A 72089-nucleotide genomic window follows, 5' to 3' on the forward strand; every position below is an offset into this window, starting at 1 on the left:
GGGCACATAAACAAAGCAACAGTAAGGGCACATAAACAAAGCAACAGTAAGGGCACATAAACAAAGCAACAGTAAGGGCACATAAACAAAGCAACAGTAAGGGCACATAAACAAAGCAACAGTAAGGGCATATAAACAAAGCAACAGTAAGGGCACATAAACAAAGCAACAGTAAAGGCACATAAACAAAGCAACAGTAAGGGCACATAAACAAAGCAACAGTAAGGGCACATAAACAAAGCAACAGTAAGGGCACATAAACAAAGCAACAGTAAGGGCACATAAACAAAGCAACAGTAAGGGCACATAAACAAAGCAACAGTAAGGGCACATAAACAAAGCAACAGTAAGGGCACATAAACAAAGCAACAGTAAGGGCATATAAACAAAGCAACAGTAAGGGCACATAAACAAAGCAACAGTAAGGGCACATAAACAAAGCAACAGTAAGGGCACATAAACAAAGCAACAGTAAGGGCACATAAACAAAGCAACAGTAAGGGCACATAAACAAAGCAACAGTAAAGGCACATAAACAAAGCAACAGAAAGGGCACATAAACAAAGCTTTTGAAGTGTCTGTGTTTGTGACTCAGCCACAGTTCATAGCGAAATGTCCCTGCTGCCATTCTTCTACTATATCCAATTGCTTGGTCTGTGATTGTCCTCATTCATTGAACTAAATGTTACTAAATTTCAATTTCCTTTGAAGAGAGGATACATTTGATCAACCATGTGTAATTGTCTTCATATTTTTTGTCTGTGGTATTTTTCCACAGGTAACTGAATAGGTCGTTAAACTTTTTATTAAACAAGAAAGAGTCAGTGAGCCTACAATTTCATTTTTTACGTTTTAGTTTGGTAGACCTATTATATTGTCCTGATTTACCTGCCTAAAAAAAGCGATATAATAGGTTTTAATAAAGTTAATGTTGCACTGAGTTTCTATATTTAAGATACCAATTTTTTTTTCATCAGAATAAGTCAATCTAGAGCAAAACATCGGTAATCTATTCATTGTTTGTCCCGTACAGAAACCAATGTGAAGTATAGGTAACTGGACGACTGATACTACATACAATCAATATGGAAAAATGTTGGTTCTTGAATAATTCAAGAAGTTACCCTTCTTTTATGGAGTTTGTGGGTGGTTGATATCATTGATATACTGTAGCAGACACTACCTGACTTACATATTCCATTTTGGTCTCACAATCATGTCAATTTTTTTTTATCGAGAATGGTGTCACTCCTGTAATGTTGGCAAATAGATAAGTGTTTCCGCTGTCCATGTTACATTCACTCAATGCCAGGAACTCAACTTTGCATGTTTTCACATAACAGTCGAGAGACGCTTGGTCTAATCCAGAGTTTCAAAGCTCTTTCAATGCCAGGTATTATGTGGAGATGAAGAAAACTTTTAAATTGTTTCAGAACTCAACAATGAAGAGGTGAACAGGAGCTGAATACCAATGAGATGTTTTTTTTAACCTGTATGTTATTTGTCCCACATTCGGCTTCCATGTAGCTTTTATCCGTTTAGCCACACAGCATTATCTCAAGAGATCAAAGTTCAGACAATATAATTACACAACACAACACAAAGTAAACCTGTATACCTTAGCCTCTATTATCTAATGGGGTTTGTCAGGATCCTCATCATGCATTATCATATTTGTTTATTCAAATGTGATAAAGACAGTTTGCAGTGTTGGGGAGTAGTATTTATTTGTATTTTTTAAAGATCCCCATTATCCCCACATCCTGGGGTCCAACAACATTAAAGCAGTTATATACAATAAAAAAATATTACATGACAATACATTTCATGACACTTTTCATAACACTTTAAGTGTGTGCCCTCAGGCCACTACTCTACTACCACATATCTACAATGCAAAATCCATGTGTACATGTGTGTAGAGTGCATGTGTTAGCATGTGTATGAGTGTGTCTGTGCCTGTGTGTGTGTCTCTTCATAGACCCCGCTGTTCCATAAACTACATGTAGCTCAACTAGCCTAATTGAACTAGATTTTGCGGAAGCTTGGTGGTAGTTGAACTAAATTAAAATCTAGGTAGTGCTTTCAGTAGTTAATTACTTCTTTTGCCATGTACTGGTGTAGCTAAGTACTGGGAGTACACACTACTTTTCTTACAAAAAGAAAAGATGGGTGAAGTACGTAAGAATTTCCATTCTTTTTCGGCATCAGGCCTCCTTAATTCTCACTTGATACATTGTTTTTGTGTTAAATAGGCTAAATTACACATTCTTCTACCATATGACACCAAAGTGAGCTGTTCTTGCAGTTTGTAGTCTGTGATATTTCAGATGTACATATGCACATTTTTCCCAAAGCAGTTTGGATGTAGTGAACTACTTTTTCAAAGTAACTTTAGTTAAATAAACTATATTTTTTATATAGGGTATCTTTAGTGCTTAACTTCTTCCAGTGTGAAGTAATTGGTAACTTGGCCAACTATATTTTCAGAATAGCTTCACCAACACGGACAGTTCGTTTGTAAGGGATATTTTTTTATTTTTTTTATTTTTTAAACTTATGAATGAGGCTGGTACCAAGTCTTCTGGGACCAGAGAAGCACCTCCATAGTTGGTCATATACACTATATGACACTGATAGAAGATGAACTGATATTAACCCCCCATCAAGCTTATATTTTTTGAGTCAGCTGTATAGTGCCAGGGAAAAATGAAAACATGCATCCAGGGTTGGCCCCAGGACCAAGTTTGGGAAATCCTGATCTAATAGGCTCACGGCTTGCTAGGGCATTGTGGATCGGGTTAGCAGGGGTATTTAACTCTTGCTCTACAAGGTCCAGAGCCTGCTGGTTTTCTGTTCTACCTGATAATTAATTGCACCCACCTGGTGTCCCAGCTCTAAATCAGTCCCTGATTCGAGGGGAACAATTAAAAAAACGAGTGGAACTCAGAAGAGGTTGGTGGGAGGAACTATAGGAGGACGGGCTCACTGTAATGCCTGGAATGGAATCCATAGAATCACATCAAACACAAACCATAGATTTTTCCCCCAGCCATTACAATGAGCCCGTCCTATAGCTCCTCCCACCAGTCTCCTCTACTATTAAAGGCCCAGTGCACTAATTTTGTGAAAAAATATATTTTCCCCAAAAATTATATATGAAAAAACCTTTTTTATTTTTTATTATTCCGATTTTTCAGGGGATGCTGCAGCAACCTCAGCACCACTACTTCCCGCGGCTATGACGGGACTACATTTTCTTTGGTGACTAAGTTGGCAATTGTATTTGGACTTAATGTTGTTTCCAAACAACTTCCAGCACACATTTTCAGAAAACTGGATGTATCTACTAGTTTATACATCAATAATAAAGTTATGACTATGTAGAAGTTGCGATGTCATTTTGATGCTTGCCAAAATATGATCTTCTACAGGTGCACTATTATAATGCCCTAACAAGGTGCACCATAATATCACATTAAATGACACACACAAAAATCCAACCATGGGTTTCAGTACATTATAGTTTATTACACATTTATTCATGAATAATTAACAGTCTACAAACTTGATATACAACCTTACAATACCTCTTTAGAAAGTGTATACCTTAATGTAAAGTGTTTGTGGATTTTGATTAACAGAAGTATTGGTTATTCTGGGGGTGGGTAGACAGTGCTTTTAGAGAAATTTGTACATCATCAACTATTGTAATTTTCATCATTAGAAAAACGTAACTCAAGATTCTACATTGAAGAAGTTCATTCAAGATTTTACATTGAAGAAGTTCATTCAAGATTTTACATTGAAGAAGTTCATTCAAGATTTTACATTGCTAACTGTAACTGAGACTCCACCTCACCAAACATGCCCCTGCTGCCATGACACTGGACTGTACAGTGATATTATATCCCTTACTACTTCTGATGCTAAGCTCTCTTTTGTTTGTGGTTTTTGTCTTGTCTTGTGCCAATGGTTCTCCCTTTGCAGGTGATCAGTCCTCCCTCTATACCAGATCCTCCTGAGGACGCTTGATGTAATCTTGTCCTCCTGGTCATTATGCTACTTGTTCCTCTCAACAATACTGCCCTCTCGTCTCTTGCTGCTTCCCCACTCGAAATGCCTGGCCAGCCTTTTCTATCAAACCATCGTGAAATTGTGTGCTAAAACGTTGCAGAAAGTCCTCTCCTTAATACTCCTCCTTCTAGCAGTGTCTTTGGGACACAACAAAGGATTCCTCCAGACAACTTGGTTGATGGACTTTTATCAGCAAAAGATGTTCAAGTGTCTGTGTTCCATTTAATTTTAAAGGGACACTCCACTGAAAATGCAGACTAAAATGATAAGAAATCTGTCTAGAACCTTACCCGTTTGTGCCCTGGCCTGCCTTAAACATCCTTGCTAGACACATAATTGTTAGCTAGCTAAATGGAGCTTGTGGAGGATATGTTCAATGAGTGTATTTAGCACATGAGTGGTTTGCATGCGCAATGACAGCTAACGTTAGCGTTAGGCCTACAAGTGTTACTGACTGGCTGGGGCTGTAATTAGCCTAGTTATACGATTCTGCACTGTGTCTGTCTCTGTCATGTTCTAGAAGGTATTCTTTTTCAAGAGCACAATTCCCGCTTGAATTTTCAGCCACGCCTACCCAAACTCTGATTTGTTGGAAGAGTTGAAAAGCACCCTCTGTGGAATATTTTTGGGAGGCCTAACACTTTATTAATATGGTCCATTTGTAGCTGCTCTACTACTATTTATTATACAGACTATCAGTAACATTTCAACTATTTACTAACCCTAGCTCTAACCTTAACCGTAACCCTTATCCTAACCCTACATTTAAACCTTAACCTAAACTTAGCAAGCAGTTGCTCATCAACAGATAGTTATGAGCATCTACAGATGGAAAAGCCGGACTATGCAAATGAAGTGTGACCGTTCTACCCTTTGAAGTGGTCCATGTTACCCTGTGATGATTGTCCTGTCATCTCCATCACTCATTTAAAGAGATGCCTCATATATATGACCAGACATTTTTTATGGAACAGTTTATGAGTAGCACATTTATTTATTGATAATAGTGTGGGTTGGAGATGTCCTCTTGATTATTGTAGACCACCTGTAATGAAACATGTAAGAGTTTGTTGTGCATCACTGGCAATTGGTTTGTGCACGCAAAACCTTTTGTTGTGCGTCGCTAGGTGTAGTTCTCTTTGTAAACATGTATTGAACAATCAGAGGGTACTACTAAAATGTGATCATGTTCAACTATTAAATGTTAAGCCAAAATATATGCCTTGTTTTCCTCATTATTGTTGAGCGGTATCTGTCCATTTCCTGGTTAGTTTGACTGTCAAACTGGGTGCGTTCGAGTGCATGGTTTATTCAGGGTACGGTAATACGGTAGTAGTTTATTCCCGGGGGATGTACATCACAGGAGGTTGGTGGCACCTTAATTGGCGAGGAAGGGCTCGTGGTAATGGCTGAAGCGGAATGGGTGGAATGATATCAAATAATTCAAACACATGGTTTCCATGTGTTTATGCCATTCCATTAGCTCCATTCCGGCAAATTATTATGAGCCGTCGTCCCCTCAGCAGCCTCCACTGATGTACATGTTAATATCCATAACTTCCATTTATGCTTAAAGCATGGGTGTAGCACCTTTATTGAAGTGTGCGCTATGGAAATACATACAGTGGGGAGAACAAGTATTTGATACACTGCCGATTTCGCAGGTGTTCCTACTTACAAAGCATGTAGAGGTCTGTAATTCTTATCATAGGTACACTTCAACTGTGAGAGAATCCAGAAGGATGAGTACAACCCCAAGAACACCATCCCAACCGTGAAGCATGGAGGTGGAAACATCATTCTTTGGGGATGCTTTTCTGCAAAGGGGACAGGACGACTGCACTGTATTGAGGGGAGGATGGATGGGGCCATGTATCGCGAGATCTTGGCCAACAACCTCCTTCCCTCAGTAAGAGCATTGAAGATGGGTTGCGGCTGGGTCTTCCAGCATGACAACGACCCGAAACACACAGCCAGGGCAACTAAGGAGTGGCTCCGTAAGAAGCATCTCAAGTTCCTGGAGTGGCCTAGCCAGTCTCCAGACCTGAACCCAATAGAAAATCTTTGGAGGGAGCTGAACGTCTGCATTGCCCAGCAACAGCCCCGAAACCTGAAGGATCTGGAGAAGGTTTGTATGGAGGAGTGGGCCAAAATTCCTGCTGCAGTGTGTGCAAACCTGGTCAAGAACTACAGGAAACGTATGATCTCTGTAATTGCAAACAAAGGTTTCTGTACCAAATATTAAGTTCTGCTTTTCTGATGTATCAAATACTTATGTCATGCAATAAAATGCAAATTAATTACTTAAAAATCATACAATGTGATTTTCTGGATTTTTGTTTTAGATTCCGTCTCTCACAGTTGAAGTGTACCTATGATGAAAAATTACAGACCTCTACATGCTTTGTAAGTAGGAAAACCTGAAAAATCGGCAGTGTATCAAATACTTGTTCTCCCCACTGTATCTGTTCATGATCCGCACATGTTGTATTGTATTTCATGTCTTTTGAATGTTAATTGTCATCATGATGTGAAATGGTTTCCTATTGGCTGCTTTTCCACTTCTGCTGCTGCTGCTGGGTTTCAGCAGTTGGTATCCAACGTTGGTGCATTACCACCACCTACTGTGTTGGAGTGTGGGTCAGAGATAGCACTACCAGCCTCAATGTCAGTGGACACAGCATGTAGCATGTTAAAATCCTACTGCTGGGTCAACCTCACATACCAGGTGCTGTTGTTTAAGTATTTCTAAGACTAATTTGCCACCACCAATGTGTAGCACATTAGGGTGATGCACAGCTAACATTTGTGCCAGAACACTCACCACACATCAGCCAGAGAGGAGTGATATGTGCCAATTAGGAGTCAAGGGGATGTGGCACCAGGGTCAACACCCCCAGTCTTACAATAAGTGCATGGGATTTTTTGGGACCAGAGAGAGTCAGGACACCCATACAACATCCCACTCGAATGATAACACACTACACAGGGCAATGTCTTCTTCACTGCCCTGGGGCATTGGCATCTCCTTAGACAAGAGGGAAGAGTGCCCCCTGCTGGCCTTCCAACACCACTTCCAGCAGCATTTGGCCTCCCATCCAGGGACTGACCAGGACCTACACTGCTTAGCTTCAGAGGCAAGCGCACAGTTGATGCAGGGTGGCATGCTGCTGGTGAACTAGTTCAGCACCGTGTCAGATAAGGCAATAAAAAATGTTAAAACTGGACAAAAGACTGAGGAGCTTATTATATAACAATGAAATTAAATCATAACAAATTATTCATATTGTATTGTCATAACATGAGAAAATGTCTACCCAACAGACACTTACCCCCCCCCCCCACAATGTATCATTGCTACAGTTGTAAATGTGTAAATACTATTATTATTATCATTGTCTCATTCACTTCTCTTTTTTTGACCTGTACTGAGCATACCAATTTCACTGTACCCTGCGATTATATCTGCGTCCCTGTGCATGTGACTAATAAACTAATCTAATCTAGTTAAAGGTACGGCATTGATAACACATTCACATGAAAATAATAAACATTACATTTATAAATCAGACCCTTATTGTGAATTGGAAGATCTACATACAAATCCTGGTCTAGGGAGGAATTTTTACCCTATAGTAATTACCATATATGTTTTTCTTTAGGTTCACTTGTCAGATAGGCCTATATGTGTGACAGTGTCATACAGATTACTTAAGTTTGCAAGATACATTTTCAAACATGTTTGAGTTAAAAAAATATATATTTTTGTCCTTTCAAATCATACTAATATGTACTGCTGTGAACGGATAAGGGGTTCACATTTTTGCTAATAGTGTTACACTAGAAATAACAAATGACCATTTCAAAATATTTTTGCAGTTTTTCTGCAAGAATGCATGGATATCTTGTGTAGTCATCATAAATGTTAATTGTTTGTCATCATAGTTGTAATGTTAGAGCTGCTGTCTGTGTGATTGGTTTTCTTCCTTCAGAAAATCACTATCTGCAAACTACTATTAAAAACAGCAATAAACACACAGAAGGTCTAATGCCTAAGCAACAAGTGGAAAGGTAGAGAGACAGACAGATAGAGGTTTAGTCTGATTCCCTACCCATCTCCCATTTGAGTTCACATCATGTTTTGCATATTGCAAAGATGGCCAGATTATTGTCTTCTTCTAACTTTGCTTAATAACAACAAGTGGTAAGGGATGTTTACCACAAATACCACCTGTACTGGGGGAAAACAACACTCTATATACACCTGTTCCAGTAAGTAGACACCATGGCCATTCACAAGGCTGCATGTACATTGTTTTATCTAATACTGTCTGTACTCTCGTCAAAGGTCAACAACTTGACTCCATAGATAGGCCCAGTCGATATTAGATAGAACGTTGTGGCCCCGGCCCCTTGTTGGAAAACAACCTGTTGTTACCTAGGTTACTGCAAAAACTCACAGCATAAACTTGACCTTTTTTTAAAACTAAACTAAACAAGTTAAATATCTTACCTGTGATGACATGTTTTCCACACACACAGCTATGTGTAGTCTACTTGGATACTAGGTCCTCACATTTCCAACTCTCCCACACAAATAGCCTGAAGCCACAGGGCTCTTTTCGCAGGCTCTATTTCCTTATATGGGAGCATTGCTAACTGGTTACATGTACATTGAACAACACAGCAGCTTTTTGGCATGTTTTGTTATTTCTGTATAATAAAAAATAGACAACAAAGTTGTTTCTTTTACAATGGAGTCAATGGCAAAGAATGTTTATTTTCCTCAATTTTGGGCCTGGTTGAGGGGAATTCCTTATTATTATGTGAATATCAATTCGGAGTATGCTGTAAAGGGGTTGATGAAATGCAGACCGTTCCATTGACCAGATTGGCGCACATTCAGGTTCAGAAGAAGTGACTGCTAAATGCTAACTCCCGTTCGTAAAAGACAGTTGCATAGCTAGCTTACAGAAATCGGTGGTGGTAGGCAAAATTGTTTTTAACTGTAATGCAGTTGATTGTTGACGATGACAGGAACATGTATTGGTGGTGACATCCATACAAGCATTATACTCAGATTTTACCTCAAAATAGTATGAAATACACATATAAACAATAGCCTAAATGTAGGCAAATTGTACTGGGGGGCAATGATCTGTTCCTTGCGGCCCTTTCCCCCACGTGTTTCCATGGCAATTCTATTGTTTTGGTCAAGTTCCATTGACCTCTTTGAATCAAATCAAATCACATTGTATTTGGCAAATGCTTCATAAACAACAGGTGTAGACTAATAGTAAAATGCTTACTTACGGGCCCTTCCCAACAGTGCAGAGAAAAAAAGAGATAAATAATAGAAAATAATAACACAATGAATAAATACACAATGAGTAACGATAACTTGGCTGTATACATGGGGTACCAGTACCGAGTCGATGTGCAGTGATACAAAGTAATTGAGGTAGATATGTACATATAGGTAGGGATAAAGTTACCATATCTATGCTCTGTCTCTCTCCCTTTCCATTTGTTGTTTAGGCATTAGACCATTTCTGTGTGTTTATTGCTGTTTTTAATTGTAGTTGGTGGAAACATGCCCAGGATTACCCACAACGATTGAGAGGTAGAGCCTACATGCAAAGTCATCACATGGCCACAGTATTGGATTGATAGCGTTTATCGAATCAATAACTACGCACACTCTCAATTTTTCAAATAAAGTCAGTCAGCACTGTCACTTGGTTTGCAATAAAGCTGAGGGATGGAGCTGAAAGAGTGTTCCTTATTTCTGTCTTCACTAGGGTGTTGTTGTTTCTGTAATCCAGTTAGAGAGGCCCGGTAGTACTGATAACAGCAGAAAAATGTATCATTGCTTGTTAGAAGCTGTTTGTAGATTATTTCTAACTCTTCCACTTGTCACTCCCTCTTCGACAGCTTTTCCGCCAGCATGGTGACATTGGGTGGAACCACATAGAACCAATAGATAACTTCTGCGACTGGGCTCAGTTCCAACGGGATAAGCTCCAACATGCTGGTCATCATTGAGTCCTGTGTCTTTGTTTATAAATTACAGCCTGCGCAGAGAGTGCACATAGTTATTATTCTGATAATTGGAAGCCTCAACCATTGAGTGGAGACTCCACTGGTAGGTTATTCTGGAGGCCTACGGGCTGTCAGAGCAGTGGGACGACATCAACCCACTGCTGCAGAGCGACTTGAGCTTCAGGTATGCCAAGTTAGAGCAGCTAAGGGCTGATAAGGATGCAGAGAAAAAACATGGCGGTGGAGTCCGAATGACAGAGGCCCCTCCTTTACCTCAGCATGAATTTGGGCTTCGGCACAATGTGGGCGCTTTAGCTGGTCATGTGCATCACCTGTGAGCTCTTGGGCCTGGCGGTCCCCACCTACTTCGCCATGAACATCCTATGGTTGGAGTGCGCTAACATCTTATTGGTGGGGCTGATGTTCTGGCTCAAGAGTGATTGGCCAACAGCAATCTCCCTGACGACATCTGCCAGGTTTACTGGCTCTTAAGTAGATGACCTGTTAGAGACGCTAACAAACATCCCAAGGCTTTGTTCAGCCTGTCATGCAAGGACAGAAACCCGCTCCTGCATGTCGGAATCAGGCCAAAGGAAAAGAAGGCGTGATTCATGACACATAGGCTTACTGATGACCAGCAGGGTCAAATAATAATCACAGTGGTTCTAGAGGGTGCAACAGGTCAGCACCTGAGGAGTAAATGTCAGTTGGCTTTTCATAGCCGAGCATTCGGTTGAGCCAGCAGGTGCGGTAGAGAGAGAGAGAGGGAAAGCGAGAGAGGAAGATTCGAATACAGCAGGTCCGGGACAAGGTAGCATGTCTGGTGAACAAGTCAGGGTTCCATACCCACAGGCAGAACAGTTGAAACTGGAGCAGCAGCATGACCAGGTGGACTGGAGACAGCCAGGAGTTATCAGGCCAGGTAGTCCTGAGGCATGGTCCTATGGCTCAGGTCCTCTGGGAGGGGAGGGACAGACGGAGAGAGAGAGAGTATTAGAGGGAGCATACTTAAATTCACACAGGACACTAAATAAGACAGGAGAATTACACCAGATATAACAGAATAACCCTATCTCCCGGCACATAGACTATTGCAGCTTAGATACTGGAGATTGAGATGGGGAGGGGGGGGGGGGGGGGGTGTACACTGTGGTCCCATCCGGCGATACCCCCGGACAGGGCCAACCAGGCAGGATATAACCCCACCCACTTTGCCAAAGCACAGCCTCCACACCACTTAAGGGATATCAATAGACCAACAACTTACTACCCTGAGACAAGGCTGAGTATAGCCAACAAAGATCTCCTCCACCTCACGAGCCCGAGGGCGATCAAGACCGGACAGGAAGATCACGTCAGTGACTCAACCCACTCAAGTCGAGTATATCGCAAAAAAGCCTGGCATGACGTGACGCATCCTTCCTAGGGACAGCATGGAAGCCAGAGGCAGAGAATCTCAGTGGAGAGAGGGGAGCTGGCCAGGCAGAGACAGCAAGGGTGGTTCATCCTTCCAGTGCCTTGCCGTTAACCTTCACACCCCTGGGCCAGACCACACTCAATAATAGGACCTACTGAATAGATGAGTCTTCAGTAATGGCTTAAAAACCTCTACCGACCCACCCTCCCGGATCCGGGATCCTCCTCATCAGAAACGCTGACTAGCATAGCCTAGCCTAGCGCCACAGGGAATATCATATAATATCATTTCATGAAATCACAAGTCCAATACAGCAAATGAAAGATAAACATCTTGTGAATCCAGCCAACCTGTCCGATTTTTTGAATGTTTTACAGCGAAAACACAACATATATTTATGTTAGCTCACCACAATAGCGCAACACACAACGCCATTTTTTCACCGCAAAGATAGCTTTCACAAAACCCACAAATAGAGATAAAATTAATCACTAACCTTTGAACAACTTCATCAGATGACAGTCTTATAACATCATGTTATACAATACATTTATGTTTTGTTCAGAAATTTGCATATTTATAGCTACAAATCCTGGTTTTACATTGGTGCCATGATCATAAATTGCACCAAAACAGCCAGAATAATTACAGAGAGCAACGTGAAATACATAAATACTCATCATAAAACATTTATGAAAAATACATGTTGTACAGCAAATGAAAGATAAACATCTTGTGAATCCAGCCAACATGTCCGATTTTTAAAATGTTTTACAGTGAAAACACAACATATATTTATGTTAGCTCACCACAATAGCCCAAAACACAACGCCATTTTTTCACAGCAAAGATAGCTTTCACAAAACCCACAAATAGAGATAAAAATAATCACTAACCTTTGAACAACTTCATCAGATGACAGTCTTATAACATCATGTTATACAATACATGTATGTTTTGTTCGAAAATGTGCATATTTATAGCTACAAATCCTGGTTTTACATTGTGAACATGGCGCAAAAATGCTCAAAAAATTTTGGAGAGTCACGTAATCTAACAGAAAAACTCATCATAAACTTTGCTGAAGAATACATGTTGGACATATAATTAAAGATACACTGGTTCTTAATGCAACCGCTGTGTTAGATTTTTAAAAATACCTTTAGTAAAAAGCACAGCATACAATAATCTTAGACAGCGCTCAGCCATTCTCCGCCATGTTGGAGTCAACATATTCAACAAAAATACGAAATAACATCATAAATATTCTCTTACCTTTGATGAACTTTCATCAGAATGCAGTGCCAGGAGTCCTAGTTCCACAATAAATCGTTGTTTTGTTTTAGAATGTCCATTTCTTCTGTCGAATTAGCAACTTTGGCTAGCATAATGGTGCTCACGTGTCCATGAAAGTTTGGCGCATGGAACGAAAAATTCCAAAAGTCATAATAAAAGTCGAATAAACTGGTCAAACTCAGTTGAAAATCCATCTTTATGATGTTTTTCTCATATGTATCCAATAATGTCCCAGACGGAGCATTTCTTCGTGTCTACCTAACGCATTGCAGAAAATTATATGGTGCTCCCAGGTGCGCAGCAAAATACTGCCAATATGGCTGACCTGTCACTCCAAAAGCTCTCATTCGGTCCCACATCAGGCTAGACACCTCATTCAACGTTGTACTGCCTGTTGACATCTAGTGGAATGAAGTGCACACATATCCATAAATACAAGGCAATTGAATAGGAGCAGCCCTTCACAGAGACCCATTTCAGAATTTTCACTTCCTGTTTGGAAGTTTGCCTGCCAAATGAGTTCTGTTTTACTCACAGATATAATTCAAACAGTTTTAGAAACTTCAGAGTGTTTTCTATCCAATAGTAATAATAATATGCATATCATATGATCTAGAACAGAGTACGAGGCCGTTTAATTTGGGCACTATTTTTTCCCAAAGTGGAAATGGCGCCCCCTATTAAGAAGAAGTTAAAGGTTGAGACAGAGTCTGCAACGCTCAAATGGAAATGGCAGACCATTCCATAAAAATTGAGGTGAAAGCCCTGCCTCTAGCTGTTTGCTTAGAAATTCTAGGGACAATAAAGTGGCTTGCGTCTTATGACCATAGTGTACGTGTATGTATGTACGGCAGGACAAAATCGGAGAGATAGGTAGGAACATTTCCGTCTAATGCTTTGTAGGTTAGCAGTAAAACCTTGAAATCAACCCTAGCCTGAAGAGGAAGCAAGTGTAGAGAGGGTAGCACTGGAGTAATATGACACATTATTTTGGTTCCGGTCAAGATTATAGCAGCCGTATTTAGCACTGACTTAAGTTTATTTAGTGCTTTATCCGGGTAGCTGGAGAGTAGAGCATTAAACTAGTCTAATTTAGAAATGACAAAAGCATGGATTCGCTTTTCTGCATCATGTTTGGACAACAAGTTTCTGACTTTTGCAATATTACAAAGATGGAAAAAAGCTGCCCTTGAAATAGTCTTGATATGTTCATCAAAAGAGAGATCAGGGACCAGATAACGCCGAGGTCCTTCACAGTTTTATTTGAGGCGACTGTACAAACATCAAGATACATTTTCAGATCAAACAGCATATCTCTTTGTTACTTGGGACCTAGAACTAGCATCTCTGTTTTGTCTGAGTTTAAAAAATAAACATTTGCCGCCACCCACTTCCTTATGTCTGAAACACAGGCTTCCAGGGTAGGCAATTTTGGGACTTCACCATGTTTTGTCGAAATGTACAGTAGTGCATTTCTTTTATATTTCACCTTTATTTAAACAGGTAGGCCAGTTGAGAACAAGTTCTCATTTACAACTGCGACCTGGCCAAGATAAAGCAAAGCAGTGCGACACAAACAACACAGAGTTACACATGGGATAAACAAACGTACAGTCAATAACACAATAGAAAAATATATATACAGTGTGCAAATGTAGTAAGATTAGGGAGGTAAGGCAATAAATAGGCCATAGTGGCAAAATAATTACAATTTAGCAATTAAACACTAGAGTGATAGATATGCAGAAGATGAATGTGCAAGTAGAGATACTGGGGTGCAAAGGAGCAACAAAAAAAAATAACAATATGGGGATGAGGTAGTTGGGTGGGCTATTTACAGATGAGCTGTGTACAGGTGCCATGATCGGTAAGCTGCTCTGACAGCTGATGCTTAAAGTTAGTGAAGGAGATATAAGATTCCAGCATCAGTGATTTTTGCAATTCGTTCCAGTCATTGGCAGCACAGAACTGGAAGGAAAGGCGGCCAAAGCAGGAGATGGCTTTGGGGATGACCAGTGAAATATACCTGCTGGAGCGCGTGCTACGGATGGGTGCTGCTATGGGGATTAGTGAGCTGAGATAAGGTGGGGCTTTACCTAGCAAAGACTTATAGATGACCAGGAACCAGTGGGTTTGGCGACGAATATGAAGCGAGGGCCAACCAACAAGAGCATACAGGTCGTGGGTAGTATATAGGGCTTTGGTGACAAATTGGATGGCACTGTGATAGACTACATCCAATTTGCTGAGTAGAGTGTTGGAGGCTATTTTGTAAATGACATTGCCAAAGTCAAGGATCGGTAGGATAGTCAGTTTTACGAGGGTATGTTTGGCAGCATGAGTGAAGGATGCTTTGCTGCAAAATAGGAAGCCGATCCTAGATGTCATTTTGGATTGGAGATGCTTAATGTGAGTCTGGAAGGAGAGTTTACCGTCTAACCAGACAGCAAGGTACTTGTAGTTGTCCACATATTCTAAGTCAGAACCATCCAGAGTAGTGATGCTAGACGGGCGGGCGGGTGCGGGTAGCGATCGGTTGAAGAGCATGCATTTAGTTTTACTTGCATTTAAGAGCAGTTGGAGGACAAGGAAGGAGCGTTCTATGGCATTGAAGCTCGTCTGGAGGTTTGTTAACACAGTGTCCAAAGAAGGGCCAGAAGTATACAGAATGGTGTTGTCTGCATAGAGGTGGATCAGAGAATCACCAGCAGCAAGAGCGACATCATTGATGTATACAGAGAAAAGAGTCGGCCCGAGAATTGAACCCTGTGGCACCCCCAAAGAGACTGCCAGAGGTCCGGACAACAGGCCCTCCGATTTGACACACTGAACTCTATCTGAAAAGTAGTTGGTGAACCAGGCGAGGCAGTCATTTGAGAAACCAAGGCTGTTGAGTCTGCCGATAAGAATGCGGTGATTTACAGAGTCGAAAGCCTTGGCCAGTTTGATGAAGACGGCTGCACAGTATTGTCTTTTATCGATGGCGGTTATGATATCGTTTAGGACCTTGAGCGTGGCTGAGGTGCACCCATGACCAGCTCGGAAACCAGATTGCATAGCGGAGAAGGTACGGTGGGATTCGAAATGGTCGGTGATTTGTTTGTTAACTTGGCTTTCAAAGACTTTAGAAATGCAGGGTAGGATAGATATAAGTCTGTAACAGTTTGGAGTCTAGAGTGTCTCCCCTTTTGAAGAGGGGGGTGACCGCAGCAGCTTTACAATATTTAGGGATCTCAGACGATACAGAAGAGAGGTTGAACAGGCTAGTAATAGGGGTTGCAACAATTGCAGCGGATCATTTTAAAAAGAAAGGGTCCAGATTGTCTAGCCCAGCTGATTTGTAGGGGTCCAGATTTTGCATCTCTTTCAGAACATCAGCTATCTGGATTTGGGTGAAGGAGAAATGGGGAGGCTTGGGCAAGTTGCTGTTGGGGGTGCAGAGCTGTTGACCAGGGTAGGGGTAGCCAGGTGGAAAGCATGGCCAGCTGTAGAAAAATGCTTATTGAAATTCTCGATTGTACTAGATTTATTGGTGGTGACAGTGTTTCCTAGTCTCAGTGCAGTGTGCAGCTGGGAGGAGGTGCTCTTACTCTCCATGGACTTTTCAGTGTCCCAAAACTTTTTGGAGTTTGTGCTACAGGATGCAAATTTCTGTTTGAAAAAGCTAGCCTTTGCTTTCCTAACTGCCTGTGTATATTGGTTCATATCTTCCCTGAAAAGTTGCATATCGCGGGGGCTATTCGATGCTAATGCAGTACCCCACAAGATGTTTTTGTGCTGGTCAAGGCCAGTCAAGTCTGGAGTGAACCAAGGGCTATTTTCTGTTCTTCGATCCTGGGTTGACATGGTTACACGTGGTCTGTGGTTGTGAGGCCGGTTGGACTTAATGCCAAATTCTCTAAAACGACGTTGGAGGCGGCTTTTTGTAGAGAAAGGAACATTCAATCCTCTGGCAACAGCTCTGGTGGACCAGTATCTGAGAAGTAGTTGGTGAACCAGGCGAGGCAGTCATTTGAGAAACCAAGGCTGTTGAGTCTGCCGATAAGAATGCAGTGATTGACAGAACCGAAAGCCTTGGCCAGGTTGATGAAGACAGCTGCACAGTATTGTCTTTTATCGATGACGGTTATGATATCATTTAGGACTTTGAGCGTGGCTGAGGTGCACCCATGACCCTCTCGGAACCAGATTGCATAGCGGAGAAGGTACGGTGGGATTCGAAATGGTCGGTGATCTGTTTGTTAACTTGGCTTTCGAAGCATATCAGTGAAAGTTGACATTGTGTTTCCGAATTACATCCCCACAAGGTAGAATATATAGTGAAAACAATAGTGGTCCTAAAACAGAACCTTGAAGAACACCGAAACTTACAATTGATTTGTCTGAGGACAAATCATCCACAGAGACAAACATATCTTTCCAACAGATAAGATCTAAACCAAGCAAGAACTTGTCCGTGTAGACCAATTAGGGTTTCCAATCTCTCCAAAAGAATGTGGTGATCGATGGTGTCAAAGCGGTACTAAGGTCTATGAGCACAAGGACAGATGCAGAGCCTTGGTCTGACACCATTAAAATGACATTTACCACCTTCACGAGTACAGTCTCAGTAATATGGATTTCAATGTAAAAGATGCACTTTAATTTACCTTCAAATTCTTCCACAAGATTCCTCCTTCTTTGGGTCTTGGTTCTGTTGTAGCACTGTTGGCAGAACTGGAGAGTCTTGCCATGGAGAAACAATTGTGGTTTCCACTGGAACAGAGAAGGTTCCTCCTGGACCAATTTACAGTGCCTTCGGAAAGTATTAAAGACCCATTGACTTTTTCCACATTTTGATTCGTTACAGCCTCATTCTAGAATGGATTAAATAGTTTTTTTTCTCAGCAATCTACACACAATACCCCATAATGCCAAAGTGAAAACAGGTTTTTATACATTTTTGGAAATATATTAAAAATAAAAAACAGAAATACCTCATTTACACAAGTATTCAGACACTATGCTATGCGACTCAAAATTGAGCTCAGGTGCATCCTGTTTCCATTGATCATCCTTGAGATGTTTCAACAACTTGATTGGAGTCCACCTGTGCTGAATTCAATTGATTGGACATGATTTGGAAAGGCACACACCTGTCTATATAAGGTCCCACAGTTGACAGTTTATGTCAGAGCAAAAACAAAGCCATGAGGTCAAAGAAATTGTCCGTCGAGCTCCAAGACAGGATTGTGTCGAGGCACAGATCGGGGGAAGGGAACCAAAACATTTCTGCAGTATTGAAGGTCCCCAAGAACACAGTGGCCTCCATCATTCTTCAATGGAAGAAGTTTGGAACCACCAAGACTCTTCCTAAAGCTGGTCGCCCGGCCAAGCTGAGTAATCGGGGAAGAATGGCCTTGGTCAGGGAGGTGGCCAAGAACCCGATGGTCACTCTGACAGAGCTCTAGAGTTCCTGTGTGGAAATGGGAGAACCTTCCAGAAGGACAACCATCTCTGCAGCACTCCACCAATCAGGCCTTTATGGTAGAGTGGCCAGATGGAAGACACTCATCAGTAAAAGACACATGACAGCCCGCTTGGAGTTTGCCAAAAGGCACCTAAAGACTCTGAGGCCATGAGAAACAAGATTCTCTTGTCTCATGAAACCAAGATTGAACTCTTTGGCCAGAATGCCAAGGGTCACATCTGGAGGCAGCATCCCTACAGTGAAGTATGGTGGTGGCAGCATGATGCTGTGGGATGTTTTTCAGTGGCAGGGACTGGGAGACTAGTCAGGATCGAGGGAAAGATTAACAGAGCAAAGTACAGAGCGATCCTTGATGAAAACCTGCTCCAGAGCGCTCAGGATCTCAGAATGGGGTTAAGGTTCAACAGGACAACAACCCTAAGCACACAGCCAAGACAAAGCACGAGTGGCTTCAGGACAAGTCTCTGAATGTCCTTGAGTGCCAGAGCCCGGACTCGAACCCGATCGAACATCTCTGGAGAGACCTGAAAATAGCTGTGCAGCAACGCTCCCCATCCAACCTGACAGAGCTTGAGAAGATCTGCAGATAAGAATGGGAGAAACTCCCCAAATACAGGTGTGCCAAGCTTGTAGCGTCATACACCAGAAGACTCAATGCTGTAATTCAACAAAGTACTGAGTAAAGGGTCTGATTACTTATATAAATGTGTTATTTCAGTTTTTTATTTTTATAAATGAGCAAAAATTTTAAAAACAGTTTTTGCTTTGTCATTATGGGGCATTGTGTGTAGATTGATGAGAAAAAAACAATTTAGCCAATTTTAGAACAAGGCTGTAACGTAACAAAACGTGGAAAAAGTCAACGTGTCTGAGTACTTTCCGAAGGCACTTTGCTCACTTCTTTTTTGCCATGGTGTTTAACTTTGAAAAATCTACTTCCTAATTTGAAGCAGATAGTTCCCATGTGGAGTTGGTGTGTGTACAACATGAAGTTTCATTCTTAGGTTATAACAGTGTAATTAATGTGTAATATGACATTTAATTGTATGGCAAACCCAGGTGATTTACAGGATGTAGGCCTACCATAAAATAAAGTCCCCAATCTCTGATTCTAAAACATTGCCTGACCATTTTCCAGCTAGGCACACTCATCTACACTTGTAGTTATGCTCTTCTACAGGAAAGTGTGACCTTTTCCAGAGGGGCTTGTTGGCATCAAAACACGTCAAACACATTCATTTCCCCTTCTTATTAGTTGTATTTTATACTGTGTGTACAGTACGGGTTCAGGGGTTACTCAAATGTATGAAGAGTGTATGTGTAAGCAGCTAACACACACACACACTCAACATTTTGAAGGAAGGCATGGTCCTGATGTGGTTTTTGTGTTGTGGTTCAGTGCTTTCTGTCTCTTCTGTTGATGAAAATGTACCTCAGTGGACTCCAACATAAAACTGTTCTTCTTTTTGGGAAGAAAACACACACTTTTTGATACATGTATACAGACTGAACTTTATTTCACCACTGTCAAATACAGATAAATAAATGTTTATTTCACCACTGTCAAACAGATAAAAAAATGTGTAATTCAAATAATACAATCAATATAAACTAGACTTTCACAGGGACCCCCATAAAAAGGTTGAGGAATTTTAAACACTTTCCAGACAAAATACAAAACTTAGATCTATGACTTAAAGTGGAACTGACAGCACTTTAGCAAGATGAAATCTTATTCAAATCTGTTCCTATACACCCCCAGGGCCGGAGTCTACGTAGACCGGTGCGCCATAGCCAATCAGAGATACAGTAGGCCTATATGCAAACAAGTAATTTGCCACACGGGCCTGCCATCATCCACTTTGAACTGGACTGTGTGTTTACAGGCATTTGCAACAGCACGACTTTAGATCATTAGAACACATTTGCCAAAAGCCACAAAATACACTTGGATGGTTTTCTGCAAATATGTAGCTAAATACCACGGGAGTCTTTTTACATTTGGGAACTTTACAGTCCTATTGATCAAACAACCATAAAAAGGTAGGCTTTCCCTATATGTACATCAACAGCAACACGATCTACAACTAATTCTAGCCAGAGCAAGATGAGCTAAAATCTAACAAAGGAACATTAGATAAACCCTCTCAAACGTTTTCAGCTAGTTGGCCATCAAAATTGCACTGATAAACAATGTTGAATAGCCTGCTCATCCTTCTGCAGCTTGCCTGCCTATACATGCATTGTCCCAACCAAGCACCCAAGCTTACTGACTAAAGATGGCTTGCTTGCTAGCTACTTCCAGACACAAATGAGAGAACACCTCACTGACCATGTTACTCGTCCTAGCAGAGCTGGTTACAATGTTTGAATGTTATATTGAGCGTTCTTGACTAACTATTACTTTTTTTAGCCTACATTTACTGACACTGGTCATATTCAATGGGTGTTGCGCGTTCGGAAATTCATCAGTTATTCTGCGCTCTGGCACACTCAGACAAGAGTGCTCTGAAATTGGAGTAGATAGCTTGCCAGAATGAATTTGCGAGCACAAGAGATATGCTAACTGGATAAAAGTTGTTCACATTTCAAAGTGATTCACATTTCTTGCTAGCTAACAAAATTACACGTGCGACTCTAGCTGTGTAGCCACCGAAAAACAGTAAGAGTTAAAAAAGTCAGTCACTCACTCCTCCAATGACATGATGTCCTCCTAGCAGCTAACTGCCTATCTAGCTAAAGTTAGGCTCTGTGTTTTTAGCTTGCTACATAAATAGATATGCTAGCATATTAGCCACGTTATGACTGACTTGTGATCATTGCACTTGCTAGTTTGATTGTATTGACATTCCCAGCCTTAGTAACATTCATCTGTTTTTGTCCAAAATACTGAGTCATTGAAACTGACACAGTACATCCCAAATGGAGGCAGCAAACAATGTACCAGGCCAGCTGGGATTTACAACCTGATAGCAATATTTTTGGAACTACCAAGAAATGTATTGGTGAATTATATGAATCTGCCAACAATGCCTTAGTGTACATAATGCAATGTTGAGTCAAATAAAACCTGTTTGTTTCATATATGCAAAGTACTTAAAACGCTGTCAGTTCCTCTTTAACATTTAAAGAGGTTTGAGTTGTTATATTATACACAGAGCCTCCATCCAGTTGTGTCTTGTTATCATGGTGCAGGTTAAACTGTTCTCTGATTGAAGAGTGTCTGTCTGTCTGTGACAGATGATGGGCAGTCATTATCAAACTGAAAATCCAAGCATCGATTCACACTGTTGGCATCTGAAGCATCTCAGGTTCATCTTGTGAAGAATGTGAGACAATCCATTTAGGGAAAGGCATAAACACTCAAATCTTGGAACATGATTGTTGGCGTAGTCTCCAATGGCCATCTTACTTGAGAAGATTGTGCTTGTTATACAAGACATTTCAAGTCCTGAGGTGGAACATTGGGAAAGAGAAGACAAAGAAAATAAGACCATACAGAAATGAGAATCCCGTAACCTCACAGCAACAACACTTTTGAATGGATAGAAATCTAGTGCAGGAGTTTATATTGTGCATTAATATACTTGCTATGTGTGTTGTAGTGTAAATATGATACTTGTAACGTAGTTGACATACACTCTTCTTGAATGCATCCTTAATTGCGATAAGACAGGATACTACAGCCTGAATACAGTGAGAATTAAAAAAATCTGGAATATAAGCATCAATTCAAAACAATTGATCAAACTTCAACATTGGGAATGCTACAAAAAAACAGAGCATACACATAAATCCTCTGCCATTTTCCCCTCGGTTCTCACAGGTAACTTGATAGGCCTCCAGTGTGCTTTGCTTTTGGAGAACACCACTTTGCCAATGTATTCTCAACCTATTCTATTCGAAACTTGGGATTTATTGTAAGCAACTTCAGGTTCTCTCTTCGATGGCACTAAACAAACTGATGGATGTCTAAGCAAAGGATATTAAAACACAGACAGTTTTCTTAAAAACAGCCAACTCAGCGTCTCTGACAGGAAAATGAAGTTGCTGGTTTTGCCTGGTAAGCAGAATCTACTAAACCTATATGTGAAATGACCAGGCAATCTCTGATGCTTTTTTTAAGCATTTCTCTCTGTCGTGTCGCATTTCATTGACTCCGCTGTTTGCACATTTCAGCACTGTAGGATACTAGCTACTACTACCCTGTCAAAGTGGAAGTCTAGTTCATACCATAGTATTAACATACCAATTATATATATTGAATTTTGTTTGGCCAATGTGTTAGGAGAACGAACATAGGTTGTACTTACTTAATAATATTAGTAATAACTTTGTTTTTCTGTGCACAACAGGTATGAATGGGAATGTAATGGCAATGTAACAGTAACCCATGACAAAACAAAACAGTGAAAAGTGATTGGATGTAGGCAACAACTAGACCCAAGACGTTAACTCAATAACTTCCTTTACTCAATGCGTTGCACAGTAGCCCTTTCCTGCAGTCAAATGACCTAGTAGCCTCAGGGGTGGAATTTTATTCATATTTTTCACAATTTCATAATTAATAAACATTATTTTTTTAAAGCCGCAAAAATCTGGTGTTTCTACATCAAACGGTTTTGTTATATTTCAGACTTCTGTGTAATATTGGGATGCAAACTCAGAATGGAATACGTTTTAACTCTATATCTAACATGGTACAGGTGTCTTCTTTTTTTAAACTCATAACCGTGTGTGTGAGGTGTATACTTTTGTTTCAATGTGGATTTGTTTAAGACTAACATGCTGACCAGACCGGACACGTCGCGTGCGCGAGCGTTGCAAAATAAGATTTTGAAATCCATGTTATTCAATTATTGCACCCACACTGCTCGCACGCGCCAACGAGCGTCTGCGTTGCCAAGGGCTAAAATAGAAGTCATTCCTATTTCTGACGCAGATCGCGCTGCAAGTCCTGCCTCTCCCATCTCCTCATTGGTTTATAGAAGCAGGTACCCACGTGCCATCTCCTCATTGAGAGATGAGGAGAGATGACTAGAAACGATTCGGTTGACCGTTTTATGTGTGGATTAATTGTCGGAGTAGAGGACCTTGTGCATTTCAGGTAAAATAACAACTCACTGTTTATATCCCAGGACAAATTAGCTAGCAACAGCAAGCTAGCTAAATAGGACAAATTAGCTAGCATGTGCAAGCTAGCTAGCTAAATTGCCATACATGTTTAATGCTTTTCGACCTGTCCCCAAATTGATGTAATTGGTTCAGAGTTTGTTTTGATATTTTAACCTGCGTGTCGTGATCGCGTTTGTTGTGGGGGGACAAAATCATTTATGCACGATGGCGCATGTGGCGCACGATGGCGCAGCCGGTTTGGGTTCCGTGTTAGAAACACGCTGTGTGACCCTGATTTAGCCCACTGCAGTAAAAGGTTAAAAGTGACCGAAATAAATTCATTCCAAAGCCATTTAACTAGGTCACGATTAGTTGTCATCAAACCAGATGGATCATTCTCTAATAGAATAAATGATACCTGAAGTCGTCACTGCAGTTTGGAGTCTACAGAATGCAACCCTGACCTCATACACAGTATAGATGTGCTATCCTGCAGAACTCTTGAGAAAGCAAGCAAGGGCAGGCAGCTGAGACCTTGAGACAGTTATCATTATGGAGACAGGCAGCATTGACATCTCTGAGTGCAGGACTACTGAAGGTCACCGGGTGCCTATTGTACACAACACCTACTGAAAGAACCATGAATATAGCTGTTTTTCATCTTAACATCAACCTTCATGTACTGAAAAGACACCTTTGGCCAGGTGCAATGTAGGATTTACATTCACAACCATATTTGTTATTAATTCTTATAATTTAGATTACTGTATGGATTTTAAAATTATATCTATTCCATGACTCAGGGCCATACATGTCACATGGCAAAGCAATCGCGGATTCTTTGAATTGGTGTTGGCCAGATAGTTCAAAGAAGAAGTAACACAGAAGAGCTGAATGTTATCATATTTAATCATTATTCACCTCACTTTACACGAACAAAGACAAACACTAAAGAAATGGTGTTTAGAAATATAACATAGAATGTATATTGATTCTCCATCATATAGAATGCAGAACTATGTTTAGCTATATACATGCCGTTTCTATAAACAATGTTCTAAACATTATGCCTTACTGGCTTCTTTCTGGTGGTTACATATCTCTTGCTCATATCTCTGTTGCTGCAAGTGTTTCATCCAGCTATATTCTCTGGGAAGCTGAGCCTTCACCCGAAGCATTTTAGCTCCACTCGTATACAGCAGTTTTTATACTGTGAAGGCCAGCATAGACCTGGTAGGGATAGAACACACACACACACACACACACACACACACACACACACACACACACACACACACACACACACACACACACACACACACACACACACACACACACACACACACACACACACACACACACACACACACACACACACACACACACACACACACACACACACACACACACACACACACACAGCTTTAAAAAGACAGCTCTTAAATCCACAATCTGTAGGATATGCATATCACCAACAAAAACATTGAGCATTTTCACATGCAAATAGCCCTACATTTTGTAATTCCCCTTGAGAGCTACTTAAAAATAACATGATGTATTGCTAATACATTGTTGTTGTTGTTTTTAATTGACAATGAAAATATAAACAATGAAGTATGTCAACATGGTATCAATGCACAGTTTACAACAAAGCCATTTTAATAACACAACCAGATTCAGTTATCTTTGTCTTTACTCACCTGTTTCCCTGGTTTCACTGCAGTTGCTAGTCCAGTAGATATTTGGATGATTCAAATACTGACAGTTGTGGTAGTAACTACAGTCCATCCATGAAGCACCCAAGGACCACACTATTTCATACAGGAGAAATGCTCCTGGTCTAAATCATGTCTGGCTAAATTGACTGCCCCCCAAGAGGTGGGCATCATGCAGGCCCAAAGTAGAGAAATCTCTGGCCAATGGATTTTCAATGGATTTAAAAAATATATATTATAAAACACTGATAATGTATAATCATATATTTACGCACATGTGCTCAGTTATTTCCTACCAGCTGGTAGTGAAGAAGTAGACCTTTCCAGGGCTTCTCCATCATTTGTTAGAGTTTAGAAAAGGTCTGCTGGTTAAATACAAACGTTTTTATTATTCTAATGTTCGAAAAGTGATTTTCTTCCAAAACCACTATGATAGGCTTAAATAAGCTATTGAAAAATACTTTCATGTATATTTTTCCAAAGGCCAGGTCCTTGACTCAAATGAGACAATAAGGCCCGCTAGGGTTTCCCGGCCATGTTGAGAATCGCTGCCTGTCCTATTCTGCCTGATTCATAGATGTTTAACTGTGTTGCTATGGAGAGTCTTTACAAAGTTTGAAACGGATAGAATCTCATATAAACACATACAGTGCATTCGGAAAGTTTTCAGACCCCTTCCCTTTTTCCACATTTTGTTACATTACAGCCTTATTCTAAAATAGATTTTTTTAAATTCCCTCATCAATATACACACAATACCCCATAATGACAATGCGAAAACAGGTTTTAAGAAATGTTATCAATTTTATTAAAAATAAAAAACAGAAATACCTTATTACACAAGTATTCAGACCCTTTGCTATGAGACTTGAAATTGAGCTCAGGCGCATCCTGTTTCCATCGATCATCCTTGCGATGTTTGTACAACTTGATTGGAGTCCACCTGTGGTAAATTCAATTGATTGGAGATGATTTGGAAAGGCCTGTCTACATAAGGTCCCACAGTTGACAGTGCATGTCAGAGCAAAAACCAAGCCATGAGGTCGAAGGAATTGTCCGGAGAGCTCCGAGACAGGATTGTGTCGAGGCATAGATCTGAGAAAGGGTACCAAAATTTTCTGCAGCATTGAAGGTCCCAAAGAACACAGTGATTTCCATCATTCTTAAAAGGAAGAAGTTTGGAACCACCAAGACTCTTCCTAGAGCTGGCTGCACCGCCACACTGAGCAATCGGGGGAGAAGGGCTTTGGTCAGGGAGGTGGCCAAGAGACCTGAAAATAGCTGTGCAGCAACGCTCCCCATCCAACCTGAGAGAGCTTGAGAGGATCTGCAGATAAGAATGGGAGAAACTCCCCAAATACAGGTGTGCTAAGCTTGTAGCGTCATACCCAAGAAAACTCGAGGCTGTAATCGCTGCCAAAGGTGCTTCAACAAAGTACTGAGTAAAGGGTCTGAATACTTATATAAATGGGATATTTTTTTTTTTTTATATATACATTTGTAAAAATATCTTAAAACCTGTTTTTGCAGGTTTTAGCAATATCTTAAAACCTGTTTCGAAATTGGGTAGTGCATCATCAGTTCCTTTTTTCATGTTAGTCATTACATACTTTAACCACACGCCCACTGCCACAAACATTCCAGGAGACTGCTTTAAATTAACTGTTTATGTTACAGAATATTATAGAATAACTTAACCCAAATGAAGGAGTGTATCACAATAACAAAACAATTAATAAGACGTTTGTGTAACTCTAAACTAAATCAAAACAGAAAAATTCTAATTTGCAAAACCACACTGCCGAGTCCCTTAATGAAATGACAGACCCCAAAAACACGAGCTACTCTATCTTCTGTCACGTTACTAACAGGAAGCCCACCAAGGATTGTTTAAGATTTTTTTTTCACTGTGTCCTGTATTGAATAAAGGGGAATTAACATAGATCTCTGGACATGTGGATGAAAAATGAATAATAACCTAATCTTTTAAATCTTCCTAAGCATTAGTGCTTGTACACTCATATGCACGTACCCGCACACACACCATACAGTCACATGTAGCCTAGCCCAGGGGTTCCCAAACGTTTTCACTCGGTGCCCCCCTTCCAGCATTGGGGAACAACCCGCACCAGCGCTGTGTGCACGCACACACTACGTCTACTTCTATGAGCACTGGTCATGACACAAACTATTCAAACCCCTATTTTTGGTGGAGAGAATTTTGCAACTTTCAAGCTTATTTCCTGCAATTCTACATAATTTGTCAAGGGGTGCAAAGAACGTTTTGTAGTTTTAAAGCAAGTTTTCTTGCAATTCTATACATTTTGCCATGTCTAATGTGTATTCATCTGATATTTGAGTGACAAAAGAATTAAAACAATATCTATTGGCTAAAAAACCTGAATAAAAAAAACATTAGCTAACATGAGCTAGTTGTTGTGGATATTTCTGACAAGTTAAAAATAAATAACATCAAATTATATTTGTCACATACAACAGGTAGACCTTACGGTGAAATGCTTACTTACAATCTCTTAACCAACGATGTAGTTATAGGAAAATACCAAAAAAATAAATTTAAATAATTAAAGAGCAGCAGTAAATAGCAATAGCGGGGCTACATACAGGGGGTACCGGTACAGAGTCCATGTGTCAATGTGCGGGGGCACCGGTGTCGAGGTATTTGAGATAATTATGTACTTGCAGGTAGGATTGTCAAAGTGGCAATGCATAGATAATGACAGAGAGTAGCAGCAGCGTAGTGGGGGGGGGGGGGGGGGGTGCAAATAGTCTGGGTAGCCATTGATTAGCTGTTCAGGAGTCTTATGGCTTGGGGGTGGAAGCTGCTTAGAAGCCTATTGGACCTAGACTTGGAGCTCCGGTACCGCTGCCATGCGGTAGCAGAGAGAACGGTCTATGACTAGGGTGGCTGGAGTCTTTGTCAATTGTTAGGGCTTTCCTCTGACACCACCTGGTATAAAGATCCTGGATGGCAGGAAGCTTGGCCCCGGTGATGTACTGGGCCGTACGCACTACGCTCTGCAGTGCCTTGCGGTTGGAGGCCGAGCAGTTGCCATTCCAGGCAGTGATGCAACCCGTCAGGATGCTCTCGATGGTGCCGCTGTAAAATCCTTTGAGGATCTGAGGACCCATAACAAATCTTTTCAGTCTCCTGAGGGGGAATAGGTTTTGTCGTGCCCTCTTCACGACTGTCTTGGTGTGCTTGGACCAAGTTAGTTTGTAGTTGATGTGGACGCCAAGGAACTTGAAACTCTCAACCTGCTCCACTACAGCCCCGTCGATGAGAATGGGGGCGTGCTTCGTTCTCTTTTTCCTTTGTCTTGATCACGTTGAGGGAGAGGTTGTTGTCCTTGCACCACATGGTCAGGTCTATGACCTCCTCTCTATAGGCTGTCTCATCGTTGTCGGTGATCAGGCCTACCACTGTTGCGTCATCAGCAAACTTAATGATGGTGTTGGAGTTGTGCCTAGCCGTGCAGTCATGAATGAACAGGGAGTACAGGAGGGGACTGACCACGCACTCCTGAGGGGCCCCCGTGTTGAGGATCAGCGTGGGTGTGTGTTGTTACCTACCCTTACCACCTGGGGGTGGCTCGTCAGGAAGTCTAGGATCCAGTTGCAGATGGAGCTGTTTAGTCCCAGGGTCCTTAGCTTAGTGATGAGCTTTGAGGGCACTATGGTGTTGAACACTGAGCTGTAGTCAATAAATAGCATTCTCACATAGTGTCACGCCCTGACCATAGAGAGCCCTTGGTTATTTAGGTAGCCTTTTTCCCACCTGTGTTTTGTGGGATATTGTTTTGAGTTAGTGCATGTGACACCTCTGATGTCACGGTTCATTGTTTGTTTCTTTTTTGTTTGGAAGTTTCGCGTAAATAAAGATGTGGAACTTTAATCACGCTGCGCCTTGGTCCGTCTCTCCACACAACCGTGACACATAGGTGTTCCTTTTGTCCAGGTGGGAAAGGGCAGCGTGGAGTGCAATAGAGATTGCATCATCTGTGGATCTGTTGGTGCGGTATGCAAATCGGAGTGGGTCTAGGGTTTCTGGGATAATGTTGTTGATGTGAGCCATGACCAGCCTTTCAAAGCATTTCATTGCTACAGACGTGAGTGCTACAGGTCGGTAGTCATTTAGGCAGGTTACCTTAGTGTTCTTGGGCACAGGGACTATAGTGGTCTGCTTGAAACATGTTGGTATTACAGACTCAGACAGGGAGAGGTTGAAAATGTCAGTGAAGACACTGGCCAGTTGGTCAGCGCATGCTCGGAGTATACGTCCTGGTAATCCATCTGGCCCTGCGGCCTTGTGAATGTTGACCTGTTTAAAGGTCTTACTCACATCGGCTGCGGAGAGCGTGATCACACAGTCATCCAGAACAGTTGATGCTCTCATGCATATTTCAGTGTTACTTGCCTCGAAGAGAGCATAGAAGTTATTTAGCTCGTCTGGTAGGCTCGTGTTACTGGGCAGCTCTCGGCTGTGCTTCCCTTTATAGTCTGTAATAGTTTGCTAGCCCTGCCACATCCGAGCCGGTGTAGTACGATTCGATCTAGTCCTGTATTGACGCTTTGCCTGTTTGATGGTTCATCGGAGGGCATAGCGAGATTTCTTATAAGCTTCTGAGTTAGAGTCCCGCTCCTTGAAAGCGGCAGCTCTAGCCTTTAGCTCAGAATGTTGCCTGTAATCCATGGCTTCTGGTTGGGGTATGTACATACAGTCACAGTGTGGACAATGTCCTTGATGCACTTATTGATAAAGCCAGTGACTGATGTGGTGTACTCCTCGATGCCTTCGGAAGAATCCCGGAACATATTCCAGTCTGTGATAACAAAACAGTCCTGTAGTTTAGCATTTGCTTCATCTGACCACTTTTTTTTATTGACCAAGTCACTGGTGCCTCCTGCTTAAATTTTTGCTTGTAAGCAGGAATCAGGAGGATAGTGTTATGGTCAGATTTGCCAAATGGAGGGTGAGGGAGAGCTTTGTACGCATCTCTGTGTGTGGAGTAGAGGTGGTCTAGAATTGTTTTTCCTCTGGTTACACATTTAACATGTTGATAGAAATTCGGTAAAACTGATTTAAATTTCCCTGCATTAAAGTCACTAGCCACTAGAAATGCAGCCTCTGGATGAGCGTTTTCCTGTTTGCTTATGGTGGTATACAGCTCATTTAGTGCGGTTTCAGTTCCAACCTCGCTCTGTGGTGGTATGTAGACAGCTCTTTAAGAGGAAGAAAATTCTAACATTCTTAAAAAAGGAAAGAATTTCAATTGCTATTCTACAGGAGACCCATTTATCTTCAACAAAACATGCTGAAGAGGAACTGCGTGGGCCAGGTGTATTTTTCTTATTTTATTTCCAACAAAAGAGGCACTGCCATCCTTGTAAATAAAAATGTCCCATTTAATTTTGAGCACCAAGACACAGACTCTGAATGGCGATTTATTTTGATTACAGGGGATATTCTGGGTCAACATATTGCTACTATACTTAATGTATACGGCCCAAACATAGACTCCCCCAAATGTATGTCTGACACAATTTTATTATTTAATGAACACTGCAAGGGTCTTGGGTTTATAGCAGGAAATTTGAACTGTACTTTGGATAAAATGGATAAATCATCAACTGCTCCAGTATCGAATCATATAGCCTCAAATAATCTTGGAAGCATTTGTGATTCATCTGGTTTAGTAGACATATGGAGGAAGCTAAATCCTAATGTCAGAGACTATACTTTCTACTCTAGATCCCATAATTAATATTCTAGATTGGAAAAATGTTTTATGCCCTCTACTTACATGCATGTTATTGGTTCTATAGACATTTCTGACCATGCCCCAGTGTATAAAGATATTGAAATTGGGAAAACAATCCCAAAACGAGATATTGCTTAATGATGAAGGATTCTGCTCTGTGATAAAAGATAAATAATCAAATTACTGGCTCAACAATCAACTCTCTCCTGTCTCAGCTGCAACTATTTCCCAAGTTCCTCTGATCAAGAAGCTTGGAATGGAAAAGTGGAAAAAATTGGAAGCTGAAGTAAACCATTTAGAACTTTTCCATAAACAATAACCAATCTAGGCAAACTGGAATTCACTAGCTTGTACTAAGACCAAACTCAATTATTTAGATCATACAAAGCATGTTAAAACACTTGTTTTTTACCAAGCAAAGATTTTCTGAGTTCAGTAACCGGCTGAGCCGTCTACTCGCACACCAATTTAAAAAATGACAGAATGAAAGATTGACTAAGTCTATAAGGATGGCAGATGGCTCCACTTCTTATGACCCATTCCTTATCAATAATACATTTTGCGACTTCCATAAATCTCTTTCTACTTCACAATGTACAAGATCGAATGACGAAATTACAAAATATCTGAATAAGATCATCTTATTCAGATGAGAATAGAAAAGGACTAAATGCTTCCTTTACTCCTGAAGAGGTTAGGGAAGCTATTAAGGCAATGCCTTCTGGTAAGGCACCCAGCTTAGATGGCTTCTCGGCAGAGTTCTACAAGAAGTTCTGGCCTGAGATATGCCCTATCTTCATTCCTGCTCTAAATTATATGTGTTCGAAATAGACATCATACCAGAGTCCTGGGAAACTGCATCCATTAGCCTGATACTAAAAAAGGACAAAAACCCATTAAACTGCTTTTTGTTTAGACCTATCAGTTTGCTAGGAGTTGATGTTAAAATAATCGCTAAGACACTTGCTCGCAGGATGGAGGTCCTACTTCTAAACCTCATTGAACCTGATCAGAGTGGCTTTGTCAAATCCAGATTTGGAACGGACAATGTGAGATGTGCTTTGATTATCATAAACAATCTTGGCAGAATTAAAGACCCTGCACTCATTGTCTCTCTCGATGCCGAAAAGGCCTTTGAAACTATTGTTTGCTGTATTTGAAAAAGTGAATCTGGGAGACCATTTTATTAATTTAGCAACATTACTTTATTCTGACCCATCAGCGGCAGTTAACTCAAATGGTAAACTATCAGAAAGATTTCCTATCGGTAGGGGCTGTCGTCAAGGCTGTCCTTTATCTACTGTTCTGTTCTCGTTAGTCATAGAACCACTGGCTGAGGCAATAAGGTTTAGTAATAACATCAAGGGCTTCTCTGTCGGTGACGAAGAGCATAGAATTTCATTATTTTCCGATGATGTGCTTTTATACATGTCTAAACCAGAGACCTCTGTCACTGCAGTAACAGACATAATATCTGAATATGGTAACCTGTCAGGGTACAACATTTATGTAGATAAATCCATGGCTTTACCTTTGAATATTCCCTCTACAATCAACTTCGAAACGATATCTCCATTCTAATTTACTGAAACGGGCTTGAAGTACTTGGGCATATATGTTACTCCAAATCTTAAAGACCTAAATTAAAGACCAAATGATATGCCTTTGCTCACAAAGATTAAACAAGACCTGGTTAAGTGGTCAGCCCTACCAAACACTTTTTTTGTCAGGATTAATGTAGTCAGGATGAATATCCTTCCTCTGCAAAATGATATATTCCAAAATATTCCCTGCCATCTATTTCAGTCCTTTTTTTCAGAAAATGAATGCCTATATCTCTAAATATATCTGGAACAATAAGAAACCTGGAAACAAATTTACAAAACAAATTAAGCCTAAGGATTTAGGAGGTGTCTCTTTGCCAAATCTGTAACTATATTACCGGTCTGGTCAAATCAAGCACACAGTTGGTGCCTAGACAGACGCCACTCACATAGGGTTGGGATGGAATCAATAGCATGTCATCCAAGAGCAATAGCTTCCTTACCATTTATTAATAGCTTTGAAAAGATCCAGGCCTTATCTGACAATTGTACAGTACATAATACACTCTTAGTTTGGAAAGGTGCAAGGAGATACTTGCAGATTCTAGACCATATATCACTCTGGTTACCGATTGCCCTTAATCCTGACTTCCCACCCAAATAAGGAGTATTGGACTTCTGGACTGGAAGACAAAGGGTATTGCTGACCTTATGCCTATTTTTACTCAGGACACTCTTAAATCTTTCCAACAGATAAAAACAGATTTTAACTTACCCCACATTTTTTTTTAAGTGCCTACAACTTAGGCAATTCATATAGCGTCGGAAGAAAGTGGATAAACAACGTTTTCAAATTACTGAAGTTGAAAAACTATTTAGGAATCCTAGTGTTTGGAGAGGTTTAATCTATGACTTATATTCTATTTTATTGAACAGAAGTGTCTCATCCTATGATGCATTCAGACATGTTTGGGAGAGAGAGATTGGACATGCATTCGGTGAGGAAGGCTGGACTTCAATCTGCGGAAGGGTCTACCCCAAATGCACCTGCATAAACACACAAGAACTCAATCCCCCCACCCCCCAAAAATATCATAGAACCTACTTTACACCTGTTTGCCTTCACAGAATGTTTTCCAATGCATCACATTTATGTTTCAAATGTAAACAGTATACTGGCACCTTCATGCACATTTGGTGCTGTAGCAGAATCTGGTGTTATTGGAATGATATTCGTCTACACATCAAGAAGATCTTGGGTAGACAATTAGCTCTTTCACCAAATATCTATTTACTCTACTTTGATTGTAACATTGTGTTTGACCCTGACTCTGAACGTCTGTTCAATACCCTTGTTTACTTAGCCAAAAACATGATTTTGTTATTGTGGTCCACACCTGAAGTACCATCTGTGAGGCTGTGGCTTTCTCAGGCTTCTGCTATTCTACACCTAGAGAAACTTACCTTTGATTTACACCAGAAGTCTGATACATTTTGGAAAATCTGTTTTCCATTGTGGTCCTATGTAGAAATCCTCCCATAAAATCCCCACATTATAATTGTGATGTTTTTATTGCCTTTTGTATAACGTTTTGCTGTATCCTTATTCCATTTATTTTACTTAGTCTGTGTGGTGCACTTTGTTTGGTTGTCTATGTAAACCCTGTTAAAATAAAATAAAATAAAATAAAAATAAAAAGATAATTACAAGAGAACATTAAATACAGAAATATCTCATTTACACAAGTATTCACACCCCTGAGTCAATACTTTGTAGAAGCACCTTTGGCAGTGCTTACATTTTTTTATTTTTTATTCTTCAAGCTCTGTAAAATTGGTTGTTGGTCATTGCTGGACAACCATTTCAGGTCTTGCCATAGATTTTCACGTAGATTTAAGTCAAAACTGTAACTCGGACACTCAAGAACATTCAATGTCTTCTTGGTAAGCAACTCCAATGTAGATTTGGCCTTGTGTTTTAGGTTATAGTCCTGCTGAAAGGTGAATTAATCTGACAGTGTCTGGTGGGAAGCACACTGAACCAGGTTTTCCTCTAGGATTTGGCCTATCCATTTATTTGTTGTCCTGAAAAACCTCCCAGTCCTTAACTATTACAAGCATACCAATAACATGATGCAGCCATCACTATGCTTGAAAATATGGAGAGTGATAATCAGTAATGTGTCATATTGGATTTGCCCCAAAAATAACACTGTATTCAGGACAAAAAGTAAATTGCTTTACCCAATTTTTTTGCACTATTTCTCTAGTGCCTTGTTGCAAACAAGATGCATGTTTTAGAATAGTTTTATTCTGTGCAGGCTTCCTACTTTTTACTCTGTCAATTAGGTTAGTATTGTGGAGTAACTACAATATTGTTGATTCATCCTGTTTTCTCCTATCATAGCCATTAATCTCTGTAACTGTTTCAAATCACCTTAGGCCACATGGTGAACTCTCTGAGTGGTTTCCTTCCTCTCCGGCAACTGAGTTAGCAAGGACGCCTGTATCTTTGTAGTAACTGGGTGTATTGATACATCATCCATAGTGTAATTAATAACTTCACCATGCTCAAAGGGATATTCAATGTCTATTTTTTTTTACATTTGTACACATCTACCAATAGTTGCCCTTCTTTGTGAGACATTGGAAAACCTCTCTGGTCTTTGTGGTTGAATCTGTGTTTGAAATTCACTGCTCGACTGAGAGACCTTACAGATAATTGTATGTGTGGGGTACAGAGATGAGGTAGTCATTCAAAAATCATGTTAAATACTATTATTCCTCAAAGAGTGAGTCCATGCAACTTATTATGTGACTTGTTAAGCAAATGTTTACTCCTGAATTTATTTAGGCTTGGCATAAAAAGGGGTTTGAATGCTTATTGACTCAAGACATTTCAACTTTTCATTTTTAATTAATTTGTACAAATTTCTAAAACATAATTGCACTTTGACATTATGGGGTATTATTGTGTGTAGGTCATTGACAAAACATGTACACTTTAATCTATTTAAATTCAGGCTGTAACACGAAAAAAAATTGGGAAAAAAGTCAAGAGGTGTGAATACTTTCTGAAGACACTGTAAGGTGTTATAAACCCTTATGTTGTAAAATGCACAATGAGGCATCTGAGAACCAGTCAGTCATCATATCAAAAAGGTATGTTTCCACCACTGCATCTCCATCAATGATGTATATAAACATTGGTCTCCATACTAGGTTACTCATTAGTCTTTAACACAGTGAATCGCCTTTATGTGCTTCAATGTGATACCCTTAAATCAAAGCTAACAAAAGTAAGCTATTTGTTACTAGCGCCAACTCTACTGGCCGGTTGTCCTGGCTATAAAAGTATATGATGCTGCAAAATAGCTTAAACTGATGGATGGTATTGGTAACCTATGGCTGAATGAATCCAACATCAATACAAATGATATGGACTCGGAGGCATTCTGCAGAGAGGTTGTTAGAACAAGCAGTTTTTATTGTTGCTTATTTGTGCCTAAATAGCCCCCCCTGGATGTAATCATTTGTGTGAGCAGGGCACCATTGCTCTGAGATGATGATGATGATGAGGAGGAGGAGGAAGTTGATGATGGTTACACAGTGAAATGTCCTTTTTAATATAATAATCAATAACTTTACACTGGTCAGTTTCCAGGAATTACTTTATCCAATTCCACCCCTGAACACATAGGCAACTATCTATCAAAATATGATATTCACAATCAACCTCTAAATTCCACCAACGTATTGACAATTGCATGTTGTAATTGCCCTTTAAATGTCCTCGGTGCTACAATAATCAAAAATATCAATCAATTTCATGCATATGGCAATCAATGATATGGAAAATGTTGAAACTATGTTCGTTAAAATTCCTTTCATAATCCAATTGCGCCACACTGTGGAGTTGGTCTCTCTCTCTCTCTCTCTCTCTCTCTCTCTCTTTTAATGAGAGTGCGTAATTGGTTTTATTTTCAAAAGTGCAATATAATATTGGAATGCATGTCATTGAAATATTGTAGGCTACACCAAGCTTGTCTTTGTTTCTAATTCAACCAATTTTTAATAAGCCCATGATTGTTATTTTTAAAAGGCACCATAATGATCAATAAGTAAAATAATATTCAAATGTAGTAAATTATAATGATAATACTGCCTATTCGTTTTGAGGACAAGGGCTCAATGTAGATCCAAACTATAGACCTCTACTTCCATCTGGTGGCAACTAGGTGTAACGGTTATATTTCCTATTTTTTCCTCTCTCGCTCGCTTTCTCTCTCTCTTTAATATCTGCAATGTGCCACGGCGGTAGGCGAATCTAATCTGGATCTTCTTTAAGGCAATAAAACTAGATTGCTTCCTTTAAATGAAAGCCCTGCTTATTGTAGCTTTGAAATCCTCGTTTATTTGGAGATGTACACGATACAGAATGATTTATGTTGGGGTTCAAAGGGTCAGAATGACGAAGATCCGCAGAGCCCCAAGTGCATATTTCCTGAAGTATTCTATTCTAAAGCATATAATAGCATTATCCACGGGGTGAGCTACGGTGCACACACCGATATGTTTGTTTTAATGTTGTTGAGTTTCTTAGTGCATCCTAAAGCAATTTCAGATAAACATAGCGCTTATACTGTTCTGGCATTGAAAAGCTGCATTACCTCGTGTATTAATCAGGATATAAGAACCAAAGTTGGATGCCAAGGTGCATGTGCATCATGGATAATATTTCTACCTGGGTTTGAGGTGTGCGTGCACACTTCCATATAAAAAAACAACATAATGTGATGAACCTTGAACATATGCAATAGTAACTTTTGCCATCAAAAGATAAGATACATTGTGCATGCTCTTGGGAATGAGTAATCGCCTTGATAATAATCCCCTCTCTGACATAGAACAAAAAACAAGAACAAATGTGTCTAATGCTGAATCTTGGTGAGCTATGTCCTATTAGTCATTATTATCGAGAATAATTCGCTTTTTGTCTGCATGGAGACCTGTCGTTATTATATTAAATTCTTATCCCAAGGTCAAGGGCAACAAACACAATTAATAAATAAACAAGGAAGCCTATAGTTATCGTTGAAATACATTTAGGCCTGCATCCGACTAGATTTACAAGAACAAATTTAAATTCAGAACCAATATCCCTTGCTCTCTCTTATCTATTTGTTGGCCTATTGTACTCATCGTATAGTCATTGTTGAAAACTACACGTTTATACTCTAAAAACTAGTCCTGTAAGTGTTTTAAAATGCCCATATAAGATGATAATTACGCATTCATAGTCTATAACGTGTCTTCAAGTGAATGGAAACGTCTGGAAAATTAAACGGATAAAGCTCAGGGAAATTATTATTTCATGCAGATTCCAGAATTCCTAAATGTCTTGTCTCGTGTCATGGTATATAAATCAAGTCAGATATTTTCCATGGAGATCAGAAATATGCTGTCCATGACACTGATACAAAGCTAACAGGAAATAAGACTGCTCGAAATTAGGAGTTTTAAAATAGTTTTGCTGCCCAGTGACCACACACTTTTGGGGACAGACAATACTCACTCTTTGAGCTGGGAGGATCGAGGGAAACGAGAGAGAGAGAAAGAGAAATGAGAGGGCTGTTGTTAGCGTAGCTCTATCGAGGAAGAAGGACCCCCTGTTATCTGTGAATGTGGGTTCTTTTTCCCAGAATAGATATAGCACGAATTTTTAATTCGTTTTTCTTTTAGACAACAATGCTTTATTTGAGAGCTGGACACAATTTGGGTTTTGTGAGGGATCCTTTTCTCCTTGCCGGAGCCCAGCTGTCCATATGGGATACAACGTGTACAACAAGGATCACAATGGCACTAACTGACAGGCACGACAAAAAACCAAGGATACATCTCCCTGACTCCGGGATGCACTGGTCAAGATAAAGTAATTGAATAGCACCAAGAAACTTTGACAGGCTCTCTATCCACACACTGTCTGCACTTCCACTCTGGATCCTCGTTAATATGCACGCCTCTAACATCCACGACAACTGGCCCTACGCCTTTGTGTGCTTTTTGTGTGGTGTACTGTATATTGTGCAACGATAGACTGCACAAAACTGCCTCGTCACAGTGCTAAATCTCTGGCCATCGGGGTTAGGGCCAGACAGAAATCAACATGTTTTATTGACTTAAGTAGACTCAAATGATGTCAGCGCTCTTACGCAGGTTGCTAGAGCGATGGGTGTTTTTAGGATGTATTATTGTAGCCTACTTGTGTAGTCTAGTTGTATAGTAGCCTAACATTAGTGTCATATTTTTACATCAAGCTGTTATTTCACTCGAGGGTATAGGCGTATAGCCAAATGAAAGCAACAATAATCTAGAAAAAATGATGTTATAAATGGAAATCAACTGCTATAAATTGTACTTCCATTTATTTATCATTCCCACTTCCACACGTCTGCGATCAAAATTGTAGCACCATGGGTAAGGAGCCAAATGGTGCTGTATGAAATCGAAACTATTAGTCTATAGGTCATTGAAGGATGGCTATTTCCATTGAAAAACTATTTTTATAGCCTATAAACAACAACTTAATTGTGAATAAAGAATGTGATACAACACCGCCATTAGCTTGTAGTAATACTATTACATAGTTAATGGAGCAACGAATAATATCAGGGAATACGTCAGCAGCACAGCTTGCAAATGTAAACATTGTAGCCTCTCTGAAGAAAACAAATTGAGTCTCTGTAGACTGGACCAAAAGCAGTGGCCCCTTGAGATAGGATTCTGTAAATAATTAGCAATTGGTGTCAATTTAGCTGTTTGTTCAATGATAGTGAGGGCGACTCTAGCATCTGTTCTATAAGATCTCGGTGCTGGGTCAAAAACAATGCAGTTAAGATTTTGCCAAAGGTAATCATATTTACCCAACTTACTGAATTGGGTCTGATAATCACAATGCGCTCTGTGATTCACTTGGGACCCATTGGGTTATTGTGTCGACTACTTTGGTACACTGTTTAAGATAGCTATTTTGGATACACATCCACAGCCCATCCATCCATAGGCCTGCATCTACAAAAAGCTAAAGCATAAGCTAACATAGAACAAGGGATATTGAAGACTACGTAACTTGATTGATATTCCTTTCACGGGTTGTGTTTGTTTGACAACAACGACGAGCGTAAAACCGTGCGTAAAATTATAACGTCTTTGCATTAAATCCGTTTTTAAAATATAGGCCTACCACTTCACACCCCAATCCGAGAGGAGTTCGAGACCTTGAAAATGAGAGCTTTTGACTCAAAAGCTTCTTAGCTGAAGAAGCCCTCTTATATTAGGCTAAGTGAGTGGATTTTAGCCCCATTTCACAAGTGACTTTAGCCTCCTTATTAGTGACGTGTCCAAATTCAGAACATTTAGACGGATTAATTTAGGTTAAAAAATCAATAATTTAAGTGCGCGAAACATAAATTCACCTGCTTTCTGTGCCACTTTACAAAACACGTATAGGCTGCCATGCATCACATGAACAATGTTTAGCGTATGTATTCAATAAATCAAATAGGACGTATTAAGACACGCAAACCAAAACGTAATTTCTGAAACACAGCATTTTATTAAAATCCTTATAAAAATTGGGATATTTCCCCATCAGCGCGCGATTTAACTGTTATTCACATAATAATATGGGCTCTGTTAGACAGTCATGACAATTACGCCAGACATTCTTCCTCCTTTTTGAATTGGAAATATGTATATCTCCACGTATACGATCCTGACATGTTTCTAGGTTGCAAACAATTACCACAAAGTATTTACAAAAAACAAAAACAAAGGGAAAAAAGCTAAAAGTTGCCAATGTTTATTCATGGCCATAAATAGTTTCGGTCCATTGTAAAAGAAGCAAGAAATAAAATATTCCATAATTATAAAGTGGTTTTGCACGTGCTTATAACACGAAGGACAAAAATAAAACATATCTACAACACACAAACATACTGTACAAAATTTCACAAGAGCATTGACATTCTTAAATCTCGGGAGAGGCTGGACCCAGTTCTCTTAACGAAAACATGTAAACACGGCGCACATATTAGCCCCGAAAAAATGGTAGATATGGGTCAAGCTGCAAAATGAAAAGTCTTTATTTTCTAGTGAAATCCCTATCGTGCTCCTAAACGGCAGCACCGTCAGTCTCAACTAGTTCACCAAGTCCACTGTTGCGTTTGCACCAAGTGATGTGCTGAAGGGAATTGTGGCGTGGTGGCGGCGCAGTACTGAGCATTATATTGCATTTGATGAAGGGTCTGGGCGCTATACGCCGAGAGGGGGAATCCAGCCTGAAAAGTGGCCGCCAAGTCCTGAGCTTTAAGAGTATGACAAGGCTTTCCATCCCTGACTAAGACAGGCACGGCCACCCGCCGGGGAGAGGGGAGATGGGTCACTTCCATACCTTTTTCAGCGCGCGCTCTCTTCATTTTGTACCGATGATTCTGGAACCAAATTTTCACTTGAGTTGGTGTCAGGCGAATCAAACTCGCGAGGTGTTCTCTCTCTGGCGCGGATAGGTATCTCTGTTGCCTAAATCGACGCTCAAGTTCGTACGTCTGTGCCTTGGAAAACAGCACTCTTCTTTTTCGCTTCTTACCGGAGTCGCTGCCGTTGCTTGACGTTTCCTTGTCATTGTCTGGCGATTCGTCCGCAGAGGGTTCTGGGGACTTGGCTGAGTCTTGAGAACTTGCTGAAAGACCATGCACTGCGTGGGAGAGACAAAATACAACGGTTAAAATGGTTTTCTCGACTGAAATACACCTGCCAAGCACACATGGAAATGTTAGGCTGCTACATGTAAAATTAATTTTTCAAAGCATGTTAAATTAACGCATTTCGTTTGTACAGACAAAATACAATGTTATTCGTTTTTTTGTGTGTAATACACAGGGTCAAATTTCTGAAATCTATTTTATGTGTCTTTATAGTTCGTTTGTACAGCCAAAATACAATGTTAGTCGTTTTTTATGTTGGGACACACAATATTGATTCCCATCAGTCCCCAAAGAAAGTGAATCACTGAAGCAGCAACACCATGCACTGTCTGCCTACAAATCTTCATCATGCAAAAAATGTACATTTCTGATGTCGATTTTATGTGGCTTTATATTCTAAAAACGTTTAGAGTCACTAGAGCACATGTAAACATTAAATGATTTTAATGGTGGTAACGCCTTAAGACGAGCGCAGCAATGCATGGCGAATATAGATGAATGCTGCACATCATTCAAGGGCACCATTGAGCCCAGACACGACGGAATAAAGATTATGCATTCCATCAAGTATAGATTTGATAACATATATATGATGCGTTCTCACTCAGAAAACAGGCAGATAAAAGTATTAACTTTTAAGTGCATTGCAAATGAATTTACGATTCTTAAAGAGTTGACTACTTACGTGAATATTGGATAGTGTCTGTGGTGGCAAGCCATCTTGTGTAAGGATTGTCACTACTATCATAAAAGCGGTTCTTTATAGGCAGATTTTGAACGTTTTCTAGCGGACTTTGTACCAAAACTCCAGTGGGTTTTGTCGTCTCCGATCCCTCGTTATCTTCCTCCGGTCCAGTGATAGATCCTTCTTCATCATTCGTGTCAGGGAGGTCCAAAATGTCCTTCACAGAAAAGCCCGTCTTTGTGTTGGTCAACGACATATTCTGGGGAAATGTATGCTGGAAATTTGCTGCACCAGTTTGGCAATCCGCTGCTTTAAAACACAAAACACAATCGCAGTTCAGAAAAAAATGATATCTCAGTGCTGTTTTACCTTGAACTATTCAAAGAAAATCATGAGCCTCTGTCGATAACCATTGCCTATCCAAGTAGTAGAGGAATCAGTTCTGTAAGTCCAGGAAGAATGCCAAAGTGGCTGAAGTGCTATATCTGTCTCATTGATACTGTGCTACTGCTGGGTGCTACGGAGAAATAAGCCATTACCGGTCCGATCAGCCCATATAAGGTTGGTCTCAACAGATGAACCTGCAGTGAAAAAGCATTAAAAACGCAAAAGGTTGGCCACGTGTGGGCGGGTCTTGGGAGTCAAGTGGATGAAGACAGTGTTTGCAGATGTGAAATTGTGGGTTTTGGGGAGATCCGAGCCTCTACCATTGGTGCTTCAGAACATGATGAGTGGTATAACGTGTCAATTAATTACAAAGATGGGAAGGGCCTTTTTTTACACCCTATTTACATACAAAGGACTTCCAAGTAGCTTTACACTCCGAATACTTGAACGCGAGTTTTAACAAATTGCTCCTGAAAAAGCTTTTGCATTATATGCTTCTCTCCACATATATAAAATATTGAATCAATAGGAAAACTGCGTTTTGGCGGTTGGTCCAAAACTGTGGTCTGGATGCCCGTTCGATAGCATCGATATCATAATTTCTCTCCTGAATATTTTTTTTAATGAATTTTCAACACTAATTCATGTAAAACATTTGAGTCAATATTTTGGTTCAGACTTAGGGGCTTAAGATCGGATTCAATTTGTTTGGAAAACACTGATCGGACCCAAAAAGATAAATGTTAACCGACTGATAATAATAATAATAATGGTGAACAGCCTATAAGGAAATAAATTAATATTAATACTCATCATAATAATAATGTAACATAAGCCTATGAATAATAGCAGCGTTTTAGCCGAAATGAAGAATTATTTTTTTATAGGCTGTTTAGGACTATATCATAATCTTGACAATTATGGTTTTTAACCTACTATATTAAATTGAACAGAACAGGTTCTCACAGCATTTTTGTATATTTTTGTACACATTTCTCCAATTCCATTATTCTTATGAAATGTATTCTATGTGCGTTTTCCCCCAGAACGTAGCAGAGTAGCCTATTGTCTGCTCCTTCAACGTGCTTTATAAGTGCTACGTCGTCACCTCTTTTGTAGAAAGCGAAGTATTATTGCAGATTACTTTATTTTCCTCCCTTCAATGATCTTTTTTAGCTTCCACTGCTTCTGCTGTTGCCCCTCTGCCTACTATCTAGTATGTGATGTGGGTGACAATGTTGCACTTTTCTAGCAACTCCTCTGCGCATCCTGGGTGGTCGGACCCGGGCAAACACAAATACAAACCGACTGCTAAGCTGCAGACAATGGGGGAAATGTAGACAAATGTCCGGCTCCTGTTGGAAGCTTTTGTCCGGGTGTAGTTTTTGCATTTATTTCAGGGGCGAAATAATGGATGATTGACGCCCCTGTACAATGCTTTCTAACTGTTTGGAATAAATCTGAGGTTGTTCCTAGTTGTCATGGTATTCAACTGCTTTCAATGGACTATCTCTTCACTCAATCCTGAATCCTTCGACAAAATTAAGGAAAGTCCTTCATTTTAGCGCACACGGATACACGTACACTCTCCTTATCCTTCGCCCTCTCACAAACTAGGAAGGTGTCAAAACATCTTCTCCAGTGCTTAAATATGCCATTTACTTTACTGGCTCAATAAATACAGTGGGCTACAAAGTGGGGTACCCTCTCGCCCACAGAGGCAATTTTCACGGAGGAAAGCCCGTTCTTCCACAGTTTGAAATAGGCCTACAAAAGATTTGTATGATAATATCAACATTATTACTTTTATTATTATTATTATGATTATTATTTTGTTGTTATTATTATTATTATTGGTCCTCATCAACATGACGCTAGGTCTGTTTTCCTTCTCTCACCGAGCTAGCACTTCACCTAGCTAAATATTTCACCAGAGGAGAGTTTTGGCAGCTAGAATTAATTACACTGTCTCAACCAGTTACAATGGTTCTAATGAACAGAACGGGGTTTGAGCAAAGTCGAGCCGTGACATAGCAAGACCTTACTGCCCGACATAGGCTACAACGGTGGACTTTTCTTTTGCAACGCCTATGTGCACATCTCATCAATAGACTTCATTCAATATTGAGCAGTTCCTTCATTTTAAGAGTCCTTTTTATGTTCCGCAAACTTGAAGTTTATGCATTATTTATAGTCATGCTAGGCTATAGGCTTACCGGCGTTGTCATTGCGCTTGGCCATGATTCTTGATGGCAAAATGAGAGAGCACGTTGGTGTTGGTGGTAGGAGCACACGAGCGCGGTCTGTGGGCAGTTATTGGGGATGTATTTGAACAATTGAACTGAGGGGTTCGGCAAGAAGAGGTAAATGTGCACAGGATAAGTGGCCGTACTTCACTTCGAGAGCCATCTCCTTGTGTTTACCTGTTTACTTTCACAGGTAACTCAAACAGGCCGCTTGCCTTTTCACTCGGACTATGGGCAGTGCATGGCAGTGTTTAGCAAAGCAGGTTCAGTTAATATGACTGGACCGATTCCTGGCAATAAGTGCCTCATAATAAGTATATGCACCATCCAACCAGCCCACTGCACGAAGTGATCTTAATTTACTGAAGCTTATTAAATGAATTAATAGGCTACATATTTGATATGAATATGTTATTACTATGGCTATATCATTTCACACTGAAAAATAAAATAAAAAGCACACTAATTGCTATGATAACAGTAGCCTACTAGAAGGCCTAATGATAGGCGTATTCACAGCAATCCAAATAATAACAATAATAATAATAATAATGTAATAAATAATCTCTCTTGTTATATTTAACTCGGAAAACTACGTAAACTGAGGATGACAACACCACGTCATTCCCTGCTGCTAGAAGGTCTTAGGCTCAGCGTTGAAGGGGGTGGGTGAGTGAGCGCATCTTCTGGTGGGTATCGGACCCAATAATGATCGGAGAGGGAGAGTGCTGATGAGCAGAATAACTGCTCATTGCCACAGATGTACCAAGATGCAACATTGACTATTGTTTTAAATTGGTGCTCTACAAACAAATAGAGCTCGAGCTCTGCGGAGGATATGCGAGGCTTGTTGCTTGCATTTAACGTCCAGTTGTCGCTAAAGGCATGGACACACTCTAAACAATAATACACTCTAAACAATGCATTTTGAATTCACATGGGAATTCCTAGGTATTTTATCACTTGTTGTGTGTGTAACTAAAACTGGAGCATGCATAAAGGTATGTAATAGTCGGGTGATATAAATAATGAGTCTATACTCCACCGAAAAAAATACTGTTGGATTAGTTAGTGTTTTATAAGAATACGTGATAGAGCGCTAAGTGCTGTAAACAGATTATTTTATAAGACGGTTCTCTTACTTAAAATTTATCAAATACAATACCAAACTAGGCTACTGCAGAAACATGCATTATCCATCAGCACATAATTCATTTTCAAATTAATCAAACAAGCCTTCGGGAGAATAGATAGTTCTCACCCAAATTGCTGTTCACAAATGAAGGAAGAAAGACCTTTTATACAGTTGATCAAATACGTATTCAGATTGAATACCTTAAGAATGCTTCAGGACGATGTATAATATCGTTGATCATTCCTTTTTGTAATCGCTGAATTTCAGTGTGTTTCGATGCCTCAGGCTGGCGTTTAGGCTTTGTAAAAGGTAACCCCGTTTTCCTCGAGGTGCTCATGATGAATGTATAAAGTGACAAGACCGATTTTCCCCTCTATGATTAAAATATATATAATATGCAGGTAAAAGTATGTCCGCTTTATTTATGGGACTAAGCCATGGCCCGGGGAGGTTGGCCCGAGGCACAAATCATTTGGAGCGGTTTGGTTCCAGAAATCCAAGCACCTTTTGCTGGCGGGCAAACCCAATGCTTTTATTCGTCTCCCTTCTTCTAATGATTAAACATGTCACAATGAGATTAGTGCTGCGCCCGTGCCCGGAGGAGATGCCTTCATTTGTTATACCACCAGTGTATTTGTAACGTTGAATTTCATGCTGCACTGTCTGTTAGTGAGCCAGGCCTTTATCGGCTTCTCTGAGACCAATTGCTAAACGGTTTATTATTTTTAATCACTTCCCCCTTTCAATCGCTAACCGAGAAGAACAATTTGTTTGTCTCTGCGACCTGCTTGAAATTAATCATACGAGAAGCTGACTCTTTGTGCATGCATTCACCCTACAAATACGATTACATTTTCTCAAACAATTCGCAACACCTATACCAATAAGCAAATAGCTCTGGAGTCACTAATAGAACATACACATTCTGTGTTCTTATGCAGGAGTGTTACTTTGGCACTGGAGAGACATCTGTAATACTCCAGCGGCCTCTACTGACCAAGCAGGGAAATGACAGGAAAAGAAAACACCCACGTCAGATGCAGGCCTGTGTTAAACGTTGCTCTCTCAAATTTGACTCAGAAGCAATACTTATTTCACTCAAGAATATATATTGTCTTCACGTTTTAATGTTAATTATTGCATTGATTTGACCATAGTAAAATACTTACAGTATTTATTTTACCATATGACGCGCAGGCTGTCATGAAGGGAAGACAACAAGCAGGCACAGTTACAGTGCACACTATATTGATTTAACTATTCTTTTAGTTTTATATATGGAGGCATTGAAAGTTACATGTAGAATATGGTGGGATGTGTGCACAGTAACTGTCATAGTAAAGCCACGTGTGCGTAAAGTCATCAACAACCAATGTTCCAATACTGACAAAAAACATTGTTGTGATACACATGCAAGTCTAGGAATATAACAAATGCAGTATGCATAAAAAAAAAGTTATAAACACATGGACATGTAAGCTATGGCATCCTTGACTTGTTAGGAAAAGGTAGGAAGCAGGCCTACACGCACAAACAAACACAAAAAGAAGCAGTATTATTCTACAGCACCTACAGTGCACAGTAGCTTAACTGAGTGATTTACAGCTAAAGTACTTAATTGAAACAATAACAAGACAGTTAACCTCGCCTCTGTTATGGTAAAAAAATAGCATGTATAGGTTAAATTCTTCATGGGTATATAATTCATTTATAAGTTTAAAAAAAATGGATGTAGCAACTAATTATTCTAGCTTTAAACTATCATAGGCATATTGCGCTCACCTGGTGATTGATGACTGGAAGGGGCTGAGTGGTGTAGCCGGCGTTAAAACAGCGCGTGCTCACTGAAATATCTCCAAATGGGAGTCAGCAGTGCGTGCAGAGATAAGCCTGATGCGGGTTATATACCCAGAAAGCAAGTGGCCCTCTTCTGATGTGGTCCAAGTAAGTTTGCATAGCTGGAAAAAGGTGCTCTGCTCTTACTGAATAGCTGACATTGCATGATGTTTGTTTTCCCCCTTGCTATGACGTGAGACAAAATATTGTCCATATGTTCATTGGCAATAAACTGGTCATGAGAGCAAACACGGCTCCTTCTTGATGGTACTTGTAACTGAGCCAACCAGACTTTCTCGTTCAGGTTGCTTTTTGTGCCACTAAATCTCGTGATGTTTTAAGATTTTGCTCACATATTTATATGTGAAACTTAGATCTTTAAAACGGAAATTGAGCCCGGGAGTTTGTCTGTTCTTTAGAACATGGCTCGTAGCCAAGTCGTTGTGCAGAAGGGTCTCTAATACATCGCTTGGTAACCAAGAAGCAACAATGCCGAGTGACCAGATGTGGCATGTTATCCATGCGACACCCCCGTTTACATTTGATACAAGGATACAATGATTGATAGCGAAAGTCTCTATGATTCTTTGCAATTGTAAGCCATTCTCTCAATGATGCAATTTACACACAGTTGTAGTCTAATAGGCCTAACTAAATAACACAATATATGCACACTGGTTGATTCGACCTATATCTAATGCAACAAGCGTGGAAATTAAAGAAAATATGTATTTTACAGGTTATGCATTATATCAATCAATCGAAACGTATAGGCAAAAAATGTAATGTATATCTCTATTTAGCTTTATAGCGTTAATGTTCAACGTTATGGTGAGGCTTGCTATCACGCCAATTAGGACTAAATATACATTTACAATACAAATACAATAATAATATAAATAATAATAATATAATTAATCTATAAATATAATATAAAATAGCCTCCACATTTTGTTCCTAAATATTATTCATATTTTTGAGCACCATGCCAGTCATTATGCTACATGCTGCTATCCATAGGCTACAGTAAGCAATTTCTCACCCGATAACAGTGATAATCTCAGCAATTTAACTGTACATTTTCATTATACACTACCGTGGGATTTTACAACGACATGATGTAGACTATATAAAGTGTTCATTATTTCGGAACGAGGGATAGGCTACGTTCACTGCTGTCGAAGGTTTGTCAGTAATCATGCACGTTTGGTGATAATATTCATATGCAACTTGTAAACATAGCTACAAGTCTGACATTTGTATATGACTCAAGAATCATAGCAAATAAATGAAAATAGCATATTTTAGCTGGATATAGAAGACTATTCATAACACAGCAGCAGTAAGAATTACAGTTTTACAAAGTATGTCTCCAACTGAGCATGCAAAACATTTAGTCTGGATAAAAACCTTTATGTTTTATTATTTTAAATTCAAATAAGATATCTACACATAAACAACTACATTATGACGTTTTTCATCATATTAAGACCAGAATTACTAGACATTCTGTAATTTCGATATGGGCTGGATCTCAAATAATATTTGATTATCCTCTGGGAAATGAGAAATGTCTTTAATTCAGAAAACTTCCCAGATTGTAGCAACAGGACTACTAAGTACATCTATGTGTGGTTATAAGGATGAGGTGGGGATGCCAATGATTGCTGTGAAGAAAGATATATGAAGCAAACATCAGCTGTGGTATTGTGACAGGGGGGAGGACAACTTGAATCAAGCCACAATGATTTTATTGTGGGCAGTTTGGAATTTTTACATGATAATAATGGTGTTGCCTAGTACTGCAGGAGAGACCATCAATCAATACAGAATACATTACTGATGTTTTTTGTGCACATCCACTTTACTGCTGAAAGACTGAGATTATCCTTCCTGCTATCACTATGTTCAAGAGTATAGCTAAGACGTAGGGAATACAAATATAAACATTGGCCTCATTCCACTTTTCAAATTCCACATTAAGCCAAAGTAGTTAGTTAGAGTTTGACTGTATTCATAGGTCCCGAGGAATGAGAAATACCTTCCACTCAACCGCACTGTGAATTCTCTTGTGCTGCTTCAGATTCATCAAAAGTGCTCTGGAGACTAAATACAAGACCTCCTGAACAAGGATGCGTAAAATAGGCCCAGCGGTCAAGCTACTATCAATCCCTGGTCTGAAGCCCGATGACTAAGACACTTCAGATGTGGTCAACCGCCATATAAAAACACCGAAGTCACGGCATTCTCAAATCAATCAGTTTATGTTTGAATATATCGACCACTCGAGGAGAGCTGAGAGAGGAGCTTCTCGAGTCACAAATACCAGGGGAAATTGGGTTGATTTTCACGGGAAGATTCACTTTCGGTAAAAATGTTTAATTAACACGAGGGCACACTTGTGTGGTTTTGTGTGAGCCCTGCAGAGCGGCTGAGACTCCTGGTATGGGAGTAGTTAATATACATGACCTTTGGTTCGTATCATAGACAGCCCTCTCCTATTAAAAGGTACAGCCATTTTTCCTCATGCACTCAGAGAGCGTGAGGCACTAGTAGTCCTAGGCCTGTGTGCTAGGCCTGATGAATGGAAGTCTTTGGTCCACTAAGAGCTGAGAGGGAATGTAGAAATAAAAGCCTTGTTTTGCTCAGGCTCAGACAAAAGTGCCTGGTTCTAAAGATTGGAGGATACTATCATTTCTTGTGTGGTGATGGCACATTGTGCAGAGAGGGGAGCTGTGGAGTGCTGGGTGGTGGGTCTTAAACATTCCGGCTTCTCACAATTCCTCTTGGAAAGGGAAAGGTAAGGAGATGAGGGCTGGAGAGAGGCTTAGTAGAGTGGTAAGATGTTTCCAAATAAATTAATTTCAACTGTTATGATATCATACGAATTGCAAAAATCTTAATATATCACACGAAATGGATGACGTAGTACACAAAAAACAGGGACACATTTTGTCTTGTGAAATTATACAAAGTTATTTAACTAATGTCACCAAACTCAAAATGAAGAATGTTTCTGTTTTACTCCGATACTTAACCATAAATTAACTATTTGCCCATCCAGTCATATACTGAACTGAAAAAGGCAACATTAAGCAACACTTATTATCAATCAATCAATCAATCAAGTTTATTTTATATAGCCCTTCGTACATCAGCTAATATCTCGAAGTGCTATACAGAAACCCAGCCTAAAACCCCAAACAGCAAGCAATGCAGGTGTAGAAGCACGGTGGCTAGGAAAAACTCCCTAGAAAGGCCAAAACCTAGGAAGAAACCTAGAGAGGAACCAGGCTATGAGGGGTGGCCAGTCCTCTTCTGGCTGTGCCGGGTGGAGATTATAACAGAACATGGCCAAGATGTTCAAAATGTTCATAAATGACAAGCATGGTCAAATAATAATCAGGAATAAATGTCAGTTGGCTTTTCATAGCCGATAATTAAGAGTTGAAAACAGCAGGTCTGGGACAGGTAGGGGTTCCATAACCGCAGGCAGAACAGTTGAAACTGGGACAGCAGCAAGGCCAGGTGGACTGGGGACAGCAAGGAGTCATCATGCCCGGTAGTCCTGACGTATGGTCCTAGGGCTCAGTTCCTCCGAGAGAGAGAAAGAAAGAGAGAAGGACCTTGACCTAATAGGTGAAAATTCATTAACGCTGTAATTGACTTGGATGAAAACTAATTGAATGGTGCAAACCATCTTTTTGACCAGTGATCAATGGAAAGAGGAGCAAAACATTTACAGTGGAATGTTGAGTATGCTTCCAAGATTTGCTACATGATAACTGCTGAAATGCCTTCCAATGAATATACTAACACATAAAAGCTCTCAAAAGATGTCCACCAATTGTTCGACAGGGACAGAAGCAAGCAGACTGTCTGAGATCTGATGGTATCGCAGAGCAGTTATGAACATTTTCCACTATCATGATTCCCCACTGTTTTCCATTGATTCCAATAATGAAGATGTGAGGTGTGTGTGTGTGTGTGTGTGTGGGGGGAGGGGTGGTTTAGAGGAAAATGCACTAAAGGAATGGAGAGAGTGGTTTCAGAGAGGTTTCCATTGATGGTAACAATCCATAGCCTCGGCCAAGGCCGGATCCATCCCAGGTAAGTGAGTCAGTCCTTGGTTGCACACTCCAGCCCTCAAGGACTGCTTTAGAGCCTCTATTTCAAAAGCTGTCCAGCGGTAAAAGATGATGTTTGCCTCATCCCTATACGTTCATAGTGAAATAGCAGAGAGAGGAAGCTCATACAGTACTGTTGTATAGCTACATTCATAAACCTAGATAATGTATGGAAAACATGGACTGCTGTTGATCAAAGGACAAGTATTTGTAGCAGAGGAGTCTGGTTCCAGTTTAGTTTACAGTGTAATCATTTAGCAGACGCTCTTATCCAGAGTGACTTACAGGAGCAATTAGGGTTAAGTGCCTTGCTCAAGGGCACATTGACACAGTTTTCACCTAGTCAGCTTGGGGATTCGAACCAGCGATCTTTCGGTTACTGGCCCGACGTGGTAAACCACTAGTCTACTTGCTGGTAGGACGAGCTATAGGAGGATGGATTAATTGTAATGGCTGGAATGGAATTAATGGAATGGAGTCAAACGTGGTTTCAATGTTTGATGTGTTTGATACCGTTCCATATATTCCATTCCAACCATTACAATGAGCGAGTCCTATAGCTCCTCGCACCAGCCTCCTCTGACATGTACAATATCAGAAGGACCATTCACAAAAGATGGCCTAATGGAAATAAGTCTACATACAATGGTTCTACATACAACGATAAACTCTGGATGTGAAAAGATGGTTGAATGTGGTTGTTGAGGTTAATTTAAGTTTAAATTAGATTCATTTGTGACGATTGTTTGACATCATTATAACAGCACCACTCTTAGCATTTGCACTTTCAACTAGTGCCTTTGGTTAAACCAACTTGTTTCATTTCATGACACATTTACATGACTTGAATTTATAGTTGATATAAAGAGTCTTCCTATTATGCCATGTGTCCTTCATATCCAGTTTATTTTAAAACGACATTTGAAACCATCTTGAGAGCTTTATCAAAGTGCCTTTGAAGGTAGGAGAAGACTAATCTACTGTTTTCATTCATGCAAATCAAATCAAATTGTATTTGTCACGTGCACCGAATACAACATTACCGTGAAATGCTTACTTACAAGCCCTTAAAACTGTTTGGGAAAGGGGGCGGTATTTTCACGTCCGGATGAAAAGCGTGCCCAAAGTAAACTGCTTGCTACTCAGGCCCAGAAGCTAGGATATGCATATAATTGTTAGATTTGGATAGAAAACACTCTAAAGTTTCTAAAACTGTTAAAATTATGTCTGTGAGTATAACAGAACTTATTTGGCAGGCGAAACCCTGAGGACAAACCATCCAGGAAAAACATATTTGAGGTCACTCTCTTTTCAATGGGGTTTCTATGGAGATCTACATTTCTAAGGCACTTGCTTGCAGTTCCTATCGCTTCCACTGGATGTCAACAGTCTTCAGAAATTGGTTCATGTTTTTCCTTTGAGAAATGAAGAAGTAGGGCAGTTCAGAACGAGGCTCGAGTCTAGTGTACTGTTTGTTAGGGGTGCACGACCTGAAAGCTTGCTCCACTTTGTTTTTATTCGCTATTGAACGCAGTTTATCCCGTCTTAAATTTGATCGATTATTTACGTTAAAAATACCTAAAGTTGTATTAGGAAAGTTGTTTGAAATGTTTGGATCAAGCCTTTTTGAAATCTGACACGATGGCTAGATTAACAATAAGTTCAGCTTTAATTTGGTGTATTGCACTTGTTAAATATTGAAAGTTAAATATTATTATTATTATTTTTTTAAATTTCGCGCTCTGCCATTTCACCGGATGTTGTCGAAATGTTCCGCTAGCGGAACCCCTAGCCGTAAAATTAATTAACCAACAATGCAATTCAAGAAATAGAGTTAAGAAATTATTTCCTGAAATAAACTAAAGTAAAAACATAAAATATAATCTAAAAGTAACAAGAAAATCACATAACAATAACGAGGCTCTATACAGGGGGTACCGGTACCAAATAAATGTGTGGGGGTACAGGTTAGTCGAGCTAATTTGTAAAGTGACTATGCATAGATAATAAACAGTGAGTAGTAGCAGTGTAAGTCCTAGACTTGGCGCTCTGTGGTAGCAGAGAGAACAATCTATGACTTGGGTGACTGAAGTCTTTGACAATGTTTTGGGCCTTCATCTGACACGCCCTAGTATATAGGTCTTGAGTGTCAGGAAGCTTGGCCCCAGTGATGTACTGGGTCGTACGCATTACCCTCTGTAGCGCCTTACGGTCAGATGCCGAGCAGTTGCCATACAACGCGGTCATACAACCGGTCAGGATGCTCTCAATGGTGCAGCTGTAGAACTTTTTGAGAATCTGGGGACCCATGCCAAATTTTTTCAGTCTTCTGAGGGGGAAAGGGTGTTGTTGTGCACTCTTCACAACTGTCTTGCTGTGTTTGGACCATGATAGTTTGTTGGTGATGTGGACACCAAGGAACTTGAAACTCTCGACCCGCTCCACTACAGCCCCGTCAATGTTAATGGGTGCCTGTTCGGCCCTCCTCTTCCTGTAGTCCACGATCAGCTCCTTTGTCTTGCTCACATTGAAGGAGAGGTTTTTGTACAGGAAGGGACTAAGCACGCACCTTTGAGGGGCCCCCGTGTTGAGGATCAGCTTGGAAGATGTATGGTTGCCTAACCTTACCACCTGGAGGCGGCACATCAGGAAGTCCAGGATCCAGTTGCAGAGGGAGGTGTTTAGTCCCAGGGTCCTTATGTTAGTGATGAGCTTTGTCATTACTATGGTGTTGAACGCTGAGCTGTTGTCAATGAACAGTATTTTAACAAAGGTGTTCCATTTGTCCAGGTGGAAAAGGGCAGTGTTGAGTGTGATTGAGATTGCGTCATCTGTAGATCTGTTGGGGCTGTATACGAATTGTAGTGGGTCACCGGTTTCCGGTGTTGATGTGAGCCATGACCAGCCTTTCAAAGCACTTCATGGCTACCGACGTGAGTGCTGCGGGCGGAAATCATTTAGGCAGGTTACCTTCACTTTCTTGGGCACAGAGACTACGGTGGTCTGTTTGAAACATGGTAATACAGACTCGGTCAGGGAGAGGTTGGAAATGTCAGTGAAGACACTTTCCAGTTGGTCCGTGCATGCTTTGAATACACTTCCTGGTAATCCTTCTGGCCCCGCGGCATTGTGAGTGTTGACCTGTTTAAAGGTCTTGCTCGCATCAGCTATGGAGAACATGATCACACATTTGTCTGGAACAGCTGGTGCTCTCGTGCATGCTACAGTGTTGCTTGCATCGTCTGGTGGGCTCGTGTCACTGGGCAGCTCGCGGCTGGCTTTCCCTTTGTAGTCTGTAATAGTTTTCAAGCCCTGTCACATCTGACGAGCGTCAGAACTGATGTAGTAGGATTCAATCTTAGTCCTGTACTGATGCTTTGCCTTTTTGATGGTTCGTCCACTTCCGTATTGAACGAGCCACTGGTACTTCCTGCTTAAGTTTTTGCTTGTAAGCAGGAATCAGGAAGCTGGAATTTTGGTCAGATTTGCCAAATGGAGGACGAGGGAGAGCTTTGTATGCATCTCTGTGTGTGGAGTAAAGTTGGTCTAGAGTTTTTTTTCTCTGGTTGCACATGTGACATGCTGGTAGAAATGAGGTAAAACTAAGTTAAGTTAACAGATCCCTGGCCAGTAGGAGCCTGAGGAAGCCTCCTCCCCCTTTTTCTCTGTCTTTTCTTCACACGGACGACGGCGATCTGGATGAGCCTTTTCTTGTTTGCTTATTGCCTTATACAGCTCGTTGAGTGCGGTCTTAGTGCCAGCATCAGTTTGTGGTGGTAAATAGACGGCTATGGATAAAATAGATGAGAACTCTCTTGGTAGATAGTGTGGTCTACACCTTATCATGAGGTATTCTTCCTCAGGCGAGCAATACCTTGAGACTTCTTCAATATTAGACATTGCGCACCAGCAGTTATTGACAATAGACACACACCTCCGCCCCTCGTCCTACCAGACGTAGCTGTTCTGTCCTGCCGATGCACGGAGAAGCCGGCCAACTCTATATTATCCGTGTTGTCGTTTAGCCACGTCTCGTTGAAGCATAAGATATTACAGTTTTTAATGTCCCGTTGGTAGGATAAACTTAATCGTAGATTGTCCAGTTTGTTTTCCAATGATTACACATTGACCTATAACATGGAGGGTAGTAGTGGTTTATCGACTCGTCTGCAAATTGTTACAAGGCACCCCGCCCTCCTCCCCCTTTTTCTCTGTCTTTTCTTCACACGGATGACGGCGATTTGGGCCTTGTCTCGACAAAGCAGTGTTTCCTACGCGTCGGACTCATTCATGAAAAAATATTTGTCCAGTTCGAGGTGAGTAATTGCTGTTCTGATGTCCAGAAGCTGTTTTCGGTCATAAGATACGCTAGCAGTAGCATTATGTACAAAATGAGTTAAAATAGCGCAGTTGGTTTGGAGCCTGTAAAACGGCAGCCATCCCCTCCGGTGCCATTATCCAAGAAGAATCTTATGAAATGTTTCACTCGAGAGCAGATTAAACCGTATTAAGTTCTAAATAATTTTATGACAATGCTCTTTCTGATAACAGACCATTGTAAGTCATGAAATACCATTGATAACACCATCAAGTGCAAGTGATTAAGTTGTCTTCTGTTCAGGAGAAGTCCCCAATATGTAGTAGTCATATTGCGCTAGTATCAACTGTTTTTTACTAACTGACTTACAAACCTCAGATCAACATTTTTATTTTGTTCTTGAAATCAGTTCCTTTGTACAACATGTGCTAAAACTGTAGGTCTATCTTAAATCTGACATAGTAAGCTCTAAGCATACAGGAATCTAGTTTTTGAAAATGAACACATTCCCAAGTTTGAATTCTGATCTAAAAAAATCTATGGTCACGAGAAAATAAAACCCTTTTTAGGCCTTAGATGGTGCTGAAATCAGCAATGACCACTCACTCATCAGTGAGTCACACCTGGTAATCAGTGCCTTCCTCTTTGCATTGTAGACCTTGTAGTGTGTGTGAAAGTGTGTGTGTGTGTGTGTGTGTGTGTGTGTGTGTGTGTGTGTGTGTGTGTGTGTGTGTGTGTGTGTGTGTGTGTGTGTGTGTGTGTGTGTGTGTGTGTGTGTGTGTGTGTGTGTGTGTGTGTGTGTGTGTGTGTGTGTGTGTGCATGCATGTGTGTGTTTTTGTGTGTATGTGTGTGTTCATAGGCTACAGAAAGTAGTCCGTATGGCGCACAGTGAAACCTCAAGATCCAATCCAGATACATCACCCAAAGAGGACAATGGAGGGCAGCAGGAGAGTCTACAAGGAGGTAACACTCACCTTGAACCAGACCGCATTACCCATCTGCACATTTCTGAAGCCTTTTGATTAACAATGTGTCCAAAATAAAAGCAGAAAAGGGAAAATGCAATTTAGAAATGTCAATGTGCCTTTTACAGATGGCCAGCCAAAAAATCAGGATAATTAAGTTGTAGATATTCTTTTATACAAGCCCATGATGGCAATTAACATGTTTTGTGGAGAGGTGAAAACTTTTTTTTTGAACGTGATGACGATAGATAGAAATCAATTAGAGGAGGTTGGACTCCCATTATAAAACATTGAAAGGACGCTTTTATAAGGTGATATCAATTGATGAATAAACCTCCAAGGGCAAATTAATGATGAGAACTAATCTTTAATTGGTCTTCTTGTTGGTTTATATGAATACAACTCCATTATAAAGGTAAGGCCCATCCCCATTTTCCTTTGACTGCATGGCAAGGCCCTCTTGAGCTATAGGATTCCAGAAGGCAAGGAGAGTTATAATAACGACTAAAATAACAATTTGTGCCTTTCTAAGTGAGCTAAATGTCTTGCTTACACATTTGCACACACAATGTACAACAAGAAGTTCAATGATTGTGGGAAGCGAAATAAGAACCACAATGCCTGTTAAGAATAACAAGTATCTTTTCAATCTCTTAAAAGTTTGAGAGTAACCAATGCTTCATTTTTCATTTTAAAGTAAGATGATTTACATTTCATGTCTTCCCCACCAACTTTACAAACATGAATGTGTAATACACTTGCTGATTTAAGCAGTGAACTCTGGGGTTGAAAATAAGACATTATTTTTGTGGTCAAAGTAGGCATTAAACCAGCATGTGTGAATACAGCAGCCATGAGCAGTTAGGATTAATACAATGACATTAAAGTGATTGCGACCATGGATATCTATTCTACACATAAACCAGATCGATGTCTATTACAGTAGAGATTTCCAAACTCGGTTCTGGGGCCCTCCCTGGGCGCACATTTTGTTTTTTCCCCTAGCATTACACAGCTGATTTGAAAAATCCGCTTATCATCACGCTTTGATTATTTTAATGGGGGGGGGGGGGGGGGGGGGTTAGGAAACCCTGTATTACAGATCCTGAATGAGGTAGCTTCTTAGCTATCACAATGTTTTTCACCATTATTAACCTATTCACCTATTCATCATTGCTCCATATTCATTTCCCCAACATAATCAAAGTAAACTGTGATTTAACTATGTAAGTGTGCTTCTCATGCCAGTTTTCCTCAGGGCCTAGACTAGACTGTACCTCTCCATACTCCCCTCTCTGTCGCCATCTATTGGTGGGAGCATATTCAACTAAGCCCTGGAGCCCAGCTGAGGAAGAGTAGGAGAGTAGTGGTAGCAGCAGCACATCGTCCCCTCTCAGGTAATTGCTTCTTTTATCCACAAACAGCTACTTTCACATTGGACATCCAGCCGTCCTAATGGCCCATTATTTAAATAAATGGGGGTAACAGTGTGGGGTTGGTGACCCCCTCAGAGCCGGCAGGCCTCTCCATACAGGCACACCTGCTGAGACAAGGTAACGTTTATAACTGACACCTTCACGGGCCAGAACAAAATGGCTGGCAGGGTCAGTGCTGGAGGAGCGCACAGGGCCCGTCATATTGCAAACATATCCATTTGCTAAAGCTTTGCTCTTGTGGTTGCCAGGCTACCAACTAATATAGGGCGACCAAGCGTGCGTCAGGAAAACAGAAGTAAGATGTTGACTTTGAGATAAGTACCTCTTCAAATTAAACAGCCACCACACAATGCATTCAAAATAACATTTCCAGAGGTCAACTTTAAATGGCTCCTATTTGGCAAAAAAAAAGATCCTTGTGGTCTTTAACTCTTGAAAATCCCTGAATTTGCATACCGGTCGTGTTAGTTAGTGCCAATTAATCATTAATGTTTTAATTGCGTAGAATGAAGGGGATAATATCATTCTGCCGTATTTTTCAGTCTGTGTGCTCATGTCGACTGAACACTCGGATGTCTCCTTATTAAAGTACACAAAAAGAGAATTATGTTCTTTGCTGTCTAAACATTGACATGGTGCTGCTCGAGGGAAGCATTGGTGAATTGGATACAGGAGAGGTTTAGGCCTCTTAGGCTAATGTGATCGGTCACACTTACACACCGGTGGTCAAGGCATGTCAACTCCCTCTCTCACTGTTCATGAGTCAAGGTTCAGAAAAATTGTTTTGATGGCGCTGATTGCACCACTAACCCCACTCACCATGAAGTGAGTAGTCCATTGGGCCTGTTGGGAAGCAGCCAAAGTCGACACACGGCCAGAGTGATGCTCTGTAGCACAATGAACCTTTCCTTCAGTTGACTGGTCCTGAAATCAAAGGGGCCAGTTTACCCTTGGTTTAGATAAAGTTATAAATTGGTAGTATATACTGAACAAAAATATAAACGCAATATGTAAAGTGTTGGTCCCATGTTTCATGAGCTGAAACAAAAGTATCCCAGAAATGTTCAATACGCACAAAAACTTTATTTATCTCCATTTTTTTGCACAAACGTGTTTACATCCCTGATAGTTAGCGTTTCTCTTTTACCAAGATAATCCATATGCCTAACATCTGTGGAATATCAAGAAGCTGATTAAACAGAATGATCATTACACAAGTGCACCTTGTGCTGGGGACAATAAAAGGCCACTCTAAAATGTGCAGTTTTGTCTCACAACACAATGGCCACAGATGTCTCAAGTTTTGAGGGAGCATGGAATTGCTGACTGCAGGAATGTCCACCAGAGCTGTTGCCAGAGGATTGAATGTTCCTTTCTCTACAAAAAGCCGCCTCCAATGTCATTTTAGAGAATTTGGAAGTAACTCCAACCGGCCTCACAACCACAGACCACGTGTAACCACGCCAACCCAAGATCTAAGAACAGAAAATAGCCCTTGGTTCACTTTAGACTTGACTACCTTTGACCAGCACAAAAACATCCAGTGGCATACTGCATCGAATAGCCCCCGCGATATGCAACTTTTCAGTGAAGTTAGGAACCAATATACACAGGCAGTTAGGAAAGCAAAGGCTAGCTTTTTCAAACAGAAATTTGCATGCTGTAGCACAAACTCCAAAAAGTTCTGGGACTGTAAAGTCCATGGAGAATAAGAGCACCTCCTCCCAGCTGCCCACTGCACTGAGGCTAGGAAACACTGTCACCACCGATAAATATATGACAATCGAGAATTTCAATAAGCATTTTTCTACAGCTGGCCATGCTTTCCACCTGGCTAACCCTACCCCGGTCAACAGCTCTGCACCCCCCACAGCAACTTACCCAAGCCTCCCCCATTTCTCCTTCACCCATTCACAAATCCAGATAGCTGATGTTCTGAAAGAGCTGCAAAATCTGGACCCCTACAAATCAGCTGGGCTAGACAATCTGGACCCTTTCTTTCTAAAATTATCCGCCGCAATTGTTGCAACCCCTATTACTAGCCTGTTCAACCTCCCTTTCGTATCGTCTGAGATCCCTAAAGATTGGAAAGCTGCCGCGGTCATCCCCCTATTCAAAGGGGGAGACAATCTAGACCCAAACTGTTACAGACCAAAATCTATCCTACCCTGCCTTTCTAAAGTCTTCGAAAGCCAAGTTAACAAACAGATCACCTACCATTTCGAATCCCACCGTACCTTCTCCGCTTTGAAATCTGGTTCCGAGAGGGTCATGGGTGCACCTCAGCCACGCTCAAAGTCCTAAATGATATCATAACCGCCATCGATAAAAGACAATACTGTACAGCCATCTTCATCGACCTGGCCAAGGCTTTCGACTGTCAATCCCCGCATTCTTATCGGCAGAATCAACAGCCTTGGTTTCTCAAATGACTGCCTCTCCTGGTTCAGCAACTACTTCTCAGATAGAGTTCAGTGTGTCTAATCGGAGGGCCTGTTGTCCGGACCTCTGGCAGTCTCTATGGGGGACCTCTGGCAGTCTCTTTTCTCTGTATACATCAATGATGTCGCTCTTGCTGCTGGTGATTCTCTGATCCACCTCTACGCAGACGACACCATTATGTATACTTCTGGCCCTTCTTTGGACACTGTGTAAACAAACCTCTATACGAGCTTCAATGCCATACAACACTCTTTCCGTGGCCTCCAACTGCTCTTAAATGCAAGTAAAACTAAATGCATGCTCTTCAACCGATTGCTGCCCGCACCAGCCCGCCTGTCTAGCATCACTACTCTGGACGGTTCTGACTTAGAGTATGTGGACAACTACAAATACCTAGGTGTCTGGTTAGACTGTAAACTCTCCTTCCAGACTCACATTAAGCATCTCCAATCCAAAATTAAATCTAGAATTGGCTTCCTATTTCACAACAAAGCATCCTTCACTCATGCTGCCAAACATACCCTCGTAAAACTATCCTACCGATCCTCGACTTCTGCGATGTCATTCACAAAATAGCCTCCAGCACTCTACTCAGCAAATTGGATGTAGTCTATCACAGTGCCATCCGTTTTGTCACCAAAGCCCCATATACTACCCACCACTGCGACCTGTATGCTCTCGTTGGCTGGTCCTTGCTTCATATTCGTCGCCAAACCCACTGGCTCCAGGTCATCTATAAGTCATTGCTAGGTAAAGCCCCGCCTTATCTCAGCTCACTCTGTCACCATAGCAGCACCCATCCGTAGCACGCGCTCCAGCAGGTATATTTCACTGGTCATCCCCAAAGCCAACTCCTCCTTTGGCCGCCTTTCCTTCCAGTTCTGTGCTGCCAATGACTGGAACGAATTGCAAAAATCACTGAAGCTGGAGTCTTATATCTCCCTCACTAACTTTAAGCATCAGCTGTCAGATCAGCTTTCCGATCATTGCACCTGTACACAGCCCACCTGTAAATAGCCCACCCAACTACCTCATCCCCATATTGTTATTTATTTTTTGCTCCTTTGCACCCCAGTATCTCTACTTGCACATTCATCATCTGCACATCTATCACTCCAGTGTTTAATTGCTAAATTGTAATTATTTCGCCACTATGGACTATTTATTGCCTTACCTCCCTAATCTTACTACATCTGCGCACACTGTATATATATATTTTCTATTGTGTTATTGACTGTACGTTTGTTTATCCCATGTGTAACTCTGTGTTGTTTGTGTTGCACTGCTTTGCTTTATCTTGGCCAGGTCGCAGTTGTAAATGAGAACTTGTTCTCAACTGGTTAAATAAAGGTGAAATAAAAAATAAAAAATAAATCTCCACATCCGGCTTCTTCACCTGCAGGATCATCTATTCCAGTTCCCGCCAATATCCAGCAACTTCGCACAGTCATTGAAGAGGAGTGCGACAACATTCCACAGGCCACAATCAACAACCTGATCAACTCTATGCGAAGGAGATGTATTGCGCTGCATGAGGCAAATGGTGGTCACACCAGATACTGACTGGTTTTCTGATCCATGCGCCTACCTTTTTTTTAAGGTATCTGTGACCAACAGACGCATATCTATATTCGCAGTCATGTGAAATCCATAGATTAGGCCTTAATTTATTTATTTCAGTTGACGTATTTCCTTATATGAACTGTAACTCAGTAAAATCTTTGAAATTGTTTTGGTTTTCATTTTTCTGATAACAGATAGGTCACATCACCCAATTCCCACATCACCAATTCCCATGAGCACGTTGTACAACGAGTCCACCAGGGGTGGGGGGTCTGTCGAGGAGGGGGGTACTTAAAACATCCATTCTTGGTTCAGGAGTCGGTGGCATGATGAGGCCTTTTTCTCACCAACTCTCCTATGAAACTCCCATCACCTGGAAAGCCCCAGTGAAAGGAGAGGCTGATGTCACCGTGGAGGAGGTATTGATTGATCAGGAGAAGCAGAGGGCGATGCAATTAAGAGACAGAAAACATACAGCGTCAAAGACTGTGTACATAAAGAGACTGCAGTGGGGCCACACAAAGGCCAAACCAGGGCCCATTCAGGACCTTGTTGCTCCACATTAGCTTAGGGTCTTCTCCAAGGACTGATGGCCTGCGTGGGAGTTGGGGAGGTGGGGGGTCCAGGGAAGATGTTGCTAGGATGTCACTGAGTGGCTGATGACAGCAAGGCTGTCCTTGTCCAGAACTATCAGGGTGTCAGTTAATTACCAACTGATGTAACTGGAGAGCCTCTTCACAAACCATTCTCTCTTTCTCCTTCTCCTCATTTTTCTCTTTTTAGAATGCTGTGTAGGAGTAACAAATGGAGACAGACTAACATGTGATGTGGCTCTAAACCAGGGGTGACCTTTTCTTGCCCAGGGACCCGCTCCCAGGCAAACCCAACGACCCAGGGACCCTTCTCATCAGGTGAATGATAATGGCAAAGAGAAGTAATCAACATTTTAAAATGAATAGATTTGGTAAATAGTTTTTCCTTATTTTGACCTCCCACATTATAATTGGAAGAGGAAGTGTAATTTCTAACATTGCCTATTAGCTAGAAAGGTATCTCATTTTCACTAAGAACAGCAGTTAAGCTGCTTAAGCAAAGGTTAGCTATGTGTTGGCAAAAATGTATGTCCAAGTCAAGAAAGCTTATCAGCAGCCAGAGGCACTTGCCACACTGGTAGCCGATTCATGTGTGCTTTTTCAAAGCCTATGTCAGATACTCCAGTGAGTGTAATTGGCTCCAATGAGCGTAATTTGTTAAACGTTAGGAGTTGAGAAATAAAATTGACATCATTGGAAAGAAATGTTCTTATTTTCTTCTGTTGGTATGTAAGTGAAAATGTGTCTATTCTGTTGTTGCTAGCGATATTCATAAACACATTGAGAAAAAAAATACATGGATGCATCCTTTATTTGAGGAAATAGACAATTTTATGACATAAGGATGTAGCCCTTTCCTGCAGTCAATAATCAAAAGCACCCTCTTTGGTCACATGGGTCAAATTCTATTTATATTTTTCATAATTTTATCATTAATAAAGTTTTTTTTATTTTTACGACGATAATCCAGTGTTTCTATGTCAAACAGTTTTGTTATACACTGCTCAAAAAAATAAAGGGAACACTAAAATAACACATCCTAGATCTGAATGAATGAAATATTCTTATTAAATACTTTTTTCTTTACATAGTTGAATGTGCTGACAACAAAATCACACAAAAATTATCAATGGAAATCAAATTGATCAACCCATGGAGGTCTGGATTTGGAGTCACACTCAAAACTAAAGTGGAAAACCACACTACAGGCTGAACTTTGATGTAATGTCCTTAGAACAAGTCAAAATGAGGCTCAGTAGTGTGTGTGGCCTCCACGTGCCTGTATGACCTCCCTACAACGCCTGGGCATGCTCCTGATGAGGTGGTGAATGGTCTCCTGAGGGATCTCCTCCCAGACCTGGACTAAAGCATCCGCCAACTCCTGGACAGTCTGTGGTGCAACGTGGCGTTGGTGGATGGAGCGAGACATGATGTCCCAGATGTGCTCAATTGGATTCAGGTCTGGGGAACGGGCGGGCCAGTTCATAGCATCAATGCCTTCCTCTTGCAGGAACTGCTGACACGCTCCAGCCACATGAGGTCTAGCATTGTCTTGCATTAGGAGGAACCCAGGGCCAACCGTACCAGCATATGGTCTCACAAGGGGTCTGAGGATCTCATCTCGGTACCTAATGGCAGTCAGGCTACCTCTGGCGAGCACATGGCTACCTCTGGCGAGCAAAGAAATGCCACCCCACACCATGACTGACCCACCGCCAAACCGGTCATGCTGGAGGATGTTGCAGGCAGCAAAACGTTCTCCACGGCGTCTCCAGACTCTGTCACGTCTGTCACATGTGCGTGTGAACCTGCTTTCATCTGTGAAGAGCACAGGGCGCCAGTGGCGAATTTGCCAATCTTGGTGTTCTCTGGCAAATGCCAAACGTCCTGCACGGTGTTGGGCTGTAAGCACAACCCCCACCTGTGGACGTCGGGCCCTCATACCACCCTCATGGAGTCTGTTTCTGACCGTTTGAGCAGACACATGCACATTTGTGGCCTGCTGGAGGTCACTTTGCAGGGCTCTGCCAGTACTCCTCCTTGCACAAAGGCGGAGGTAGCGGTCCTGCTGCTGGGTTGTTGCCCTCCTACGGCCTCCTCCACATCTCCTGATGTACTGGCCTGTCTCCTGGTAGCGCCTCCATGCTCTGGACACTACGCTGACAGACACAGCAAACCTTCTTGCCACAGCTCGCATTGATGTGCCATCCTGGATGAGCTGCACTACCTGAGCCACTTGTGTGGGTTGTAGACTCCGTCTCATGCTACCACTAGAGTGAAAGCACCGCCAGCATTCAAAAGTGACCAAAACATCAGCCAGGAAGCATAGGAACTGAGAAGTGGTCTGTGGTCACCACCTGCAGAACCACTCCTTTATTGGGGGTGTCTTGCTAATTGCCTATAATTTCCGCCTTTTGTCTATTCCATTAGCACAACAGCATGTGAAATTTATTGTCAATCAGTGTTGCTTCCTAAGTGGACAGTTTGATTTCACAGAAGTGTGATTGACTTGGAGTTACACTGTGTTGTTTAAGTGTTCCCTTTATTTTTTGGAGCAGTGTATTTCAGTCTTATGTGATGTATATAAAGCGTAATATTGGGATGCAAACGCAAAATTGAATACATTTCAACTCTATATCTGGCATTGTACAGGTGTCTTCTTTTTTTAAGTCCATAACCTTGTGTGTAAGGTGTATACTTTTGTTTCAAAGTAGATTTGTTTAAGACTTCGAAGAATCACTCTGTGTGCAGAGTTGTTACGGTACAATGGTAATGTATGAATTAAATAGTCTCTCCTAGTCTCCTTAAATCTGTGGATGGTTTCGAATGGGGCTCAGCCAGACTGCATTTACACACAAACAGATACTATACATCCACAGTGTATTTATTTATTTTCTCCTCACCCTGGGTGTGCTGAATCATTTCTGAGAACTGTTGTTGAAACATGATGTGAAAATAGCCCAAGCCTCCAGTGTGCCCACTCATTCAAATGGTATGAATTGTAAAAACGTCCAGCATTAACACCAATATAACTGAGCTCCACATCTCTCCGTATCTACAGTGTACTCACATCAGCTGCCGGTAATATTGTAAAGAGATACAATCTGGATTTTATTCCAGCAGGAATTAATAGGTCCAGTGTCACCCCTAAACCGACTATAGAACTGCCACAACATGCAAGTACTAGGGATGTGTTCACTTTCCAGCAATTATATAGTGTGAAACCGAAGGCTTTATGCTTGGTCGAGTTTCCCCATTTCCTGCATCATAACAGTGTTATCTTAAAACAAAAATAAGTTTAAGCTCATAATTCTAAGAAATTGAATTGACAGGAAGAAGCGTCACAAGCCAGACTAAGCAGAGAGCTCTGTATATTTTGTACATATTTATTTTATTTTTTTCCAGCTTTTTTGTTTTTGATAAGTCATTGAGTGTTGATATGTGGTTGTTTTCACCCATGGAGTTTAAGGACTGATGGCAAGTATGCTTGTTTGGTTTGGCTAGCTAGAGAGTTAGCTGCCGGCTAATGTTTGCATTTAAAAGATGCATCTCACTCAGCACTGGCTTCTTGTTCAATGAGACCTGACTGCATTATGGAATTGGAGAGATCTTGTAGTGAGGATGGCTTCTGCTCTGGGCCAGGTATCCCAAAAGTATCTTAAGGCTGAATTCATCTTATAACCATAGGATCCTTAATCTACAGTGTACTGTGGCAGGGCTTGATAACTATTATGGACTACAAAGGGAAACCTAGACGCGAGCTGCCCAGTGACGCGAGCATACTGGATGAGCTAAATGCCTTTTATGCTCACTTTGAGGCAAGCAACACTGAAGCATGTACGAGAGCACCAGCTGTTCTGGATGACTGTGTGATAACTCTCTCGGTAGCCGATATGAACAAAACCTTTAAACAGGTCAACATTCACAAAGCCACTGGGCCAGACGGATTACCAGGATGTGTACTCAAAGCATGCAAGGACCAACTGTCAAGTGTCTTCACTGACTTTTTCAACCTCTCCCTGACCGAGTCTGTAATACCTACATGTTTCAAGCAGATCACCATAGTCCCTGTGCCCAAGGAAGCGAAGGTAACCTGCCTAAATGATTACCACCCCGTGGCACTCACGTGGGTAGCCATGAAGTGCTTTGAAAGGCTGGTCATGGCTCACATCAACAGAATCTTCCTGGACACCGTAGACCCACTCCAATTGGCATACCCCCAACAGATCCACAGATGACGCAATTTCAATCGCACTCCACACCGCCCTTTCTCACCTGGACAAAAGGAACACTTATGTGAGAATGCTGTTAATCGCCTACAGCTCAGCGTTCAACACCATAGTGCCCACGAAGCTCATCACTAAGCTAAGGACTCTGGGACTAAACACCTCCCCCTCCACCTGGACTTCCTGACGGGCCGCACCCAGGTGGTAAGAATAGGCAACAACACGTCTGCCACGCTGATCTTTAACACTGGGGACCCTCAGGGGTGTGTACTTAGTCCCTTCCTGTATTCCCTGTTTACCCACGACTGCGTGGCCAAACACGACTCCAACACCATCATTAAGTTTGCTGATGGCAACAGTGGTAGGCCTGATCACTGACAACGATGAGATGGCCTATAGGGAGGAGGTCAGAGAACTGACAGTATGGTGCCAGGACAACAACCTCTCCCTCAATGTGAGCAAGACAAAAGTGGACTACAGGAAAAGGCGGGCCGAACAGTCCCCCATTAACATTGACGGGGCTGTAGTGGAGCGGGTCGAGAGTATCAAGTTCCTTGGTGTCCACATCACCAACAAACTATCATGGTCCAAACATACCAAGACAGTCGTGAAGAGGGCACGAGAAAACCTTTTCCCCCTCAGGAGACTGAAAATATTTGGCATGGGCCCCCAGATCCTCAAAAGGTTCTACAGCTGCACCATCAAGAGCATCCTGACCGGTTGCATCACTGCCTGGTATGGCAACTGCTCGGCATCTGACCGTAAGACGCTACAGAGGGCAGTGCAAACGGCCCAGCTTACTGCCATCCAGGACCTATATAATAGGCCGTGTCAGAGGAAAGCCCATAAAATTGTCAGAGACTCAAGTTATAGACTGTTTTCTCTGCTACTGCACGGCAAGCGGTACCGGAGCGCCAAGTCTAGGACCAAAAGGCTCCTCAACAGCTTCTACTCCCAAGCCATTAGACTGCTGAACAATTCATAAAAATCGCCACTGGACAATTTACATTAACCCCCCCCCCCCCCCCCCCCCCCGTTGTACACTGCTGCTACTCGCTGTTTGTCTGTTACCTATGCTTGGTCACTTCACCCCCACCTACATGTACAGATTACCTCAACTAGCCTGTACCCCTGCACACTGACTCGGTACCGGTGCCCCCTGTATATAGCCTCGTTATTGTTATTCTTACTGTGTTACTTTTTATTATTACTTTTTATTTTAGCCTACTTGGTAAATATTTTCTTCTTCTTGAACTGCACTGTTGTTATGTGTCACTGTTGCACTTGTTGGTTAAGGGCTTGTAAGTAAGCATTTCACGGTAAAGTCTACACTTGTTGTATTCGGCGCATGTGGCAAATACAGTTTGATTTGATTTGATTTGATCTAATCTAACTTCAATGGATTGCCAGAAGCACCAGTCTCCGCCATAACTCTCCGAAGCTGGCTTCATCACCATCAACATAAATGTCTTTGTTTTGTTAATCTACCTAATTGTTATGTGTGTACAATTTTTTTTTAAATCTTTATCTGTAGGCCTATACTGCAATTCAGCTTTTAGCTGTGAAGATTAAATGAATCAATGAAAAAAGAAACCCTTCATATTAGCACCCCAGATGCATCATCTCAACTGTTACCCTACGATGTCCAGAGCCTGCTGGTTTTCTGTTCTACCTGATAATTAATTGCACACACTTGGGTGTCCCAGATCTTAATCAGTCCCTGATTAGAGGGGAACAATGAAAAAAAGCGGTGGAACTGGCTTCAAGGTCCAGAGTTGTATTTGAGGGAAGTTGATGATCACTCGTAGAGCGTGTTACTGCTACTTGATGTTGTATTACTGCTAGTTGATGTTGTATTACTGCATGTTGATTTTGTATTACTGCTAGTTGATGCTTTGTTGCTGCAATGCCCCTGTTCACCCTGTGTACTACCTGTGGGCTATGTTAAGCAGAATCAGTGGCAAGGAGAACGCCTTCAGGCCACTTACAGAGACACTGGGCCCGGTTGACCCCTCCTGGAGACAGAGCTCCCCCTCCACTTCAGGTGGGATCACCTGTCCTGATTGGCTTTTTATGACCCACCTCACACACACACACACACACACACACACACACACACACACACACACACACACACACACACACACACACACACACACACACACACACACACACACACACACACACACACACACACACACACACACACACACACACACACACACACACACACACACACACACACACACACACCCTATGTCTCTGTCTTTACCCATGAGCACAATGGTAGCTAGCTCATCTGCCACCCAGGTGTCAATCTGAATGTGATCTGCTGTTCATTTCTCCCCTCATCCTTGTTTCTTCATCAAATGAAGGCCACTTTCTGCCAGTTCTTAGAACTCATTTGCATTTTCTCATTAGCCAGCCACTTTTATCATTCAAATTTGTACATTATCGCTCTTCCTTCCACATGCACCGCTACAAACAACAAAGAGAGAGACTAGAGGCGGCAGGCGAGGACTACACGTCCACTTTATAAACCATCTGATGATGCAGCAGGACACAGCCCAAAAAGGTTTATTCTCTGTGTTCCGTGTACACTACATTCAAGGCTGGATCTCTCATTTACACTGTGGTGAAAAGAGAACTTAGTACAGACGTAGGATCTTAATTTGATCACTCTTTTGTTGATAGGGTATTCATGGTTTAACCCTTTACACTCGAGGGAATTGGCCTAAATAGATAGGGCTAAATGGAAATGTTTCTTACAGAAGAAAAATAAGAAGAGTATGCATAACAATGGTAGCAATTGAAATGGAACAGTTTTAAGATTATGCGAAAATGATTAGACCAAAGGTGAGGATCAGTTCACCTGACACAAGACTGAATCCAAACACTACACTGTTGATTATATGTGCATTTTACATGTACTGTTCTTTTCGCTGCATTTGTTGTTTATGAAATCTGAAAATACATTCAGTAACATGATAAGAATATTCCTGGAAAATGTGGAGTAGGAGCAACAGAAGACAAAGGAATTACAAGGGTTTGAGTGAGAGGACTAACTGGTGTATCCAAGTGGCGCCACACCTCTCCAAAGTGTGCACAGTTCCTAAGTAATTTCAATGCACTTTTATGACTCAAAGAAGAGCCTTCAACTATAAGGTGCTTTTTTTAATAACTCTCCTAGCTTTGCCACTGAGGAACTAGAGCAAGCACACTTGTAGTTATTTTCTTTGGAACACAACCCTGCATCCCAGCCATCACACAATGGTCCATTATAAATCACAATCTGGGTCAGGTGGGCATCATTTGAAAGCCTGTTCTATTGCCAAAATGAGTAGCTAAGTTATACAATATTACAGTGTTAGGCTATCACAATGCAATTCAGGGAAACAGATAATTTAGGTGTGCATAGAAAGGAGTCCTGAGTGCATTCAGGTGTGTGCTGTAGCAAATTTTCTTCAAAATAGACAAACATAGGCTCATTCTGTTCAGAACAACCCAGGGTATGACGACATGTCATCTCGTAAGTGTACATCGAACATAGGGATCATAAACGTTGACACTGTATAACATGAGTTTTATGATATACAGTAGCTGTGCGTGGGTAAAATCACTGGGGAGGCCCCCATGATGTGGCTGTCCGTGGTTCTGATTTACGTTTGCGCGCGTGTGTGTGTGTGCGTGCGTGCGTTCATGCAAGTAGAAAAACATGTTGACTCATCCTACTTGTAGAGATACGTCAATGCCATCCTCTTTCATGTTGACAAAACGGTCTATCACTCTTGTCATACAGTACACTCTTTTATTTTTTTGTTGTCCTAGGCTACCTGGCTAAAATGCTTGCTCGCTAGACTAAGTCCCATTCATGGACAACGTTAGCTAGTTAACATTAGCCTCCTACATCTAGCTACTGTACAAATTGAACTTCCATCCTCTCAGGCCAGTGGCACAACAATGTATGAATTAATGGTTGGATCAGAATCACCGTTATAATCATTGGCCAGTACAGAGAATTAAGTAAAACCACAAGTCCAAATCCCTATCTCCATCCATGGCTAATTAGGAAAGGGCCAATTTTAGCTAGTTAGCTAGCCACTGGAGGATAACAACCCAACGAGATGCAACAATTCAGGTTATTTTTGTTCATGATGTACACTCTTAAAGCGATTTGATAAGAGACATGTCAAATCCAAGCTGGCATCCCTTGACAATTTTTTTTCTCCACCAGGATCGTTCACAGTTGAGCTCGCTCAGTTTAGCTCAACGCTGATTGGCAAATTGTTATACTTTTTGTCAAGGGAGGCCAAATGCTTGCTGGCTTCTCTTGAATTCAAATCAAATCAAATTGTATTTGTAACATGCGCTGAATACAACAGGTGTAGGTAGACCTTACAGTGAAATGCTTACTTACAAGCCCTTAACCAACAATGCTTTAAGAAGTTAAGAAGAAAAACGAGTTAAGTAAAAAATAGATAACTAAAAGAAATATATTTATAAAAAGTAACAAATAATTAAACAGCAGCAGTAAAACAACAATAGCAATAGCGAGGCTATATACAGGGGGTACCAGTACAGAGTCAAATTGCGGGAGGCACCGGTTAGTTGAGGTAATTCAGGTAATATGTACATGTAGGCAGAGTTAAAGTGACCATGCATAGATAATAAACAGAGAGTAGCAGCAGCGTAAAAGAAGGGTCTGGGTAGCCCTTTGATTAGCTGTTCAGGAGTCTTATTGCTTGGGGGTAGAAGCTGTTAAGAAGCCTTTTGGACCTAGACTTGGCGCTCCGGTACCGCTTGCCGTGCTTTAGCAGAGAGAACAGTCTATAACTAGGGTGGCTGGAGTCTTTGAACATTTTTAGGGCCATCCTCTGACACCACCTGGTATAGAGGTCCTGGACG

General features: G+C 41.0%; 1 protein-coding gene across 2 annotated transcripts; it reads right to left on the reverse strand.

Annotated features, from left to right (window-relative positions):
* Positions 1-19802: 19802 nt before the first annotated feature.
* LOC139553719 (homeobox protein Nkx-2.2a-like) lies at positions 19803-42590 on the reverse strand. 2 transcript variants are annotated; one of them, XM_071366328.1, is made up of 3 exons: positions 41910-42590; positions 40912-41214; positions 19803-21753 (listed from the first exon to the last, which is right to left on the reverse strand). In XM_071366328.1, exons 1-3 carry the CDS (start codon positions 42163-42165, stop codon positions 21560-21562), a joined length of 753 nt encoding a protein of 250 aa, XP_071222429.1. In that variant the 5' UTR covers positions 42166-42590; the 3' UTR covers positions 19803-21559. The 2 variants fall into 2 exon arrangements, with proteins under 2 accessions (XP_071222429.1, XP_071222428.1); XM_071366327.1 differs by lacking the exon at positions 19803-21753 and having other exon boundaries at positions 40052-41214; positions 41910-42583.
* Positions 42591-72089: the final 29499 nt, after the last annotated feature.

The sequence above is a fragment of the Salvelinus alpinus genome, chromosome 25 (genome assembly GCF_045679555.1).
Source record: "Salvelinus alpinus chromosome 25, SLU_Salpinus.1, whole genome shotgun sequence".
In the NCBI taxonomy this organism is placed as follows: domain Eukaryota; kingdom Metazoa; phylum Chordata; class Actinopteri; order Salmoniformes; family Salmonidae; genus Salvelinus; species Salvelinus alpinus.

Coding starts and splice junctions, on each gene's coding strand:
- LOC139553719 (XM_071366327.1), bottom strand. CDS start 42,165: ATGTCGTTGACCAACACAAAGACGGGCTTTTCTGTGAAGGACATTTTG. Junction 41,215..41,909: donor AGACACTATCCAATATTCAC/GTAAGTAGTCAA, acceptor TCTCCCACGCAG/TGCATGGTCTTTCAGCAAGT.